At 41.4% G+C, this 59,333-nt stretch overlaps 1 long non-coding RNA gene across 1 annotated transcript; it reads left to right on the top strand.

Annotated features, from left to right (window-relative positions):
- The first annotated feature begins 17,215 nt into the window (after positions 1 to 17,215).
- LOC123733391 (uncharacterized) lies at positions 17,216 to 32,069 on the top strand. Its single transcript, XR_006763757.1, has 3 exons — positions 17,216 to 17,481; positions 18,362 to 18,505; positions 31,950 to 32,069. It is a non-coding gene; the product is annotated as an uncharacterized lncRNA (long non-coding RNA).
- Positions 32,070 to 59,333: the final 27,264 nt, after the last annotated feature.

Raw genomic sequence — 59,333 nt, 5'->3', positions numbered from 1 at the left:
AAGATGGATGTTGTCTTGGGGAAAGAGCTGTCCTTGCTGGAAAGCTTGATGAGCTCCAGCACGCAGAAGGACAATGTGAATCGTTCAGAAGGGCTTTTATTGAGGGCAGAAACTATGAAGAGGAGGAGGATGACTATTATGATGCCGATGATGACGATGACAACGATGGTGATATTGATGGAGGAACAGATTAATGAGGCTGAGGTGATGACTACAACAACGATGGTGATATTGATGGAGGAACAGATGAATGAGGCTGATGGTGATGACTACAACAACGATGGTGAAATTGATGGAGGAATAGATGAATGAGGCTGATGGTGTGTTGTTTTAACATGTCCATTGCTTTTTAATTGATGTCATTGTATTCCTGAACCTTTGTTTATAATGGTATGTTTTTTTGCTCTTTTGGGGTTGAAAGAAGCACATTTCTGTTTAATTGTTAGATGTGATACAGGCCAGTGTTGCATGTCATTTACTATTGATGTCATGGTGAGGAGAACCTGACTTGAGCCTGATATTCCCCAAGAGTCTAATGGAATAGACAGGTTTGCTTCCTCTAAAGTATTGTCTTGTATTGACCTGTTAGTTGTGGAGTTTGTAAATATATTTTATTTAACCTTTATTTAACTAGGCAAGTCAATTTAGATTATTTTGCAAATATTGTCATGTGAATATCTAGATCACCATCATCAATGTAGATTATTGTGTAAATATTGTCATGTGAATATCTAGATCACCATTGTCATCTTTAAATAAATGAATAACTTCTGCAGCTGATTCTGCCTGGCACCCGCAAAATTTAACCGTCCAATAATGGAATTAGTAACTAAGGATTGTAGCTTTAAGGGTTCAGTATGTAGCCTACAGAGAAACACATTCAGAGATCAAGCCTTGACATTTCAGATAAATTCACTTTGCAGGAGAGGGGAGACTGGAGGCCATGGTGGGGTCAAAGTAGCACATTTAATAAATAATTATTCTAAACAAAAACATTGTTTCTATTGAACCTGCCATACTAATAAAGGCATTTTAATCAATTATATGAAGAGTGCCTTGGTCCTCCTTTCTTTTTGATGACCAACTCACCCCTTTTACCAAAGAGCACCTTCTGTCTACCAACATTTACTATTGTGTACCTTAGTAGCGCTTCCCTTCCTCCTCTTTCTACTAACCCACAAAGGGGTTAGAACTACAATTCCGGCGCCATTTCCGGTTGCCGTCGCTGGACGCGATGCAACGTGAAACAGGGAGTTGTAGTTCTTCACAGAAAGCCCAGGTGTATTCAAACCATTACAGTTTTAACATTTACATTTTAGTCATTTAGCAGACGCTCTTATCCAGAGCGATTTACAGTAGTGAATGCAGACATTTCATACATTTTTATTTTCCCGTACTGGGAAAAAATGACACACAGTTCCTCAGCATTGGAACATTTTGGAATCACAGTCATGAAACCCCCCTTAAACATATGACACAATGTTCTCACTACAACTGAGGACTCTTACAGTGGTGGACTTTATGTTAATAAATAGGTCTCAAATCAAATCAAAGTTTATTTGTCACGTGCGCCGAAAGCAACAGACCTTAGAGTGAAATGCTTCCTTACAGGCTCTAACCAATAGTGCGAAAAAAAGGTATGTGTGTGTGTGTGTGTGTGTGTGTGTGTGTGTGTGTGTGTGTGTGTGTGTGTGTGTGTGTGTGTGTGTGTGTGTGTGTGTGTAGGTAAGTAAAGAAATAAAACAACAATAAAAATACATTTGAAAATAAGAGTAGCAAGGCTATATAAAGACATCGGTTAGTCAGGCTTAAGAGTTGTGAACCACAAATATGGCGTCTTTTTGTAGTTTTCTTCCTAACTCTAACCCTTGCTCAGTTGATCTGCTTTATCAATGGTGCAACATTCAACCCCTCCAAAATGCCTTAATTCATCGGATGCATCCCTCACACAGATCCACTGACATCCGAATCACTATTTCAATTTGTCTACAGACTCAATAGTATTTGCATTTCAAAATGCAGTATTCTCATTCATTTTGATAATTCTTTCTCATTAAGGGACATTCACTCAGAGGATTTGTTCAGATCAATGTGCTGCTCTAACATTTTAACACTGAGCCATGTGACTATACAGTAGCCTACATCTATAGTCTACTGTAAAATCATATGCTGCTTTAGGCTAAATACTATAGTTTTCTGTGTGTTTCAAAAGGACAAATGGAAAGAGGTCCTACTGTATTCTAGATGGTGGTGTAGAGTATCTACAATGTGACCCCCTAAATAATGGTGGTGTAGTGTATCTACAACGTGACCTCCCTAAATAATGGTGGTGTAGAGTATCTACAATGTGACCCTCCCTAAATAATGGTGGTGTAGAGTATCTACAATGTGACCCCCCCTAAATAATGGTGGTGTAGTGTATCTACAATGTGACCTCCCTAAATAATGGTGGTGTAGAGTATCTACAATGTGACCCCCCTAAATAATGGTGGTGTAGAGTATCTACAATGTGACCCCCCTAAATAATGGTGGTGTAGTGTATCTACAATGTGACCTCCCTAAATAATGGTGGTGTAGAGTATCTACAATGTGACCTCCCTAAATAATGGTGGTGTAGAGTATCTACAATGTGACCCCCCTAAATAATGGTGGTGTAGTGTATCTACAATGTGACCTCCCTAAATAATGGTGGTGTAGAGTATCTACAATGTGACCCTCCCTAAATAATGGTGGTGTAGAGTATCTACAATGTGACCTCCCTAAATAATGGTGGTGTAGTGTATCTACAATATGACCTCCCTAAATAATGGTGGTGTAGTGAATGTACAATGTGACCTCCCTAAATAATGGTGGTGTAGTGTATCTACAATGTGACCTCCCTAAATAATGGTGGTGTAGTGAATCTACAATGTGACCTCCCTAAATAATGGTGGTGTAGTGAATCTACAATGTGACCTCCCTAAATAATGGTGGTGTAGTGTATCTACAATGTGACCTCCCTAAATAATGGTGGTGTAGTGTATCTACAATATGACCTCCCTAAATAATGGTGGTGTAGTGAATCTACAATGTGACCTCCCTAAATAATGGTGGTGTAGTGTATCTACAATGTGATCTCCCTAAATAATGGTGGTGTAGAGTATCTACAATGTGACCTCCCTACATAATGGTGGTGTAGTGTATCTACAATGTGACCTCCCTAAATAATGGTGGTGTAGAGTATCTACAATGTGACCTCCCCTAAATAATGGTGGTGTAGAGTATCTACAATGTTACCCTCCCTAAATAATGGTGGTGTAGTGTATCTACAATGTGACCTCCCTAAATAATGGTGGTGTAGAGTATCTACAATGTGACCTCCCTAAAAAATGGTGGTGTAGTATATCTACAATGTGACCTCCCTAAATATTGGTGGTGTAGTGTATCTACAATGTGATCTCCCTAAATAATGGTGGTGTAGAGTATCTACAATGTGACCTCCCTAAATAATGGTGGTGTAGTATATCTACAATGTGACCTCCCTAAATAATTGTGGTGTAGTGTATCTACAATGTGACCTCCCTAAATAATGGTGGTGTAGTGTATCTACAATGTGACCTCCCTAAATAATGCACAAGTTACATTTTAACTTCATTCAAGAGGAGAGAATGTAGGAGACTAATAAAGCAGGTAGAGGACCATTTTATGGGGCTGAAACCTAAAGCGGCAACTGCAGCGCAATCAATAGGAGGTGAACAGCACCTGGTGATGATAATATAGCAGCACAATCAATAGGAGGTGAACAGCACCTGGTGCTGAAAATATAGCAGCACAATCAATAGGAGGTGAACAGCGCCTGGTGCTGATAATATAGCAGCACAATCAATAGGAGGTGAACAGCACCTGGTGCTGAAAATATAGCAGCACAATCAATAGGAGGTGAACAGCACCTGGTGCTGATAATATAGCAGCACAATCAATAGGAGGTGAACAGCACCTGGTGTTGAAAATATAGCTAACTTGTTATGCAAGTGGCGCCAATCAACAATCAACAATAATCTTCCTTTTAATTTGACTTTAAAAACAACAAGAGGGCTTAATTGGAGTCTATTTCTTCAGAGTGAAGGCACATATAAATTAACTTAACTGTCTGAGCTAGGCTGTGTGGGGGCGAAGGCCCATATAAATAATTTAACTGTCTGAGCTAGGCTGTGTGGGGGCGAAGGCCCATATAAATAACTTAACTGTCTGAGCTAGGCTATGTGGGGGCGAAGGCCCATATAAATAACTTAACTGGCTGAGCTAGGCTGTGTGGGGGCGAAGGCCCATATAAATAACTTAACTGTCTGAGCTAGGCTATGTGGGGGCGAAGGCCCATATAAATAACTTAACTGGCTGAGCTAGGCTGTGTGGGGGCGAAGGCCCATATAAATAACTTAACTGTCTGAGCTAGGCTATGTGGGGGCGAAGGCCCATATAAATAACTTAACTGGCTGAGTTAGGCTGTGTGGGGGCGAAGGCCCATATAAATAACTTAACTGTCTGAGCTAGGCTGTGTGGGGGCGAAGGCCCATATAAATAACTTAACTGGCTGTGCTAGGCTGTGTGGGGGCGAAGGCCCATATAAATAACTTAACTGGCTGAGCTAGGCTGTGTTGGGGCGAAGGCCCATATAAATAACTTAACTGGCTGTGCTAGGCTATGTGGCTTAACAGCATCTTTCACAAGACAACAACATGGCCTAATAGAAGAGGGATTTGTATTTATTTATTAGGCCGACTTACAACTGCAACATGGCCAAAAAGGCAGCATCCTACATAAAACAATAATTTAAAGAAAAAAGGTGATGTCTGTGTCTGAGTGTCTGTAGCCCTGTATCAGGAGTGACCAGAGTAACCTGAGTGTCTGTAGCCCTGTATCAGGAGTGACCAGAGTAACCTGAGTGTCTGTAGCCCTGAATCAGAGTAACCTGAGTGTCTGTAGCCCTGTATCAGGAGTCTGGGGATAACCTGAGTGTCTGTAGCCCTGTATCAGGAGTCTGGGGATAACCTGAGTGTCTGTAGCCCTGTACCAGAGTGACCAGAGAAACCTGAGTGTCTGTAGCCCTGTACCAGGAGTCTGGGATAACCTGAGTGTCTGTAGCCCTGTATCAGGAGTGACCAGAGTAACCTGAGTGTCTGTAGCCCTGTACCAGGAGTGACCAGAGTAACCTGAGTGTCTGTAGCCCTGTATCAGAGTGACCAGAGTAACCTGAGTGTCTGTAGCCCTGTACCAGGAGTCTGGGATAACCTGAGTGTCTGTAGCCCTGTATCAGGAGTGACCAGAGTAACCTGAGTGTCTGTAGCCCTGTATCAGGAGTGACCAGAGTAACCTGAGTGTCTGTAGCCCTGTATCAGGAGTGACCAGAGTAACCTGAGTGTCTGTAGCCCTGTACCAGAGTAACCTGAGTGTCTGTAGCCCTGTATCAGAGTGACCAGAGTAACCTGAGTGTCTGTAGCCCTGTACCAGAGTGACCATAGTAACCTGAGTGTCTGTAGCACTGTATCAGGAGTGACCAGAGTAACCTGAGTGTCTGTAGCCCTGTATCAGAGTGACCAGAGTAACCTGAGTGTCTGTAGCCCTGTATCAGAGTGACCAGAGTAACCTGAGTGTCTGTAGCCCTGTATCAGAGTGACCAGAGTAACCTGAGTGTCTGTAGCCCTGTATCAGGAGTGACCAGAGTAACCTGAGTGTCTGTAGCCCTGTATCAGAGTGACCAGAGTAACCTGAGTGTCTGTAGCCCTGTATCAGGAGTGACCAGAGTAACCTGAGTGTCTGTAGCCCTGTACCAGAGTGACCATAGTAACCTGAGTGTCTGTAGCCCTGTATCAGGAGTGACCAGAGTAACCTGAGTGTCTGTAGCCCTGTATCAGAGTGACCAGAGTAACCTGAGTGTCTATAGCCCTGTATCAGGAGTTACCAGAGTGTCTGTAGCCCTGTATCAGGAGTGACCAGAGTAACCTGAGTGTCTGTAGCCCTGTATCAGGAGTGACCAGAGTAACCTGAGTGTCTGTAGCCCTGTACCAGAGTAACCTGAGTGTCTGTAGCCCTGTATCAGGAGTGACCAGAGTAACCTGAGTGTCTGTAGCCCTGTATCAGAGTAACCTGAGTGTCTGTAGCCCTGTATCAGGAGTGACCAGAGTAACCTGAGTGTCTGTAGCCCTGTATCAGGAGTGACCAGAGTAACCTGAGTGTCTGTAGCCCTGTATCAGAGTGACCAGAGTAACCTGAGTGTCTGTAGCCCTGTACCAGGAGTCTGGGATAACCTGAGTGTCTGTAGCCCTGTATCAGGAGTGACCAGAGTAACCTGAGTGTCTGTAGCCCTGTATCAGGAGTGACCAGAGTAACCTGAGTGTCTGTAGCCCTGTATCAGGAGTGACCAGAGTAACCTGAGTGTCTGTAGCCCTGTACCAGAGTAACCTGAGTGTCTGTAGCCCTGTATCAGAGTGACCAGAGTAACCTGAGTGTCTGTAGCCCTGTACCAGAGTGACCATAGTAACCTGAGTGTCTGTAGCCCTGTATCAGGAGTGACCAGAGTAACCTGAGTGTCTGTAGCCCTGTATCAGAGTGACCAGAGTAACCTGAGTGTCTGTAGCCCTGTATCAGAGTGACCAGAGTAACCTGAGTGTCTGTAGCCCTGTATCAGAGTGACCAGAGTAACCTGAGTGTCTGTAGCCCTGTATCAGGAGTGACCAGAGTAACCTGAGTGTCTGTAGCCCTGTATCAGAGTGACCAGAGTAACCTGAGTGTCTGTAGCCCTGTATCAGGAGTGACCAGAGTAACCTGAGTGTCTGTAGCCCAGTATCAGGAGTGACCAGAGTAACCTGAGTGTCTGTAGCCCTGTATCAGAGTGACCAGAGTAACCTGAGTGTCTGTAGCCCTGTATCAGAGTAACCTGAGTGTCTGTAGCCCTGTATCAGAGTAACCTGAGTGTCTGTAGCCCTGTACCAGGAGTGACCAGAGTAACCTGAGTGTCTGTAGCCCTGTATCAGGAGTGACCAGAGTAACCTGAGTGTCTGTAGCCCTGTACCAGAGTAACCTGAGTGTCTGTAGCCCTGTATCAGGAGTGACCAGAGTAACCTGAGTGTCTGTAGCCCTGTATCAGAGTAACCTGAGTGTCTGTAGCCCTGTATCAGGAGTGACCAGAGTAACCTGAGTGTCTGTAGCCCTGTATCAGGAGTGACCAGAGTAACCTGAGTGTCTGTAGCCCTGTATCAGGAGTGACCAGAGTAACCTGAGTGTCTGTAGCCCTGTATCAGGAGTGACCAGAGTAACCTGAGTGTCTGTAGCCCTGTATCAGAGTGACCAGAGTAACCTGAGTGTCTGTAGCCCTGTATCAGAGTAACCTGAGTGTCTGTAGCCCTGTATCAGAGTAACCTGAGTGTCTGTAGCCCTGTATCAGAGTAACCTGAGTGTCTGTAGCCCTGTATCAGGAGTGACCAGAGTAACCTGAGTGTCTGTAGCCCTGTACCAGAGTGACCAGAGTAACCTGAGTGTCTGTAGCCCTGTATCAGAGTGACCAGAGTAACCTGAGTGTCTGTAGCCCTGTATCAGGAGTGACCAGAGTAACATGAATGTCTGTAGCCCTGTACCAGAGTGACCATAGTAACCTGAGTGTCTGTAGCCCTGTATCAGAGTGACCAGAGTAACCTGAGTGTCTGTAGCCCTGTATCAGGAGTGACCAGAGTAACCTGAGTGTCTGTAGCCCTGTATCAGGAGTGACCAGAGTAACCTGAGTGTCTGTAGCCCTGTATCAGAGTGACCAGAGTAACCTGAGTGTCTGTAGCACTGTATCAGAGTAACCTGAGTGTCTGTAGCCCTGTATCAGAGTAACCTGAGTGTCTGTAGCCCTGTACCAGGAGTGACCAGAGTAACCTGAGTGTCTGTAGCCCTGTATCAGGAGTGACCAGAGTAACCTGAGTGTCTGTAGCCCTGTACCAGAGTAACCTGAGTGTCTGTAGCCCTGTATCAGGAGTGACCAGAGTAACCTGAGTGTCTGTAGCCCTGTATCAGAGTAACCTGAGTGTCTGTAGCCCTGTATCAGGAGTGACCAGAGTAACCTGAGTGTCTGTAGCCCTGTATCAGGAGTGACCAGAGTAACCTGAGTGTCTGTAGCCCTGTATCAGGAGTGACCAGAGTAACCTGAGTGTCTGTAGCCCTGTATCAGGAGTGACCAGAGTAACCTGAGTGTCTGTAGCCCTGTATCAGAGTGACCAGAGTAACCTGAGTGTCTGTAGCCCTGTATCAGAGTAACCTGAGTGTCTGTAGCCCTGTATCAGAGTAACCTGAGTGTCTGTAGCCCTGTATCAGAGTAACCTGAGTGTCTGTAGCCCTGTATCAGGAGTGACCAGAGTAACCTGAGTGTCTGTAGCCCTGTACCAGAGTGACCAGATTAACCTGAGTGTCTGTAGCCCTGTATCAGAGTGACCAGAGTAACCTGAGTGTCTGTTGCCCTGTATCAGGAGTGACCAGAGTAACCTGAGTGTCTGTAGCCCTGTATCAGGAGTGACCAGAGTAACCTGAGTGTCTGTAGCCCTGTACCAGAGTGACCATAGTAACATGAGTGTCTGTAGCCCTGTATCAGAGTGACCAGAGTAACCTGAGTGTCTGTAGCCCTGTATCAGGAGTGACCAGAGTAACCTGAGTGTCTGTAGCCCTGTATCAGGAGTGACCAGAGTAACATGAATGTCTGTAGCCCTGTACCAGAGTGACCATAGTAACCTGAGTGTCTGTAGCCCTGTATCAGAGTGACCAGAGTAACCTGAGTGTCTGTAGCCCTGTATCAGGAGTGACCAGAGTAACCTGAGTGTCTGTAGCCCTGTATCAGGAGTGACCAGAGTAACCTGAGTGTCTGTAGCCCTGTATCAGTAGTGACCAGAGTAACCTGAGTGTCTGTAGCCCTGTACCAGAGTGACCATAGTAACCTGAGTGTCTGTAGCCCTGTATCAGAGTGACCAGAGTAACCTGAGTGTCTGTAGCCCTGTACCAGAGTGACCATAGTAACCTGAGTGTCTGTAGCCCTGTACCAGAGTGACCAGAGTAACCTGAGTGTCTGTAGCCCTGTACCAGAGTGACCAGAGTACCCTGAGTGTCTGTAGCCCTGTACCAGAGTGACCATAGTAACCTGAGTGTCTGTAGCCCTGTATCAGAGTGACCAGAGTAACCTGAGTGTCTGTAGCCCTGTACCAGAGTGACCAGAGTAACCTGAGTGTCTGTAGCCCTGTATCAGAGTGACCAGAGTAACCTGAGTGTCTGTAGCCCTGTACCAGAGTGACCATAGTAACCTGAGTGTCTGTAGCCCTGTATCAGGAGTCTGGGGATAACCTGAGTGTCTGTAGCCCTGTATCAGAGTGACCATAGTAACCTGAGTGTCTGTAGCCCTGTATCAGGAGTCTGGGATAACCTGAGTGTCTGTAGCCCTGTATCAGAGTGACCAGAGTAACCTGAGTGTCTGTAGCCCTGTATCAGGAGTCTGGGATAACCTGAGTGTCTGTAGCCCTGTATCAGAGTGACCAGAGTAACCTGAGTGTCTGTAGCCCTGTATCAGGAGTCTGGGATAACCTGAGTGTCTGTAGCCCTGTACCAGAGTGACCATAGTAACCTGAGTGTCTGTAGCCCTGTACCAGGAGTCTGGGATAACCTGAGTGTCTGTAGCCCTGTATCAGGAGTGACCATAGTAACCTGAGTGTCTGTAGCCCTGTATCAGAGTGACCATAGTAACCTGAGTGTCTGTAGCCCTGTATCAGGAGTGACCATAGTAACCTGAGTGTCTGTAGCCCTGTATCAGAGTGACCATAGTAACCTGAGTGTCTGTAGCCCTGTATCAGAGTAACCTGAGTGTCTGTAGCCCTGTATCAGGAGTGACCATAGTAACCTGAGTGTCTGTAGCCCTGTATCAGAGTGACCATAGTAACCTGAGTGTCTGTAGCCCTGTATCAGAGTGACCAGAGTAACCTGAGTGTCTGTAGCTCTGTATCAGGAGTGACCAGAGTAACCTGAGTGTCTGTAGCCCTGTATCAGAGTGACCAGAGTAACCTGAGTGTCTGTAGCCCTGTATCAGAGTGACCAGAGTAACCTGAGTGTCTGTAGCCCTGTATCAGAGTGACCAGAGTAACCTGAGTGTCTGTAGCCCTGTATCAGAGTGACCAGAGTAACCTGAGTGTCTGTAGCCCTGTACCAGAGTGACCAGAGTAACCTGAGTGTCTGTAGCCCTGTATCAGAGTGACCAGAGTAACCTGAGTGTCTGTAGCCCTGTACCAGGAGTGACCAGAGTAACCTGAGTGTCTGTAGCCCTGTACCAGGAGTGACCAGAGTAACCTGAGTGTCTGTAGCCCTGTATCAGAGTGACCAGAGTAACCTGAGTGTCTGTAGCCCTGTACCAGGAGTGACCAGAGTAACCTGAGTGTCTGTAGCCCTGTACCAGGAGTGACCAGAGTAACCTGAGTGTCTGTAGCCCTGTATCAGAGTGACCAGAGTAACCTGAGTGTCTGTAGCCCTGTACCAGGAGTCTGGGATAACCTGAGTGTCTGTAGCCCTGTATCAGGAGTCTGGGATAACCTGAGTGTCTGTAGCCCTGTACCAGGAGTCTGGGATAACCTGAGTGTCTGTAGCCCTGTACCAGAGTGACCATAGTAACCTGAGTGTCTGTAGCCCTGTACCAGGAGTCTGGGATAACCTGAGTGTCTGTAGCCCTGTACCAGAGTGACCATAGTAACCTGAGTGTCTGTAGCCCTGTATCAGGAGTGACCATAGTAACCTGAGTGTCTGTAGCCCTGTATCAGAGTGACCAGAGTAACCTGAGTGTCTGTAGCCCTGTATCAGGAGTGACCAGAGTAACCTGAGTGTCTGTAGCCCTGTATCAGGAGTGACCAGAGTAACCTGAGTGTCTGTAGCCCTGTACCAGAGTAACCTGAGTGTCTGTAGCCCTGTATCAGAGTGACCAGAGTAACCTGAGTGTCTGTAGCCCTGTACCAGAGTGACCATAGTAACCTGAGTGTCTGTAGCCCTGTATCAGGAGTGACCAGAGTAACCTGAGTGTCTGTAGCCCTGTATCAGAGTGACCAGAGTAACCTGAGTGTCTGTAGCCCTGTATCAGAGTGACCAGAGTAACCTGAGTGTCTGTAGCCCTGTATCAGAGTGACCAGAGTAACCTGAGTGTCTGTAGCCCTGTATCAGGAGTGACCAGAGTAACCTGAGTGTCTGTAGCCCTGTATCAGAGTGACCAGAGTAACCTGAGTGTCTGTAGCCCTGTATCAGGAGTGACCAGAGTAACCTGAGTGTCTGTAGCCCTGTATCAGGAGTGACCAGAGTAACCTGAGTGTCTGTAGCCCTGTATCAGAGTGACCAGAGTAACCTGAGTGTCTGTAGCCCTGTATCAGAGTAACCTGAGTGTCTGTAGCCCTGTATCAGAGTAACCTGAGTGTCTGTAGCCCTGTACCAGGAGTGACCAGAGTAACCTGAGTGTCTGTAGCCCTGTATCAGGAGTGACCAGAGTAACCTGAGTGTCTGTAGCCCTGTACCAGAGTAACCTGAGTGTCTGTAGCCCTGTATCAGGAGTGACCAGAGTAACCTGAGTGTCTGTAGCCCTGTATCAGAGTAACCTGAGTGTCTGTAGCCCTGTATCAGGAGTGACCAGAGTAACCTGAGTGTCTGTAGCCCTGTATCAGGAGTGACCAGAGTAACCTGAGTGTCTGTAGCCCTGTATCAGGAGTGACCAGAGTAACCTGAGTGTCTGTAGCCCTCTATCAGGAGTGACCAGAGTAACCTGAGTGTCTGTAGCCCTGTATCAGAGTGACCAGAGTAACCTGAGTGTCTGTAGCCCTGTATCAGAGTAACCTGAGTGTCTGTAGCCCTGTATCAGAGTAACCTGAGTGTCTGTAGCCCTGTATCAGAGTAACCTGAGTGTCTGTAGCCCTGTATCAGGAGTGACCAGAGTAACCTGAGTGTCTGTAGCCCTGTACCAGAGTGACCAGAGTAACCTGAGTGTCTGTAGCCCTGTATCAGAGTGACCAGAGTAACCTGAGTGTCTGTTGCCCTGTATCAGGAGTGACCAGAGTAACCTGAGTGTCTGTAGCCCTGTATCAGGAGTGACCAGAGTAACCTGAGTGTCTGTAGCCCTGTACCAGAGTGACCATAGTAACATGAGTGTCTGTAGCCCTGTATCAGAGTGACCAGAGTAACCTGAGTGTCTGTAGACCTGTATCAGGAGTGACCAGAGTAACCTGAGTGTCTGTAGCCCTGTATCAGGAGTGACCAGAGTAACATGAATGTCTGTAGCCCTGTACCAGAGTGACCATAGTAACCTGAGTGTCTGTAGCCCTGTATCAGAGTGACCAGAGTAACCTGAGTGTCTGTAGCCCTGTATCAGGAGTGACCAGAGTAACCTGAGTGTCTGTAGCCCTGTATCAGGAGTGACCAGAGTAACCTGAGTGTCTGTAGCCCTGTATCAGGAGTGACCAGAGTAACCTGAGTGTCTGTAGCCCTGTACCAGAGTGACCATAGTAACCTGAGTGTCTGTAGCCCTGTATCAGAGTGACCAGAGTAACCTGAGTGTCTGTAGCCCTGTACCAGAGTGACCATAGTAACCTGAGTGTCTGTAGCCCTGTACCAGAGTGACCAGAGTAACCTGAGTGTCTGTAGCCCTGTACCAGAGTGACCAGAGTACCCTGAGTGTCTGTAGCCCTGTACCAGAGTGACCATAGTAACCTGAGTGTCTGTAGCCCTGTATCAGAGTGACCAGAGTAACCTGAGTGTCTGTAGCCCTGTACCAGAGTGACCAGAGTAACCTGAGTGTCTGTAGCCCTGTATCAGAGTGACCAGAGTAACCTGAGTGTCTGTAGCCCTGTACCAGAGTGACCATAGTAACCTGAGTGTCTGTAGCCCTGTATCAGGAGTCTGGGGATAACCTGAGTGTCTGTAGCCCTGTATCAGAGTGACCATAGTAACCTGAGTGTCTGTAGCCCTGTATCAGGAGTCTGGGATAACCTGAGTGTCTGTAGCCCTGTATCAGAGTGACCAGAGTAACCTGAGTGTCTGTAGCCCTGTATCAGGAGTCTGGGATAACCTGAGTGTCTGTAGCCCTGTACCAGAGTGACCATAGTAACCTGAGTGTCTGTAGCCCTGTACCAGGAGTCTGGGATAACCTGAGTGTCTGTAGCCCTGTATCAGGAGTGACCATAGTAACCTGAGTGTCTGTAGCCCTGTATCAGAGTGACCATAGTAACCTGAGTGTCTGTAGCCCTGTATCAGGAGTGACCATAGTAACCTGAGTGTCTGTAGCCCTGTATCAGAGTAACCTGAGTGTCTGTAGCCCTGTATCAGGAGTGACCATAGTAACCTGAGTGTCTGTAGCCCTGTATCAGAGTGACCATAGTAACCTGAGTGTCTGTAGCCCTGTATCAGAGTGACCAGAGTAACCTGAGTGTCTGTAGCCCTGTATCAGGAGTGACCAGAGTAACCTGAGTGTCTGTAGCCCTGTATCAGAGTGACCAGAGTAACCTGAGTGTCTGTAGCCCTGTATCAGAGTGACCAGAGTAACCTGAGTGTCTGTAGCCCTGTATCAGAGTGACCAGAGTAACCTGAGTGTCTGTAGCCCTGTATCAGAGTGACCAGAGTAACCTGAGTGTCTGTAGCCCTGTACCAGAGTGACCAGAGTAACCTGAGTGTCTGTAGCCCTGTATCAGAGTGACCAGAGTAACCTGAGTGTCTGTAGCCCTGTACCAGGAGTGACCAGAGTAACCTGAGTGTCTGTAGCCCTGTACCAGGAGTGACCAGAGTAACCTGAGTGTCTGTAGCCCTGTATCAGAGTGACCAGAGTAACCTGAGTGTCTGTAGCCCTGTACCAGGAGTGACCAGAGTAACCTGAGTGTCTGTAGCCCTGTACCAGGAGTGACCAGAGTAACCTGAGTGTCTGTAGCCCTGTATCAGAGTGACCAGAGTAACCTGAGTGTCTGTAGCCCTGTACCAGGAGTCTGGGATAACCTGAGTGTCTGTAGCCCTGTATCAGGAGTCTGGGATAACCTGAGTGTCTGTAGCCCTGTACCAGGAGTCTGGGATAACCTGAGTGTCTGTAGCCCTGTACCAGAGTGACCATAGTAACCTGAGTGTCTGTAGCCCTGTACCAGGAGTCTGGGATAACCTGAGTGTCTGTAGCCCTGTACCAGAGTGACCATAGTAACCTGAGTGTCTGTAGCCCTGTATCAGGAGTGACCATAGTAACCTGAGTGTCTGTAGCCCTGTATCAGAGTGACCAGAGTAACCTGAGTGTCTGTAGCCCTGTATCAGGAGTGACCAGAGTAACCTGAGTGTCTATAGCCCTGTACCAGGAGTCTGGGGATAACCTGCTCCTGTAACGATAAAACAAACAGAAAATACTGTCAGCATGAGACCTAAAATAGCCATTGATAAGCACTAACAATCACAATAATAATAATAACAATAATAACAATTATAATTATAATAATAATAATTACAATAATGTTAATAGCCTATATTACTATTTATTAAATACTAAGTTATTTACTTAATGGGAAAAGTTGCATTTCCCCTTGGACACGATCTTGTGGATGTCAGGTGAGAGGGATGTGATGTTGATGAGCAGGCAGTCCTCGGTTGCCTTATGTGAAAGCCGGTTCCTGTCGTGAGTCGATTGCATTCATAGAGGAAAAGGAGGACTCACAGGTGGAAGTTGATCCAAACATTGTTAGCACATAAAAGGAATTCCTCCATTTCCAAAATACGAAGGTGGTCAGCTGATGCCCTCATTGGGTATAGCGAGCACCATCCCCTTCTCTCTCCCTCCATCCCCCTCTCTCTCCCTCCATCCCCCTCTCTCTCCCTCCATCCCCCTCTCTCTCCCTCCATCCCCTCTCTCTCCCTCCTTCCCCCTCTCTCTCCCTCCATCCCCCCCTCTCTCTCCCTCCATCCCCCTCTCTCTCCCTCCATCCCACTCTCTCTCCCTCCATCCCCCTCTCTCTCCCTCCATCCCCCTCTCTCTCCCTCCATCCCCTTCTCTCTCCCTCCATTCCCCTCTCTCTCCCTCCATCCCCCTCTCTCTCACCCAGGTTCTGTTATCTCAGGTCATAAATTCCTGGAGGAGACTCTCTCCCTCGTGCAGTATAGAGAGAGGGTTTCACACTCTGATGGATGAGACAATGCAAGCCATTCATTTGTGGGGCGATTTCCTTCAACCTGCTGACCAGGCCCCTGTGTCTGTCCACCATAGCAGGAGCCCTGACGGTGATCACAAAGTTGACTTTTTCGAATGACAGGCCAAGCTACGTAAACAATTGTTCCAGCTTTGTGAATAGGATGTCCCCGGCGGTGTGTCCTTCCAGGGGAACGTCCCCGGCGGTGTGTCCTTCCAGGGGAACGTCCCCGGCGGTGTGTCCTTCCAGGGGAACGTCCCCGGTGGTGTGTCCTTCCAGGGAAACGTCCCCGGAGGTGTGTCCTTCCAGGGGACCGTCGCCGGAGGTGTGTCCTTCCAGGGGAACGTCCCCGGTGGTGTGTCCTTCCAGGGGAACGTCCCCGGTGGTGTGTCCTTCCAGGGGAACGTCCCCGGTGGTGTGTCCTTCCAGGGGAACGTCCCCGGTGGTGTGTCCATCCAGGGAAACGTCCACGGTGGTGTGTCCTTCCAGGGGACCGTCCCCGGTGGTGTGTCCTTCCAGGGGGATGTCCCCGGTGGTGTGTCCTTCCAGGGAAACGTCCACGGTGGTGTGTCCTTCCAGGGGACCGTCCCCGGAGGTGTGTCCTTCCAGGGGAACGTCCCCGGTGGTGTGTCCTTCCAGGGGAACATCCCCGGCGGTGTGTCCTTCCAGGGGAACGTCCCCGGCGGTGTGTCCTTCCAGGGGAACGTCCCCGGCGGTGTGTCCTTCCCATGAAAATAACGGACATATACACACAACTGTGCTACATCGGTGTTGTCAGTACTCTCATCAATAGCCAGGGGAAAATGCTCAGCCTGACTGAGCCCCTCCAGAACAATCCTATGCACATCATCCGCCAGAGCACAGACACGGCGTCCGGCTGATGTCACAGACAGGGGCACCTGTTTGACAGACGCGATTATGCTATCCATAGACTTGTCTGTAGCCAATTCCTCCAAAACTGTCACCATGCATTTTTTAAACAGCTCTGCGTCTGTGAAGGGCATGTTGTGTTTGGTTAGAACCCAGGATGCTTTTAGGAAGCACTTGTGACCTTCTGTTGTTGGGTCAGGCCACGAAGGAGGATTCTACTGCCGTGTTTGTAGCTTGTAGTTAATGCTTCAGTGTTTCTGCTTCAGGCCTCTGTCTGGGGCGGGAAGGCCACTTTCAAAGTACCATGTTTAGATTCATAATGCCATCTGAGATTGAATTATTTGCAAACAATGACATTTTCATTGCAAACAAGACACTCTGGCTTGGCATTGGAGAAAGATGGTAAGATGAATGGATATCTCTCTGTCCGTTCTTCCCTGAAACTTTGATTTTCATTATCCACCTTTCTTTTGCTACTTTTTGAGAGCGACATGTTCTCTTGCTATCAAGCTAATTGTTCTGAATGAATGTTGATATTAATAAAGTAGTGTAGACTACAGTAGGCTACGTAGACATGTTTTTCCCCAACAATCAACACACAGAGATATAAACAAAAAAATATAATTGAATAGAGATATTGGTGATTTTATGAACTTAATCAGATCTAAATTATTTTATTGTCACTCAATGTACTATGTACTAATCAAATGTGTTAAACGTGTTGTTAAATTTGTAGTGTAGGCGTATTAATTGTGCTAATATTATATGCTAATTATGTTCTGGCCCTCCGACTTTAACTCAAAAAAAATTATCCCGATGTCACGTCCTGATCATAGAAAGCTGTTATTTTCTATGGTAGAGTAGGTCAGGGCGTGACAGGGGGGTTTTCTAGTTTAGTTTTTCTATGTTGTTTTCTAGTTTCTAGTTCTAGTTTCTATGTTGGGTTTTGTTTGGGATGATCTCCAATTAGAGGTAGCTGGTCATCGTTGTCTCTAATTGGAGATCATACTTAAGTAGGTGTTTTTCCCACCTTTGTTTGTGGGAGATTGTTTTTGAGTAGTGTATGTTTCACCTCTACATCACATTTTTTTTTTGTTCTTTAGTTTATGTGTATGTATTGCATAGTTTCACAGTTCAATAAAATATGTGGAACGATAATCACGCTGCACTTTGGTCCGCTCCTCTCTATGACAACCGTGACACCCGAAGCCAAATCTAGTTGACAAACCCTGTTTTATAGTATGTCATGGCCTTTTCTGGCCAACTGCTGTTATGTTTATGATATACTATGGTATTGTGTCACTAGACTTTGACCAGATATTATTGCATCCAAAGATCAACTGTACCTAGAACATAGATACAGAGACACTTGTCATCAGGAAGCTGCTCTCTCAGCACAACGGAAAATATGACTTGACATGTTCTGGTTGTGAATTCAGGCTACAAGGTAAGAATCTTCCCAGGGATTATTGTAAAGTGTGTAGAGAAATTAAATGTATGGTGTTATTTTAGTATAGTGACTGACAGTAAAACACTCAGATCTAAAAGTCCATTTCACCTGGGACAGCTACGTGACAGTTCAATCATACAAAATGGCGCTAACTGGGCGTAGGCAAGTCAAATTCAATAACATATTGTTCATATATCGTATTATATGATTCATATATCGGGATTATTTTACCATTTGTAAAAATGTTAATGTATCATAGTTGTAAATCATCTTTCAGAATATCAGAACATTTGTTGTTTTCTAAACTACAATGATCTCCTGCTTCCTGTGTAATTTGGTATGAAACCACTGAACAGACTTTTCTGAACATTGTTATTATGAACTGAATTCAGTAACAGCATAATAATATCATACCTGTTAAACAAAGCAACACACTAGAATGAGAGAAATTATTAAAAGAGAAAGTTAGACATTATTATTATTAATATTATTGTTAAATTGTTTTATTATTATTAGTTCCACTACATGGAGAAAGGGTGAAAAATATTAAATCACCTGACTGTTTGGATGTGTCTTTCTATGTCTGTTAGTAAATGTTTTATTTCTAAGAGATAATGAATAAAAGAGAACAATTGACCTTCAATAATTAGTTGGCCCTGTGTTAACCACAACCAACATGCTGGATCTCTGTTTAGTTGTCACTGTGTTGACCACAACCAACATGCTGGATCTCTGTTTAGTTGTTACTGTGTTGACCACAACCAACATGCTGGATCTCTGTTTAGTTGTTACTGTGTTGACCACAACCAACATGCTGGATCTCTGTTTAGTTGTCACTGTGTTAACCACAACCAACATGCTGGATCTCTGTTTACAGGGGTCAGTGCTCTAAAATGAGTCTCTCTGTGGAGAGAGAGGAGGGGGGCCCTGCCTCTAAAATTAGTCTCTCTGGGGAGAGAGAGGAGGGGGGCCCTGCCTCTAAAATTAGTCTCTCTGGGGAACATGACAACAAAGCTAAGAGGTAAGATGACTATGTTGTTTAAGGACTGTTTCTAAAACATTATTTCCACCATTTTTTCACATTTGTTATTTTTCATGGGATATGATTGCTTACGGGAACCGTCATGTGTCTGTAAAATATTGTTGTTGTAAGATTTTAATTCATAGATTTTTGTGTATTAATTTTTGTTTTGCAAAACGCAATATAGCTGGAATGAAATGTTTGTATCCTGTATATCTTTACCAGTATACACACTCATCTCTATAGAATTTTAGCATGACACAATCATTTAGCCTACTCTTAATTATTGCCTAATATGTTGGCAGGCATAACTTTATTGTTCTTACTAATTCTGATCGGTGTTACAAGCTGAATTTGGACAATATATCCGTTATATCAACCCAGTCTTCACTCCTGTTTAAACCAAAAAGGGTTCTATCTTTCTTAATATACGGAACCACTAAAGTTCTATATAGAACCCTTTATAGGAGGTTAGCCTGTCTGAGTATACAGTATATATAGAATATATATATATAACCCTTTATAGGAGGTTAGGAAGTGTCTGAGTATACAGTATATATAGAATATATATATAACCCTTTATAGGAGGTTAGCCTGTCTGAGTATACAGTATATATAGAACCCTTTATAGGAGGTTAGCCTGTCTGAGTATACAGTATATATAGAATATATATAGAACCCTTTACAGGAGGTTAGCCTGTCTGAGTATACAGTATATATAGAATATATATAGAACCCTTTACAGGAGGTTAGCCTGTCTGAGTATACAGTATATATAGAATATATATAGAACCCTTTATAGGAGGTTAGCCTGTCTGAGTATACAGTATATATAGAATATATATAGAACCCTTTACAGGAGGTTAGCCTGTCTGAGTATACAGTATATATAGAATATATATAGAACCCTTTATAGGAGGTTAGCCTGTCTGAGTATACAGTATATATAGAATATATATAGAACCCTTTATAGGAGGTTACCCTGTCTGAGTATACAGTATATATATAAGATATATAGAACCCTTTATAGGAGGTTACCCTGTCTGAGTATACAGTATATATAATATATATATAGAACCCTTTATAGGAGGTTAGCCTGTCTGAGTATACAGTATATATAGAATATATATAGAACCCTTTATAGGAGGTTAGCCTGTCTGAGTATACAGTATATATAGAATATATATAGAACCCTTTATAGGAGGTTAGGAAGTGTCTGGGTATACAGTATATATAATATATATAGAACCCTTTATAGGAGGTTAGGAAGTGTCTGAGTATACAGTATATATAATATATATATAGAACCCTTTATAGGAGGTTAGCCTGTCTGAGTATACAGTATATATAGAATATATAGAACTATATAGGGCTCTTTGATCAGAACTCTAGAGGTTCTTCTTCGCTGAATTGATCTTCATTATATCCAAACACACTGGTGGTCAGGGAGGCTTCTCTTTGTTTGAACGATGGCCCACGTCAACTCTGGCTGACTTTTTTACAATATGATATATTACAACACTTTACAATACAATACATTATAATACAATACATTATAATACAATACATTATAATACAATACATTATAATACAATACATTATAATACAATACATTATAATACAATACATTATAATACAATACAATACATTACAATACAATACAATATATTATAATTAAATACATTATAATACAATACATTATAATACAATACATTATAATACAATACATTATAATACAATAAAGACAGACAACAACTGACTTTTTTACATTACTATACATTACTATACAATACTATACATTACTATACAATACTATACAATACTATACATTACTATACAATACTATACAATACATACATTACTATACATTACTATACAATACTATACAATACTATACATTACTATACATTACTATACAATACTATACAATACTATACATTGCTATACAATACTATACAATACTATACATTACTATACATTACTAAACAATACTATACAATACTATACAATACTACACATTACTATGCATTACTATACATTACTATACAATACTATACATTACCACACAATACTATACAATACTATACATTACTACACAATACTACACATTACTATACAATACTATACAATACTATACAATACTATACAATACTATACATTACTATACAATACATTACTATACAATACTATACATTACTACACAATACTACACATTACTATACATTACTATACAATACTATACAATACTATACATTACAATACATTACTATACAATACTATACATTACTACATAATACTATACACTACTATACATTACTACACAATACTACACATTACTGTACAATACTATACAATACTATACATTACTATACATTACTATACAATACTATACATTACTACACAATACTACACAATACTATACAATACTATACATTACTATACAATACAATACATCACTACACAATACTATACAATACTATACAATACTGTACATTACTATACATTACTATACAATACTATACAATACTATACTTTACTATACAATACTATACATTACTATACATTACTATACAATACTATACATTACTATACAATACTATACATTACTATACATTACTATACAATACTATACATTACTATACAATACTATGCAATACTATACAATACTATACAATACTATACATTACTATACAATACTACACAATACAATACAATACAATACATTACAATATATTACAATACAATACAATACTATACATTACTATACAATACTATACAATACTATACACTACTATACAATACTATACTATACAATACTATACAATACTATACAATACTATACAAAACTATACATTACTATACAATACTATACATTACTATACATTACTATACAATACTATACAATACTATACAATACTACACATCACTATACATTACTATACATTACTATACAATACTATACATTGCTACACAATACTATGCAATACTATTCATTACTACACAATACTACACATTACTATACAATACTATACAATACTATACGATTCTATACATTACTATACAATACTATACAATACTATACATTACTATACAATACATTGCTATACAATACTATACATTACTACACAATACTACACATTACTATACAAGACTATACAATACTATACAATACTATACGTTACTATACATCACTATACAATACTATACATCACTACACAATACTATACAATACTATACATTACTACACAATACTACACATTACTATACAATTCTATACAATACTATACACTACTATACATTACTATACAATACTATACATTACTACACAATACTATACAATGTTATACAATACTATGCAATACTATACATTACTATACAATACTATACATTACTACACAATACTATACAATACGATACAATACTATACAATACTATACATTACTATACATTACTATACAATACTATACAATACTATACAATACTATACAATACAATACATTACAATATATTACAATACAATACAATACTATACATTACTATACATTACTATACAATACTATACATTACTATACAATACTATACAATACAATAGAATACAATACAATACATTACATTATATTACAACACAATACAATACAATACATTACAATATATTACAACACAATACAATACAATATATTACAACACAATACAATACAATACATTACAAAACATTGCAATACCACTTTGTCCCCCCCATATACCTATAAGAGTAAATTGTCTTCATTGTCAGCACCTCTAAAACCAATCTCAAAATATTGTTTTAAAAAATGAATAATTTAGTTTTTCATAATAATAATAAAAAATGAATATTACTAATGTAACCCACTGCAAAGACTGGGTTTAGTTGATTGTGTGGCACTGCTCATGTCCGCGTTCTGGAACTGTCCCCGTCCCTGTACAAAACTGCCCGCGTCCACGTCCGGTGCGGTGCCAAGCATATTGTCCCGGTTACGCGCAGAGTGGCTGAGGTGATCTTGGATACCAACGATGGAGTTCGCTACAGTGTTGAGATGTCAAAGTTTATTGTTCAATTTGCTTTCTGCTTTACGGTCAGGGACAGTATGAGTGTCGCCAGATCCTTTTCACTCTCTGTCCTTGTTTCATTTTGTGGTTCACCGGATTCGTCATCATCATCGAGACGAGGTTACAGACGAACGACCTGCTAGCTAGCCAAGCTAGTCGGTACAGCTAGGAAAGCTAGCTAGCTACTCTATCAGCAGCATCCTAGTTATCCTGGCTAGTCGATAAAGCTCGGTAAGCTAGCTAGCTACTCTACCAGCAGCATCCTAGTTATCCTAGCTAGTCGGTACAGCTAGGTAAGCTAGCTAGCTACTCTACCAGCAGCATCCTAGTTATCCTAGCTAGTCGGTACAGCTAGGTAAGCTAGCTAGCTACTCTACCAGCAGCATCCTAGTTATCCTAGCTAGTCGGTACAACTAGGTAAGCTAGCTAGCTACTCTACCAGCAGCATCCTAGTTATCCTAGCTAGTCGGTACAGCTAGGTAAGCTAGCTAGCTACTCTACCAGCAGCATCCTAGTTATCCTAGCTAGTCGGTACAGCTAGGTAAGCTAGCTAGCTACTCTACCAGCAGCATCCTAGTTATCCTAGCTAGTCGCTACAGCTAGGTAAGCTAGCTAGCTACTCTACCAGCAGCATCCTAGTTATCCTAGCTAGTCGCTACAGCTAGGTAAGCTAGCTAGCTACTCTACCAGCAGCATCTTAGTTATCCTAGCTAACACTACATCATCACCGGCTGCCTGCATTTCTTGTGGACCGATGGAGCTCCCCGGTTGTTTCTTCCACCTGTTAAATCCCGTGGAGGGCTTCTCCCTTTCTCATTGATGGATGCTGTAATGCGTTGCGTGCTGGTGGCAGGGAAGTCAGGCGCAGGAGAATGAACTTGGTAAAAATGGAGCTGTTTAATAAACATCAAAACCTCAGAAAACCAAAGTATACAAAATAACAAATAGAGGGTGCGAAACCCGTCCCACACCAGAATAACAATAAACACCTACATACAACAAACAATCTCCGACAAGGACATGAGGGGAAACAGAGGGTTAAATACACAACATGTCATTGATGGGATTGGAACCAGGTGTGTAGGAAGACAAGACAAAACCAATGGAAAATGAAAAATGGATCAGTGATGGCTAGAAGGTCGGTAGTGTCGACCGCCGAACACCGCCCGAACAAGGAGAGGGACCGACTTCGGCAGAAGTTACCTCTGTCCGATTCTCCTCTCTTCACTAGATGGACTGTAACTTTAGTGTTTAACCCCTCTATGTCCAAGGACCGAACTTTTGAATATTATTTTCGGGCGCCTCAAGTAGGCTGGACACATGACATTTTTAACAATGTTTTTTTTCTGATGAAAACTAGTTCATTGCATCCTCCATGGAGCTCAGTTTCATAATATTACGTTATGTTATGAAGTAATCGCTAAAAAACAGACCTTATTTTAGGTCATTTTTCAGCTTTTCTAGTTGAATTGAGCACCGTGACGCCAACTCACCTTCTGAACATTCTATTCCCAGCTCATTGTTCTGCGTTAAAATGGCAGCTTCTCTATTGTTATCAATGAGACCTGTCGGCAATAACCGTGAACGCCGACCTCGGGTAAATTACTATTAACCTTGTAGGCTGACCTCAATTATTATTATTATTATTATTATTATTATTATCAGGTAACTTATTATTATTAACAGGGTTCTGGCTACTTTGTGAGTGCTATCCCTGTTCGCTTGGGTACATATTGTGGTGGCCCACAGTCCTAAACGTTAACCATTTTCTGGTCATGGTTAACCATATTTGTTTTCAGAAAAAGGTATACCACCTAAACAAAACGCATGTCCCTGTCCTCTTTGTCAGATGTGGCCGATTTAAACATCCAGAATACATTTTTTAATTAAGAAATAACACTTTTTTTGATGACTTGTTGTTTCTAAATGGCTGCTGGGTAATTTGATATGCATTGTACTAAATAGCAATTTGATTATTTTGTTATTCAAAACCTGTCTAAGCATTTTGCTGTTTTTGTTTTCTTATTTTATTATATATATTATTGCAAGGCAGAACACTTGATAAACAAGCCACATTCGTTTTATTTTTTCAATGTGGTTTGAACTGGGGCGGCAGGTAGCCTAGTGTTTAGAGTGTTGGACTAGTAACCAAAAGGTTGCAAGATTGAATCCCCGAGCTGATGAGGTAAAAATCTGTCATTCTGCCCCTGAACAAAGCAGCTAACCCACTGTTCCTAGGCTGTCATTGAAAATAAGTATTTGTTCTTAACTAACTTGCCTAGTTATATAAAGGTAAAATATATATTTTTTAAACTGGGTGACCTAGTAACCTCTATGTGAAAGTCCAGCAAATGAGGTTTGAGATCTAAGGAATTAAGAAGAATAATACACTTTATTTCTCAACTGCCTCACCAATGTCTTGTCGTGTCTTTGGCTATGCCGGATTAAGTGATATGACAGGCTAACTTATAAAATGATTTCTCTGTAATTAATATTACCTGACTAAGCTAATCATGTAAATGTAATTAACTAGAAAGTCGGGGCACCACGGAAGAACGTTTATAGAGCCGTTATCTTCCGAATAAACTCTTAAAATACTTAGTAATATTTTACATCGATAGCAGTCAATATTAACCCTTACCTTATTTTCAGTCTCATAATGAAAGTTGTAAATTCTTGGCTATCTTCACGAACCCTGGCTAACAAGTTGAATCAGCAATACAACATTGGGTTTAATTATTTATTTACTAAATACCTAAACTAATCACACAGAATTACAAATACACAGAATACAAATGATGTCATACAGAAAACATTCCTGGTGGACGGAACCTGTATGATGGCTGGTTACACAAAGGAAAGGGGGTTGGGCTTGAATGAAAGAGCAGGAAGATTTAGGAACAGAGAAACAGCAGCTATGCTATCGTAAATACATTATCTTATGCATTCTAAATTACCGCCCATTTGGAAAAGGAAAATGCAATAAATATTTACTCTGAGCTGCGCTTCGGTAGGTTGGTCGTAGATGTTGGCCGGGTTGGCCAACAGATCTTCCTGTCCTCGGAAGAATGTCTCTGGTGGTAAATTGGATACGTGGTGGTATCTTCATCTGTTTGTTAGACTGGATGCGTCGTCCGTCCTTTCCTAGCCCACGCTACAGCGGCTGCTGCTAACTCAACGGCTAGGAAGTATCACTTTTGTAGTGAATAAGCTCAAAGTTCATACCATTCGCTACCAAAGCTCACGCCGAGGTTGGCTTAGTTCTGTACTTGACGTGTGTCCTTCTAACGTAGAGGCTGCAGACCTCACGTACTGGAACATGAGGCTATCTTTTCGTCAAAGGCTTATATAGTGGAGAGGGGGAAGGATGTGTTTCATCGTTTATAACCCCTGTCTCTTCACAGGGGTGGGCCACTGATCAAGCAGGGCACTTTCCTTATGAAAACCCAATTCTCTCATTTGGAAGCTAAAATTACATTTAATCTCTTAACAAACTATTTCAATATCAAACATTTCAATTGCATAACAATTCCATGTGACTCTGATAACTAGAGGGTGTATACTTTCCCAGGTACAGTCATAATGTCTCAGATGACAACCGAACTGACATCCATACTCATTACATTCCAAAGCATATTTCCAACTGGTTTTATTACCAAAATATGGTTCCTTTCCCCATTTGTTTGATGTTCCCAGACTCTCTATATTTAACAGGACGCAGTCCTTCAGGACAGCAGTCCTTCAGTAGGGTCAGAAAGAGAGGGGAAGGGAGAAAGGTATTTATGGGGGGGTCATAAACCTTACCCACAGGCCAACGTCATGACAGGCTTCTGTGCATAGGGTCTCACCGCATATCTCACATACCCAGGTTTTACATAAGATGGGAGAACCAGTTCACCAAACGACAGTAAAACCTTCCGTCTATCATTCAATTTAATGGACGTGCGTATACCTGGAATGTTTTCCCTAAACCACCCAGCCTCTATGTCCAACGCAACACCAGAGATGACACTTTTAACCGGTGCCCTACTCTGAAAGTCATAGCCTTCCACATTGTACGTCCACATCTTGTTGAGTCACAGAGCTTCTCCTTTTGTGCAGTTGACACACGAAATCAGCATCATACCGCTCCTGGTCACTCGAACCGATTCCACTTTACCCAATTCATCCTTCACCATCTTTGAGACCTCTAACGGGTCACCCAAAAAAACATCCTTGCTGATGATTCCCACTCCAACCATAAACTGCTGTTCATTACCAACTTTAGCCCCTTTCACTCCACTGTTCTTCACCATCGTCCACTCAGTCTCACCAACTGTACAGAGTCACTGTTCTTCACCATCATCCACTCAGTCTGCACAACTGTACAGAGTCACTGTTCTTCACCATCGTCCACGCAGTCTCACCAACTGTACAGAGTCACTGTTCTTCACCATCGTCCACGCAGTCTCACCAACTGTACAGAGTCACTGTTCTTCACCATCATCCACTCAGTCTCACCAACTGTACAGAGTCACTGTTCTTCACCATCATCCACTCAGTCTCACCAACTGTACAGAGTCACTGTTCTTCACCATCATCCACTCAGTCTCAACAACTGTACAGAGAGTCACTGTTCTTCACCGTTGTCCACTCAGTCTACACAACTGTACAGAGTCAATGTTCTTCACCATCATCCACTCAGTCTCAACAACTGTACAGAGTCACTGTTCTTCACCATTGTCCACTCAGTCTGCACAACTGTACTCACACCAAGAGAATCCCACAATGCTTCCTCCATTTCTCCTCCAGTGATCCCCTGGACTCCCTGCTCTTTGCTGTGAAAGATAAGAGTTTGTGTTCTCGAAGTAGCATCTATATTGTTCTCATTCCAGTACAGTTGCTGCTTCACCAACTTTTTGAATAAAAAAATAGTGAAAATGTTGTCCATATCGCCCAGCCCTACCTAGCCTAGCTAGACTAAAGAGCCTCCTGACTAACGTTGGCTAGCATGCATAACTTCTGGTGAATGAAGCTTACTTGTGTTCCCCCGGGCTTTTAAAAGAGATTTTGTGACAATTAGCTTAGGAACTGTGTGTCACAGCATCACAATGTGAAATGCGATTGGTCGACAGTCTCTTGGACGGGCATTACATGTTTTGACATTTTCTGGAAAAGTTTTTCTTTGGAAACTTTTGTTTACTAGCCTGCCTATTGAATTTGGAATGCGCTGTAGTGCTCATCTCTGAAACTCACTTAGATAATTCCTTTGATACAGCAGTAGCAATACAGGAATATAACAACTACAGAAAAGACAGGAATGCCTATGGGGGAGGTGTTGCTGTATACAGTGCATTCGGAAAGTATTCAGACCCCTCTGTCAGGTTGGATGGGGAACGTCACTGCACAGCTATTTTCAGGTTTCTCCAGAGATGTTAGATCAGGTTCCAGTCCGGGCTCTGGCTGGGCCACTCAAGGACATAGAGACTTATCCCGAAGCCACTCCTGCGTTGTCTTTGCTGTGTGCTTAAGGTCATTGTCCTGTTGGACGGTGAACCTTCACCCCAGTCTGAGGTCCTGAGCACTCTGGAGCAGGTCTTTCATCAAGGATCTCTCTGCACTTTGCTCTGTTAATATTTCCCTGGATCCTGACTAGTCTCCCAGTCCCTGCTGCTGAAAAACATCCTCACAGCATGATGCTGCCACCACCATGCTTCACTGTAGGGATGGTGCCAGGTTTCCTCCAGGTGTGATGCTTGGCATTCAGGCCAAAGAGTTCAATCTTTGTTTCATCAAGACAGAGAATCTTGTTTCTCATGGTCTTAGAGTCTTAAGGTGCCTTTTGTCAAACTCCAAGCAGGCTATCATGTGCCTTTTACTGAGGAGTGGCTTCTGTCTGGCCACTACCATAAAGGTCTGATTGGTGGAGTGCTGCAGAGATGGTTGTCCTTCTGGAAGGTTCTCCCATCTCCTCAGAGGAACAAAGCCTCCTTCACTCATGCCGCCAAACATACCCTCCTAAAACTGACAATCCTACTGATCCTCGACTTCGGCGATGTCATTTACAAAATAGCTTCCAACACTACTCAGCAAACTGGATGCAGTCTATCACAGTGCCATCCGTTTTGTCACCAAAGCCCCATATACCACCCACCACTGCGACCTGTATGCTCTCGTCGGCTGACCCTCGCTACATATTCGTCGCGAGACCCATTTGCTCCAGGTCATCTATATGTCTTTGCTAGTAAACCTCCACCTTATCTCAGCTCACTGGTCACCATAGCAACACCCACCCATAGCACGCACTCCAGGAGGTATATCTCACTGGTCGTCCCCAAAGCCAACACATACATTGGCCGCCTTTCCTTCCAGTTCTCTGCTGCCAGTGACTGGAACGAATTGCAAAAATTGCTGAAGCTGGAGACTTATATTTCCCTCACTAACTTTAAACATCAGCTATCTGAGCAGCTTACCGATCACTGCAGCTGTACACAGCCCATCTGTAAATAGCCCATCCAACTACCTACCATATCCCCATATTGTTTTTATTTATATTTTTGCTCTTTTGCACACCAGTATTTCTACTTGAACATCTATCACTCCAGTGTTAAATTGTAATTACTTCACTACTATGGCCTATTTATTGCCTTACCTCCGTACTCCATTTGCACACACTGTATATAGATTTTTCTATTGTGTTATTGACTGCTTTTGTTTATCCCATGTGTTGTTGTGTTTTTGTCGCACTGCCTTGCTTTATCTTGGCCAGGTCGCAGTTGTAAATGAGAACTTGTTCTCAACTAGCCTACCTGGTTAAATAAAGGTGAAATAAAAAAATTAACCAAAGTGCTTCTTCATTCATTACTCTGGTAAAGACAGTTATGCCGTGCTCCATGTTGGATCCAACATCCCTAACAAATTGATGTTTATAGTGTGTTATTGTCTGCTTGATTTACAGTGGGGTCTCGTTAGTCTGTCTGGACACAGAGATACTTAGCTCATAATGTGTAGAGAACTGTTCCTTGATGGATAGGCTATTGTACAACACACAGAGCTATTTTCCTTTATTCAGGACATTTAGAATGACAACAGATTACAGAGTAGCCTAGTGGGATTATTCACAAAATTATCTGGTGATCAGGTTATGAAATGTCATTACAAAGACATTTTAGTTTCCATGTTTCACCTGAAATATTAAATGATTTATAGTCCTAGGTCTATATTGTTAGGGGAAGTTATGGGTCCTACAGTAGGTCTATGTTATTGTTATGGGTCCTACAGTAGGTCTATGTTGTTATTAGGTGAAGTTATGGGTCCTACAGTAGGTCTATGTTATTGTTAGGTGAAGTTATGGGTCCTACAGTAGGACTATGTTGTTGTTAGGTGAAGTTATGGGTCCTACAGTAGGTCTATGTTGTTGTTAGGTGAAGTTATGGGTCCTACAGTAGGTCTATGTTGTTGTTAGGTGAAGTTATGGGTCCTACAGTAGGTCTATGTTATTGTTATGGGTCCTACAGTAGGTCTATGTTGTTGTTATGGGTCCTACAGTAGGTCTATGTTGTTGTTATGGGTCCTACAGTAGGTCTATGTTATTGTTATGGGTCCTACAGTAGGTCTATGTTATTGTTATGGGTCCTACAGTAGGTCTATGTTATTGTTATGGGTCCTAGAGGACACTATGTATGTCATGCAACAACATCCAAAGTGCTTCTTCGTTCATTACATAGGTATGATTGTTGTTAGGTGAAGTTATGGGCCAATTTGGCAAACAGTGTACAAACCCTCATTGTCAGGCTGATGGAAAAGCCAAAGAGCATTTTACTGGTTGAAGTGTTTTCTAAGTACAAAGTGGTTGATTTGCGATGACGACACAAACATTATATTAAGCAGGAAATTCAAACAAGCCTTACAATTATAATCCAAGGTAGTGTGAAATGAACTCATAATCTAATATCTTCCTGGAAATGGAGGTTACTCCCCTGAGTTTTCCCCCATTCACATTCAGAATACATTGTGAAAAACTAAAATCTTTTCTCACCATTTTTGCTCCAGGCAGATATACTACATCCATAATTAGTAGTTTCCTCATTACCAGATATACTACATCCATAACTAGTGGTTTCCTCATTATCAGATATACTACATCCATAACTAGTGGTTTCCTCATTACCAACCAGATATACTACATCCATAACTAGTGGTTTCCTCATTACCAGATATACTACATCCATAACTAGTGGTTTCCTCATTAGCAGCTATACTACATCCATAACTAGTGGTTTCCTCATTACCAGATATACTACATCCATAACTAGTGGTTTCCTCATTACCAGATATAGTACATCCATAACTAGTGGTTTCCTCATTACCAGATATACTACATCCATAACTAGTGGTTTCCTCATTAGCAGATATACTACATCCATAACTAGTGGTTTCCTCATTAGCAGATATACTACATCCATAACTAGTGGTTTCCTCATTACCAGATATACTACATCCATAACTAGTGGTTTCCTCATTACCAGATATACTACGTCCATAACTAGCGGTTTCCTCATTACCAGATATACTACATACATAACTAGCGGTTTCCTCATTACCAGATATACTACGTCCATAACTAGCGGTTTCCTCATTACCAGATATACTACATCCATAACTAGCGGTTTCCTCATTACCAGATATACTACATCCATAACTAGTGGTTTCCTCATTACCAGATATACTACATCCATAACTAGTGGTTTCCTCATTACCAGATATACTACATCCATAACTAATGGTTTCTTCATTACCAGATATACTACATCCATAACTAGTGGTTTCCTCATTACTAGATATACTACATCCATAACTAGTGGGTTCCTCATTACCAGATATACTACATCCATAACAAGTGGTTTCCTCATTACCAGATATACTACATCCGTAACTAGTGGTTTCCTCATTACCAGATATACTACATCCATAACTAGTGGTTTCCTCATTACCAGATATAGTACATCCATAACTAGTGGTTTCCTCATTACCAGATATACTACATCCATAACTAGCCATTTCCTCATTAGCAGGGATGAGTTTCTGCAACCAAATTGTGTGCTTTGCCCTCGTGCCGCAATTCTAGCAAACACAGAAAGGGGCCTATATTGGAGACCAAAGTCGTCTGGCACATTGCTTAGGGTTTCAACAACTTTAATAATTTCTTTCTAGCCTACAATCATTGGTTTTACTACTAATGTGAAAACAAGACTAAATATGACTATTCTTGCTCTTTTTAAGACAATTGTTAAATCATTTTAACATTGATTACAGACGTCAGTTGTTGTACATCACCTTATACAGTGGATTACGCTGTTTTGGGCCTTTAATCATCTGTCTAACTTTGTTGTTCACACAGGAGAGAGACGTGACTATTGTGGATCCTCTGGGGAGCCTCAACAACCTCATGATGCTGACGAGGCAGAGAAGAGTCTCTGCTCTGACTGTGGGAAGAGATTCACCTCATCAGGCATTAAAATTCATCAGAGAATACACACAGGAGAGAAATCTTATAGCTGTGGTCAATGTGGGAAGAGTTTTGTTCAATCTGGAGAACTGACTGTACACCAGAGAACACACACTGGAGAGAAACCTTTTAGCTGTGATCAATGTGGGAAGAGTTTTACTACATCTGATCATCTGACAGTACACCAGAGAATACACACAGGAGAGAAACCTTATAGCTGTGATCAATGTGGGAAGAGTTTCACTACATCAAGCATTCTGACTGTACACCAGAGAAGACACACAGGAGAGAAACCTTATAGCTGTGGTCAATGTGGGAAGAGTTTTGGTCAATCTGGAGAACTGACTTTACACCAGAGAATACACACAGGAGAGAAACCTTTTAGCTGTGATCAATGTGGGAAGAGTTTTACTACATCTGATAATCTGACAGTACACCAGAGAATACACACAGTAGAGAAATCTTATAGCTGTGGTAAATGTTGGAAGAGTTTTGGTCAATCTGGACATCTGACAGTGCACCAGAGAACACACACAGGAGAGAAACCTTATAGCTGTGGTAAATGTGGGAAGAGTTTTGGTCAATCTGGACATCTGACTCAACACAAGAGAACACACACAGGAGAGAAACCTTATAGCTGTGGTCAATGTGACAAGAGATACTCTGATAAAAGATCTCTGATCAAACATCAGAAAATACATGGAGTTGTTTCATGATATCAATGAAATAATGTCACAATGTAGAATGTTTAAACATTGTAGTAGGAGTATTTTAATGATGTCACAATGTAGAATGTTTTAACATTGTAGTAGGAGTATTTTAATGATGTCACAATGTAGAACCCTAAACGTTTGTCCCCTGTTCTATTGATTTCAGCATGATATGGATATTAGCCTCAGGGGGAAAATCCAGGCTCTGAAATGGAAGAGTTACTATTTATGTGATTTAACAAAAAGTGACTAACAAAAAAAGAGCTGTGTTACACTTACCACATTGGTGACCCACTGGAATCAAAATGCAACACTTCAAAATGTAGCTAGCTGTTTTCTACAAATTGTCTTCTAACCACTGATGTACACATTATTCCCAGATTCCGTGTGGTTTTTGAGGTGTTAGTTTTAACAGAATGTGCAACCTCCTCTCTCCCTCCTCTCACACAAATGATTTTAGCATGATACCGATGAGTTATGAAAAATAAGTGTTGTGTTCCTTTGTTCAGCGACCCCTAAATTTAAATTAATCACTCCAAAATGTAGCTGACTGTCTTCTGCAGGTTGTCCTTTAACCAGTGAGGTGAAAGATATTTCCCATTTCCATGTGTTTGTATTTTGTTGTCAAGTTTCAACAGCACGTACAACCTGATTTCCCCCCTAATCAATATCAGTAGTTTATTGCTACTTGTCAAAACAATAGTGTTTTTGGTGCTTGTGTCCATGGCGAGGACAACTTGGTTTCTGATTGTCTCAAGGTGGGCAGTCAAAGAAAATTGTGTTTTGCATTTAGCCAGTGAGTTGCTATGGATCTTATTTTGACTGCATGTTTTTCCGATTTGGAGATGAGTTTTGTTCCAAGTGGACGAGAGTTCTAGAAGCTAGTGAGTTTTAGAAAGACTAGAGTTCTAGAAGCTAGTGAGTTTTAGGACGACAGTCAGAAGCTAATTTTATACATTTATATTTTTTTCTATTTTTTAATTGTTGACAGCCAGTAGACACCATGTTTATATTGGTGAAGGTGAAGCATTGTAGTTGATTATATTGAGAAATGGAAGTTGTTTTCTGTTGGTGGTAAGCATTCTATTAAGGTGTTACAGTCTTTGGTTTTTCCATTTATGTTTTAAGGTTGGACTTTAGCCCGTCTAGCTCGTTAGCACGTCTAGCTCGTTAGCACGTAGGACGCACTGATTGGTGTCACCTCGTTAGTCAGTATGTGTTACACCTGTGCTGGCTTGCCCATCTCGTTAGTGGGAAGGTGTTTCACCTGAGCTGGTCCAGGTTCTATTTAAGAGTGTCTGGCCCAGTGCTCCAGTTGTCTTGATACATGTGGAGAGTCAACACCTTTAGTTGCTCCACCTTTTTGGTTTGCTTCCTGTCTTTAAGTTTGGTGTGGGTTTTTCTTCTGTTTTCCTCTTCTTGGGCAGATTTAGTGGGTCTCATGGTGGGTGTCTTTTAGGTCCCAGTTGTTGTTACTAGTCAACTTCCAGTGGACACTGTGAGCAAAACTGCAAGATTATGTTATAATACTTTTATTGCATCAAATGGTTGTTTTATGCAACAGAATAGAGGGTTCTTATTGTGTCTGTGTGTTCTACTGAGGATGGGTCTCTGGGAGAAAACACTGACAGGAGATTTACAATGTCTTTTGGGTGATAAAACCTAGAGACTGCATTCCAGAACATGAGTTAATGTTTCTGTTCTATATGGTACCAGGGAGAGATGACCCCAGGGCCAGACCCTGGTCTCTACACAAAGAGTACTGTTTTTACAGCAGATACTGTCTGCTGAGAATTATAAGTATCTTTCATACAAATCTTAACCTTGTGACCCGTTCTATACATCTGTTGTTGGTCATGTAGGTTGAAAGGGGTGTGTCTTGGCTGTAAAAGACCTTTGTACTTTTGTCTCGGGGCTCTCAACGAATCTGGGGGTGATTCATCTCTCAATGAATCATCTGGGGGTGATTCATCTCTCAATGAATCATCTGGGGGTGATTCATCTCTCAACGAATCATCTGGGGTGATTCATCTCTCAACGAATCATCTGGGGGTGATTCATCTCTCAACGAATCATCTGCGGGTGATTCATCTCTCAATGAATCATCTGGGGGTGATTGTTCGACCAGCCATCATTATCATAGGGCACCCAATTGATTGACTTTATATGTGTGTTGTATTGACCTGCTCCCTTATAAGTGAATAAAGATTTAGTTTAAGAATAACTCTGACTTGTGTGATAAGTTTGTCTCAATTGATATTAAAGAAATTAACCACCACATTTGGCGACGGGGATGTGAATCTTCACTTGGTGACCGCTCCTGCCGACCTGGGTAAATGGTGCGCCAGGGATCCCTCAAACTTGGGATCTCAGGGAAACCACACTGCGGGAACGGAGCAGATGAACCCACCTTTGATCTGAGAGGCAGCGAGCCGAGTGGATACCATCAGTATAGTATATATAGTGGATACCATCAGTATAGTATATATAGTGGATACCATCAGTATAGTATATATAGTGGATACCACATCTCCAACGTAGTTTAAAAAGGAAGAGGTGAGCGAAAGACGCAAAGTGGAGTTTTTAGAAAATCCTTGTAGGCTCTGAGTGTGTATTCCTGTGTGGAGGTGTAAACAGGGCCCAGTCAGTAGAATCTGAGGCTGAGTCAGCTATCTGTGCAAACTGGATGAAAACTAGAATCTGTGTTTACTAGTTAAGACCATTTATGATATAGTATAAGATAGTAAGGTGCACCTGTAATTGTTTTAAACCTGGACCCCATTTTAGAAGTATTGAAAGATGTAAATGTATTTGATTCATTATCCTAGGAACTAACTATGAGATACAAATTAGAAAATATTCCTGCAGGTTAAAATATTGTTGAAAAACAACTCATTGATTAGGTATGTTTGTGAATAGCAATGTGTGACTGTGATATGAGAGTTGTGTGACTGTGATATGAGAGTTGTGTGACTGAGTCTTAATCTGATGTTTGGATAATAACATAGAGATCTATAGTTCCTCCTAGAGATCTGTAGTTCCTCACAGAGATCTATAGTTCCTCCTAGAGGTCTATAGTTCCTCCTAGAGGTCTATAGTTCCTCCTAGAGGTCTATAGTTCCTCCTAGAGGTCTATAGTTCCTCCTAGAGATCTATAGTTCCTCCTCTATAGTTCCTCCTAGAGGTCTATAGTTCCTCCTCTATAGTTCCTCCTAGAGATCTATAGTTCCTCCTAGAGATCTATAGTTCCTCCTAGAGGTCTATAGTTCCTCCTAGAGGTCTATAGTTCCTCCTAGAGATCTATAGTTCCTCCTAGAGGTCTATAGTTCCTCCTAGAGATCTATAGTTCCTCCTAGAGGTCTATAGTTCCTCCTAGAGATCTATAGTTCCTCACAGTGATCTATAGTTCCTCACAGTGATCTATAGTTCCTCCTAGAGATCTATAGTTCCTCACAGAGATCTGTAGTTCCTCTCAGAGATCTGGACTGCCAAAATAGCAGGATGATGTCCTCACCCCTGCCTCGCCTCTCTACCTCTGATAGTCCTTGAATTATCTTATTGTCTATATCCATTCCATGGACTTGATTCATTTCTGAGAAGATAATTTGCACACATTTGTATGCTAATAGATTTCAGTTTGTATTGACTGCTATGTAGGTTAAATGTACACTTCAAATGCAGCTGTCCTACAACATATCTGTACCTTCTTGATCCCAATTGCATTGTGTCCATCTTCTGTCCTATAAGAATTTCAAAGGAAGAGAAAATGTGTCAAAGAATAGTCTTACAAGCATTAATGTATATATATATATCTATATATATATACTTTGTAATTTGTAAGTCGCTCTGGATAAGATCGTCTGCTAAATTACGTAATTGTAAATGTACTACATCAATATTTAAAGATAAATGGCATCGACATACAATTGAATGTAAAATAGAAGAACATATTGGAGAAAGCACTAGCCAATACAGTACTGCCATACAGTAACAGTACTGTCATACAGGCATAATATCACATTTCAAGATATCTTTGTACACAAATTGTTCAATATTTTATCAGGCTGACTTGAAAGATTATACGCAACATTTTGCTGCGTGGCAATACTGTGTTTGGATTCTGAAGGGCATTCATACAAAAGAGGTAGTCTAGACACTGTATTAATACCATTATGCATTTGAATCCCATCTACAGCTACCATCTAAGATATTAATTTCCCTCCACAAGGGGGGCGGACATGTAACGTTTCCAAAATGGGATAGTATTGTACATGTAACGTTTCCAAAATGGGATAGTATTGTCCATGTAACGTTTCCAAAATGGTATAGTATTGTACATGTAACGTTTCCAAAATGGGATAGTATTGTACATGTAACGTTTCCAAAATGGGATAGTATTGTACATGTAACGTTTCCAAAATGGGATAGTATTGTACATGTAACGTTTCCAAAATGGGATAGTGTTGTACATGTAACGTTTCCAAAATGGGATAGTATTGTACATGTAATGTTTCCAAAATGGGATAGTATTGTACATGTAACGTTTCCAAAATGGGATAGTATTGTACATGTAATGTTTCCAAAATGGGATAGTATTGTACATGTAACGTTTCCAAAATGGGATAGTATTGTCCATGTAACGTTTCCAAAATGGGATAGTATTGTACATGTAATGTTTCCAAAATGGGATAGTATTGTACATGTAACGTTTCCAAAATGGGATAGTATTATCCATGTAACGTTTCCAAAATGGGATAGTATTGTACATGTAATGTTTCCAAAATGGGATAGTATTGTACATGTAACGTTTCCAAAATGGGATAGTATTGTACATGTAACGTTATGCCCCCTTGTGAGTTAATAGTATTGCATGCTGTAGCAGGCTATATAAAGAGGAAGACCTCCATTGACGATTCAGTTCGTTGTAACATCTCGTCTGGACAGGTCACCGTCCTTAGTTAGTTAGTTAGTTAGTTAATGAACTAGCTAACGTTAGTAGAAGCTGCTGCAGCTCCAATACAGTATGAGTTGAGACGGTGAACTGATGTTGAATTACACCTCTGTTGCTAGGCAGAACTTTAGTCACATGAGTTCTTCCTCACTTGACCTGACCTGACCTCAGCCTAAATTCCTCACTCCTCCCCACCTCACGGCTGTCCTGTTGACTTGTTCCAGACTGTGGCCCTTCTCCTCCCCACCTCACGGCTGTCCTGTTGACTTGTTCCAGACTGTGGTCCTTCTCCTCCCCACCTCACGGCTGTCCTGTTGACTTGTTCCAGACTGTGGTCCTTCTCCTCCCCACCTCACGGCTGTCCTGTTGACTTGTTCCAGACTGTGGCCCTTCTCCTCCCCACCTCACGGCTGTCCTGTTGACTTGTTCCAGACTGTGGTCCTTCTCCTCCCCACCTCACGGCTGTCCTGTTGACTTGTTCCAGACTGTGGTCCTTCTCCTCCCCACCTCACGGCTGTCCTGTTGACTTGTTCCAGACTGTGGCCCTTCTCCTCCCCACCTCACGGCTGTCCTGTTGACTTGTTCCAGACTGTGGCCCTTCTCCTCCCCACCTCACGGCTGTCCTGTTGACTTGTTCCAGACTGTGGTCCTTCTCCTCCCCACCTCACGGCTGTCCTGTTGACTTGTTCCAGACTGTGGCCCTTCTCCTCCCCACCTCACGGCTGTCCTGTTGACTTGTTCCAGACTGTGGCCCTTCTCCTCCCCACCTCACGGCTGTCCTGTTGACTTGTTCCAGACTGTGGTCCTTCTCCTCCCCACCTCACGGCTGTCCTGTTGACTTGTTCCAGACTGTGGCCCTTCTCCTCCCCACCTCACGGCTGTCCTGTTGACTTGTTCCAGACTGTGGCCCTTCTCCTCCCCACCTCACGGCTGTCCTGTTGACTTGTTCCAGACTGTGGTCCTTCTCCTCCCCACCTCACGGCTGTCCTGTTGACTTGTTCCAGACTGTGGCCCTTCTCCTCCCCACCTCACGGCTGTCCTGTTGACTTGTTCCAGACTGTGGCCCTTCTCCTCCCCACCTCACAGCTGTCCTGTTGACTTGTTCCAGACTGTGGCCCTTCTCCTCCCCACCTCACGGCTGTCCTGTTGACTTGTTCCAGACTGTGGTCCTTCTCCTCCCCACCTCACGGCTGTCCTGTTGACTTGTTCCAGACTGTGGCCCTTCTCCTTCCATAGGATCCCTGACGTCTAACAATAACACATTCTGACAGAATGTAAACGTTCTACATCCCCTTCTCTCAAACAGTGACATGAATAAGGATATTTCATATTTTCAAGTTCAGAACCCATCACCTGCTATGTAAAAGAGAGAAGAATGCACAATGGTCAATGCTATCTGGGATCCTTGGGACATCCCTACCCTAAACCCTAACCTTAAACCCTACCTTAACCATTTTAAATGTCAACTTCAACGGGCTAGGGACGTCCCAAGGATGCATCTCTACCTGAAAATACATGATCTAAGTGATTGATAGTTGGTATTCAGCAGTCATAAAGCCTTATTTACTTTAATGAACTACTAAAAATTGTGATTTTGTCAGACAGCAGCTCTACACTTTATTGACTGACTGATCCTTCCATCCCTCCTCAGCCTTCCTCTCCTCTGAAGACCCAGTGAGGGTGAAGCTCAGTCAGAGAGCTGTTGAGGGACTGGTTAGGAAGAACACTTCTACAGCCAGAGAGGTGAGAGGTCACACATGGTTTAGATGGTAAATATTTATGTCCCCTTAGTGGTTCATCATGTCAGCTAAAGGGAATATGTTCCATCATCTATGTTTATTAACATTAGTGCAAATTGTCCACTGATATTGGTGTAATTTCTCAACCTTTTGGCTGTATGAAAGTTAATTTCCCCTCAGACACACACATTTGTTCTTTGTTATTATGAAGGTCATTTGTGTCAAATATACTTTTCCCCTCATTCACCCCATCTTTTTACATTGCTTATGCATATTCAGTGGCCTGACTGCGTCCAGACTATGTCAAAGGCCCATCCTGGTAGATCTGAACCTAATGCAGCTTGGAGTGATCGGATGACAGAAGTCACATTTAGGTGCCAGGTGTAACTGAGGCCATAGATGCTCCATATCCATTACTTTGAGTGTTTTATATAATATGACTAAATGTGTTTCTGTGTTGCAGGGACAGTCAATAAATGGAACAGCAAGGCCACAGAACATGACATAAGCAGAGCTGTGGGAGACCACCTCAAGCCCCTGGTAGAGCCGGGGGTGGTGTTTACCACTCCACCACGCCTTCAGCAGGCTGGAAAAGTGGGATTGATAGTTTTTCATACTAAGGTGGACCAAGAGTTTGTTGATTGGTCAGTCATTGGGTTAATTTGTTTTACAATATGTTCAAATCAAATCAAGCTTTATTTATATAGTACGTCAGACATGGATGCAACACAATGGCTTCACAGGAAAAAACTATGAAAATAATCAGAAATATTTAGTACACAAATATGAGGATAAAAAACAATAATAACAACTGAAAGACTAATGAGCATTGTAAGGAAATGCCATTGATTAAAATATCAACAATATGATGCTATATCCAACCCAAAATATAAGCTTGTTTTTTAGGAGGGGCTCTGAAAGACACTATGGGGGTGTCCACTGGAAGTTGACTAGTAACAACAACTGGGACCTAAAAGACACCCACCATGAGACCCACTAAATCTGCCCAAGAAGAGGAAAACAAAAGAAAAACCCACACCAAACTTAAAGACAGGAAGTAAACCAAAAAGGTGGAGCAACTAAAGGTGTTGACTCTCCACATGTATCAAGACAACTGGAGCACTGGGCCAGACACTCTTAAATAGAACCTGGACCAGCTCAGGTGAAACACCTTCCCACTAACGAGATGGACAAGCCAGCACAGGTGTAACACATACTGACTAACGAGGTGACACCAATCAGTGCGTCCTACGTGCACCAATTTGTAAGTCGCTCTGGATAAGAGCGTCTGCTAAATGACTTAAATGTAAATGTCTAACGAGCTAGACGGGCTGACGAGCTAGACGTGCTGACGAGCTAGACGTGCTAACGAGCTAGACGTGCTAACGAGGTAGACGTGCTAACGAGCTAAAGTTCAACCTCAAAACATAAATGGAAAAACCAAAGCCTGTAACACCTTCCCCCTTAAGACAACAAATATATCCTACATTTCTTTTGGACAAGTTTGCTCACCACCAACAGAAAACAACTTCCATTTCACATTATAATCAACTAAAATGATTCCCTTCTACAATATAAACATGGTGTCTACTGGCTTTCAACAATTAAAAACAAGAAAAAAAATGTCTAAATAATATACAGCATCTTTTCTCCTTCATCTTTCGTTCTATACAATCCTTCCTTAGCTTCTAGAACTCTCGTCCCCTTGGAACGAGCCCAAACAAAACTCATCTCCAATAGGACACAGACATGTCTGATTTCAAGAGGAAACTCCTGCAATATCCGTAGTAACTTTCCACCTCACTGCAGAGTTTCTCTCTCTTTTCAGGGTTCACTAGATAGACATGTTGTTGGATCGGGGCCCAGTCCCCAATGTCATGCTCTAGTACATTTGGGTTGGCACATCTGAGAATTAACCCTGATATTCTAAAAGCAGGGCAGCAATGTCAATATAATTGTACCAAAAAATTGTCAGTTGGTTGCACAAATAATTATGATTACTAAATGTTACATGAAATGAAAATATGAAATATCCCCGATGTCAAAACACAGTTTTAATGTGTCCAAATCAATAACCAACATGCAGAAACAGTTTGGGATGAATTGAAAACCTAAACATAAAATGTGCTATGTACACAAACATCTGCCACAATAATCATATTACTTGTATTTTTTTTTAAACAAGCACCTTGTTTTGACAAGTAGCAATAAATCACTGATATCGATTAGGGGGGAAATCAGGTTGTACGTGCTGTTGAAACTAACACATCTAAAAAAACACATGGAAATGGGAGATATATTTTACCTCACTGGTTAGAGGACAACCTGCAGAAGACAGTCAGCTACATTTTGGAGTGATGCATTTAAATGTAGGGGTCGCTAAACAAAGGAACACTTACTTGTCATAACTCATCGATGTCATAACTCATCGATATCATGCTAAAATCAATTGTGCGAGAGGAGGGAGATGAGGTTGCACGTCCTGTAAAACTAACAGCTCCAAAACCACACGGAATCTGGGAATAATGTGTACATCCCTGGTTAGAGGACAATTTGTAGAAAACAGCTATCTACATTTTGATTCAAGTGGGTCACCAATGCTGTAAATGTAACACAGCTCTTTTTTGTTAGTCACTTTTTATTAAATCTCATAAATAGTAATCCTCCAATTCAGAGCCTGGATTTTCCCCCTGAGGCTAATATCCATATCATGTTGAAATCAATAGAACAGGGGACAAACGTTTAGGGTTCTACATTGTGACATCATTAAAATATATTGATATCATTTAACAACTCCTTCATGTATTTTCTGATATTTGATCAGAGGTCTTTTATCAGATTATCTCTGGTCACAGCTATAAGATTTCTCTCCTGTGTGTGTTCTCTTGTGTACTGTCAGCTCTCCAGATCGACCAAAACTCTTCCCACATTGATTACAGCTATAAGGTTTCTCTCCTGTGTGTATTCTCTGGTGCACTGTCAGAGAGCCAGACCTACTAAAACTCTTCCCACATTGATAACAGCTATAAGATTTCTCTCCTGTGTGTATTCTCTGGTGTCGAGTCAGTGTGCTAGGGCAGCAAAACTCTTCCCACATTGACCACAGCTATAAGATTTCTCTCCTGTGTGTGTTCTCTGGTGTAAAGTCAGAGAGCCAGACATACTAAAACCCTTCCCACATTGATCACAGCTATAAGATTTCTCTCCTGTGTGTGTTCTCTGGTCACAGTCAATCTCCAGATTGACCAAAACGCTTCCCCACTTCCAGATATAAGATTTCTCTCCTGTGTGTATTCTCTGGTGTCGAGTCAGTGTGCTAGGTGCAGCAAAACTCTTCCCACATTGACCACAGCTATAAGGTTTCTCTCCTGTGTGTGTTCTCTGGTGCACTGTCAGATCTCCAGACATTGACCAAAACCCTTCCCACATTGATCACAGCTATAAGATTTCTCTCCTGTGTGTGTTCTCTGGTGCACTGTCAGACCTCCAGATCGACCAAAACGCTTCCCACACTGATCACAGATATAAGATTTCTCTCCTGTGTGTGTTCTTTGGTGTAATGTCAGCTGGCCAGATTGAACAAAACTCTTCCCACATTGACCACAGCTATAAGGTTTTTCTCCTGTGTGTGTTCTGTGGTGTGATATCAGGCTGGTTGACTGAGTAAACCTCTTCCCACATTGACCACAGCTATAAGATTTCTCTCCTGTGTGTGTTCTCTGGTGTTGAGTTAGATGGCCAATCCTCTTCATTTACAGCTATAAGGTTTCTCCCCTGTGTGAATTATCTGATGAATTTTAATGCCTGATGAGGTGAATCTCTTCCCACAGTCAGAGCAGCAGTGAGTTCTCTTCCCTGTGGGTCTCTGCAGGTGTTTCTTGAGGTGTTCTGATCTGGAGAGACTCTTCTCTGCCTCGTCAGCATCACGAGGTTGTTGAGGCTCCCCAGAGGATCCACGATAGTCACGTCTCTCTCCTGTGTGAACAACAAAGTCAGACAGATGATTTAAAGGCCCACAACAGCGGAAATCCACTCTAAAAGGTGATGCCAACATCGCAGCCACGATGTTGTACAACAATTGACGTCTGTAATGAATGTTAACATGATTTAACAATTGTCTTAAAATGAGCAAGAAAATTCATATTTTGTCTTGTTTTCACATTCGTAGTAACATCGATGATTGTAGGCTAGAAATAAATTATTCGAGTTGTTGAAACTCTAAGCAGTGTGCCAGACGACTTTTGGTCTCCAATATAGGCCCCTTTCTGTTTTTCCGATGCACATGCAATTTGGTTGTAGAAACTCCTCCCTGCTAATGAGGAAACCACTAGTTATGGATGTAGTATATCTGGTAATGAGGAAACCACTAGTTATGGATGTTATATCTGGTAATGAGGAAACCACTAGTTATGGATTAGTATATCTGGTAATGAAACCACTAGTTATGATTATTCTAATGAGGAAACCGATAGTTATGGATGTAGTATATCTGCTTCCACTAGTTTGATGTACTCGGAGCAAAAATGGTGAGCAAAGATTTTAGTTTTTCACAATGTATTCTGAATGGGGGAAAACTCAGGGAAGTAACTTCCATTTCCAGGTTGCTTATGAGTGCATTTCACACTACTTTGGATTATAATTGTAAAGCTCGCTTGAATGTCCTGCTTAATATAATGTTTGCTACAGTATTATAGAACCGAGTTAATGACAGTATCCATTTGGGTGTTGTCAATAAACTTATGATTTTTAAATGTATTTTTTTGTACATTTTGTTTTTCACCTTTATTTAACCAGGTAGGCCAGTTGAGAACAAGTTCTCATTTACAACTGCGACCTGGCCAAGATAAAGCAAAGCACTGCGACACAAACAACACAGAGTTACACATGGGATAAACAAGCATACAGTCAATAACACAATAGAAAAATCTATATACAGTTGTGCAAATGGAGTAAGGAGGTAAGGCAATAAATAGGCCACAGCAGCGAAGTAATTACAATTTAGCAAATTAACACTGGAGTGATACATGTGCAAGTAGAAATACTGGTGTGCAAAAGAGCAGAGAAAGTAAATAAAAACATGGGGATGAGGTAGGCAGTTGGATGGGCTATTTACAGATGGGCTGTGTACAGCTGCAGCGATCGGTAAACTGCTCAGATAGCTGATGCTTAAAGTTAGTGAGGGAGATATATGTCTCCAACTTCAGCGATTTTTTGCAATTTGTTCCAGTGATTGGCAGCAGAGAACTGGAAGGAAATGTGTCCAAAGTAGGTGTTGGCTTTGGGGATGACCAGTGAGATATACCTCCTGGAGCGCGTGCTATGGGTGGGTGTTGCTATGGTGACCAGTGAGCTGAGTTAAGGCGGCCTAGCAAAGACTTATAGATGACCTGGAGCCAGTGGGTTTGGCGACGAATATGTAAAGAAGGCCAGCCGACGAGAGCGTACAGGTCGTAGTGGTGGGTGCTACATGGGGCTTTGGTGACAAAACGGATGGCACTGTGATAGACTGCATCCAGTTTGCTGAGTAGAGTGTTGGAGGCTATTTTGAAAATGACATCACCGAAGTCAAGGATCGGTAGGATAGTCAGTTTTACGAGGGTATGTTTGGCAGCGTGAGTGAAGGTAGCTTTGTTGCGAAATAGGAAGCCGATTCTAGATTTAATTTTGGATTGGAGATGCTTAATATGAGTCTGGAAGGAGAGTTTACAGTCTAACCAGATACCTAGGTATTTGTAGGTGTCCACATATTCTAAGTCAGAATCGTCCAGAGTAGTGATGCTAGTCGGGCGGGTGCGGGCAGCGATCGGTTGAAGAGCATACATTTAGTTTTACTAGTGTTTAAGAGCAGTTGGAGGCCACGGAAGGAGAGTTGTATGGCAATGAAGCTCGTTTGGAGGTTTGTTAACCTCTCTAGGGAAGGTGGGATGAAATCGTCCTGTGGCGCGTTATTCAAATACCTTAGAAATGCTATTACTTCAATTTCTCAAACATATGACTATTTTACACCATTTTAAAGACAAGACTCTCGTTAATCTAACCACACTGTCCGATTTCAAAAAGGCTTTACAACGAAAGCGAAACATTAGATTATGTCAGCAGAGTACCCAGCCAGAAATAATCAGACACCCATTTTTCAAGCTAGCATATAATGTCACATAAACCCAAAAGACAGCTAAATGCAGCACTAACCTTTGATGATCTTCATCAGATGACAACCCTAGGACATTATGTTATACAATACATGCATGTTTTGTTCATATTTATATAAAAAAAACAGCTTTTTACATTAGCATGTGATGTTCAGAACTAGCATACCCCCCGCAAACTTCCGGTGAATTTACTAAATTACTCACGATAAACGTTCACAAAAAACATAACAATTATTTTAAGAATTATAGATACAGAACTCCTCTATGCACTCGCCATGTCCGATTTTAAAATAGCTTTTCGGTGAAAGCACATTTTGCAATATTCTCAGTAGATAGCCCGGCATCACAGGGCTAGCTATTTAGACACCGACCAAGTTTAGCCCTCACCAAAAGATTTACTAAAAAAAAAAAATGTTATTACCTTTGTTGTTCTTCGTCAGAATGCACTCCCAGGACTTCTACTTCAATAACAAATGTTGGTTTGGTTCAAAATAATCCATAGTTATGTTCAAATATCCTCTGTTTTGTTCGTGCGTTCAAGACACTATCCGAATGGTAAAGAAGGGTGACGAGCACGACGCATTTCGTGACAAAAAATTCTAAATATTCCATTACCGTACTTGAAGCATGTCAACCGCTGTTTAAAAAAAAATGTATGCCATTTTTCTCGTAAAAAAGCAATAATATTCCGACCAGGAAAGCGTGTTTAGGCTCAAAGACGAAAGAAAATAAAAAAATAAAAACATGGGGTTGACTCGTGCACGCGCCTAAGCCAATGGTCCTCTGATAGACCACTTAGCAAAAAGCGCTAAAGTTTTTCAGCCAGGGCCTGGAATTACATCATTCAGCTTTTTCCCGCCTTCTGAGAGCCTATGGGAGCCGTAGGAAGTGTCACGTTACAGCAAAGATCCTCAGTCTTCAATAAACAGAGCCAAGAAGCTCAAGGAATGGTCAGAGAGGGCACTTCCTGAACAGAATCTCCTCAGGTTTTTTTTGCCTGCCATATGAGTTCTGTTATACTCACAGACACCATTCAAACAGTTTTAGAAACTTTAGGGTGTTTTCTATCCAAAGCCAATAATTATATGCATATTCTAGTTGAAGCTTTTTTGAAATCTGTTACAGCGGTTGCATTAAGGAGATGTTTAACTATAATTCTTTGAATAACAGTTTAATATTTTATCAAAGCTTATGATGAGTATTTCTATAAATTGATGTGCTCATTCACCGGAAGTTTTCAGAGGAAAAGCATTTCTGAACATTACGGGCCAATGTAAAATGGGTTTTTTGGATATAAATATGAACTTTATCGAGCAAAAAATACATGTATTCTGTAACATGAAGTCCTATGAGTGCCATCTGATGAAGATCATCAAAGGTTAGTGCTTAAATTTAGCTGTATTTCTGGTTTTTGTGACGCCTGTCCTTGCTTGGAAAAATGGCTGTGTGGCTTTTAATCTAATGTTTTACCGTAAAACCTTTTTTGAAATCGGACAACGTGGTTGGATTAAGGAGAAGTGTATCTTTAAAATGGTGTAAAATAGTAGTATGTTTGAGAAATTTGAATTATGAGATTTTTGCTGTTTTGAATTTGCCGCCAGGTGGGATGCTAGCGTCCCACATAGCCCATACCAGTTAACTTGGCTTCCGAAGACTTTAGAAAGGCAGGGCAGGATGGATATAGGTCTGTAACAATTTGGATCTAGAGTGTCGCCCCCTTTGAAGAGGGGGATGACCACGGAAGCGTTCCAATCTTTAGGAATCTCGGAAGATACGAAAGAGAGGTTGAACAGACTAGTAATGGGGTTGCCACAATGGCTGCGGATAATTTGAGAAAGAGAGGGTCCAGATTGTCTAGCCCAGCTGATTTGTAGGGGTCCAGGTTGTCTAGCCCAGCTGATTTGTAGGGGTCCAGGTTTTGCAACACTTTCAGAACATCAGCTATCTGGATTTGGATGAAGGAGAAGCTGGGGAGGCTCGGGCAAGTAGCTGCGGTGGGTGGGGAGCTGTTGGCCGGGGTTGGGGTAGCCAGGAGGAAAGCATGGCCAGCCGTAGAGAAATGCTTATTGAAATTCTCGATTATCGTGGATTTATCGGTGGTGACAGTGTTTCCTAGCCTCAGTGCAGTGGGCAGCTGGGATGAGGTGCTCTTATTCTCCATGGACTTTACAGTGTCCCAAAACTTTTTGGAGTTAGAGCGACAGGATAAAAATGTATGTTTGAAAAAGCTAGCCTTTGCTTTCCTAACTGACTGTGAATTGGTTCCTGACTTCCCTGAAAAGTTGCATATCGCGGGCAGTATTCAATGCTAGTGCAGTACGCCACAGGATGTTTTTGTGCTGGTCGAGGGCAGTCAGGTATGGAGTGAACCAAGGGCTATATCTGTTCTTAGTTCTACATTTTTTGAAAGGGGCTTATTTAAAGCATCAGACAAGTTACGTACATATAGTTGATTTTATTAAAACACATGGAGCGATTGGTAGAAAGAACAGATGACTCTTGGTTGACCAAGATGTATTTTAGGTGGGGACAGCACTAGAACATGATTTTGGGGCTCCCAAGTGGCACAGCGGTCTAAGACACTGCATCTCAGTGCTAGAGGCGTCACTACAGGCTGTATCACAACCGGCCGTGATTGGGAGTCCCATAGGGTGGTGCACAATTGGCCCAGCGTCGTCCGGGGTAGGCCATCATTGGAAATAAGAATTTGTTCTTAACTGACTTGCCTAGTTAAATAAAGGTTACATTTAAATAAATAAGTGTTTTTTGACAAACCGTTTTTTACAAACCCGTCAAGGCTCCAAATTTGAGAAGGGTTTAAAACAAAGGTTTCAAACCAATGCATGAATGTTATTGAATCTAGGTATGTTTCGCCTTTAATGTAATGACATGAAAAAAATTGGCTGAATATTATACAATGACTTATCAACAGCTCTAATAATTTGCCTCCACAGGAAATCTACACTGGTAATTCTATAATATACTATATAGCCTAGAAACCTGGTTAAACTATCATTATGACATCATGGATGAATTCTAGAATATACTATTTATCCTAGAAACCTGGTTAAACTATCATTATGACATCATGGATGAATTCTAGAATATACTATATAGCCTAGAAACCTGGTTAAACAATCATTATGACATCATGGATGAATTCTAGAATATACTATTTATCCTAGAAACCTGGTTAAACTATCATTATGACATCATGGATGAATTCTAGAATATACTATATAGCCTAGAAACCTGGTTAAACTATCATTATGACATCATGGATGAATTCTAGAATATACTATATAGCCTAGAAACCTGGTTAAACTATCATTATGACATCATGGATGAATTCTAGAATATACTATATATCCTAGAAACCTGGTTAAACTAGCATTATGACATCATGGATGAATAATTTTGAGTGGTTACACTCCTCCTTCCCCCATCCCTCAGCTGTTTACCAAACCAAGCCTCTGGGCAGCCATTTTGTTACTGTTGAAAAAACCCACACAACCCAGCAATCTGCAGTTCAAACAACAACAAAGCTGTCATTCCACCACTGTTTTGGTAATAAGATGATTATGGGGTTGGAGAAATGTAACTACAGACAGACAGACCTATGGATGCAAGGACTGACCATCCATGATATCAACATTATAGTTTTAACCATGTTGAGGCTATACAGTGTTGATTTACATTGTTTCTAGACATTGGAGTAAAAAAGCCTATTTGGGGTTCTGATGGGGTACAACAGTTGAACTAAGCTCATGAGACATGTGTTATATTCTTCAAGAATCAATGGGTATAAATAAATAATTAAAAAGTCACAATATGGATGTAACAATTGCAGATTTCCCCTTTAACACCACACATCAGTTCAACAACTGCAGAGTTTGTGCCTCTGTATTTAAGACAGTACTTACTAGTGTTAATCAGGGCCCGTTCATCGTTAGAACCATTGGATGCCTTAACATGCCTTTGGGAAACCGGGCCCAGATATCCAGATTCTTCCTCTTCTTCCTTCTTCGATGTGACAGTCATCTCCCCCTCCTCCTCTTTCACTCCAAAAACTGCATCCTCCTCTTCTTTTACTGTAACATCCTCCTCCTCCTTCACTCTGAACACGTCTTCCTCTTCTTTCACTGTAATGTCTTTCTCTTCTTCTTTCACCGTAACAGCCTCACCCTCTACTTGTTTTTGTATTGAAACAGCCTCCTCTTCCTCCTCCTCTTTGAAGAGAGCTTCTTTCTCCGTCCAGCAGGCCTCATCTTCTTTAGCAGGAGGAGAGTAGCTTAGTGAACTCATGGTCGGAGATGTTAGCTAGCTAAGCTAATGCTAACTTAACCAGCCCGCTAGCTGACTAATAACAACAACACCGTAAATATGAAATTAAATCGGATAACTAACTAGACGACAGAAGTGGGTTTAAAACACAGTGGCTAATATACACTAAAGCGTCTAATGAGCTTTATTGTTCGGCTATTTTGTCTAGCAAGCTACCGTGGTGTCTGACTAACTGTTGCTACTGTTGAAAGAAGCTCTACCGTCCACTAGATTATACGTCACACCAACAGCATTACCTTAAATTCCCAGACCGCCATCTGCTGACTGGAGTGGGTAACGCAGTTGAGTAAAATGTTTATTTTATTGTCAGACAAAAAGTTAAAGTGTAGGAAGCATGAGTTTTTACTCACCAGTGTAACAACACAGCGTGGTTAAAGACTTAGTAAGCTAGTTGTAGTCACGATATGGTTACCTATAAGTACAAACAGCTATGTTTTTGCATTATTACAAATGTATTAACTTATTTCGGGAAATCTTCTAAACTACCCACAATGCACTATTTCCCAACGTCATATGTATTATCAACTCTATGCTACCGAGTTTGTATGCCAGTGTAACGGTGTAATGAAGTTACATTTAAAAAATGTATTTAACCATTATTTAACCAGGCAAGCCAGCTAAGAACAAATTATTATTTACAATGACGGACCTACCCCTGCCAAACCCCTGCCCAAACCCTAACCAAGACGATGCTGGGCCACTGTGCGTTGCCCTATGGGACTCCCCTATCAAGGCCTGTTATGATACAGCCTAGTTTTGAACCAGGGTCTGTAGTGATGCCTCTAGCACTGAGATGCAGGACCTTAGACTGCTGCTCGTGTCTTTACATTACAGTCAGTGATAAAGGTATGGGATTCTGGGTAATCCAAAGCAGATTTATGGAGAATTTGGAAATTGAGTGGTCCTGGGATAGAAATGTATAAAGTTGACATTAGATCATAAACCATTCACCTTTTAAATCATAAATTAGCAATTTATGTTTTAGTAACTTCTGTTGTTGGTTTGGCCTCTCTTTATATGTTATTTGCCGAATCTCAGTTTTCCATGTGGGTTTTATGCTGAAGTTCCCTCTTTCAAGTTGGTAGCAAACTGGAAAATGCATCATCTTTAGGAGTGCTATTTATATCCTGATCATTCATCCACACTGCATCTTCTTTAGGAGTGCTATTTATATCCTGATCATTCATCCACACTGCATCTTCTATAGGAGTGCTATTTATATCCTGATCATTCATCCACACTGCATCTTCTATAGGAGTGCTATTTATATCCTGATCATTCATCCTCACTGCATCTTCTTTAGGAGTGCTATTTATATCCTGATCATTCATCCTCACTGCATCTTCTTTAGGAGTGCTATTTATATCCTGATCATTCATCCACACTGCATCTTCTTTAGGAGTGCTATTTATATCCTGATCATTCATCCACACTGCATCTTCTTTAGGAGTGCTATTTATATCCTGATGATTCATCCACACTGCATTTTCTTTAGGAATGCTATTTATATCCTGATCATTCATCCACACTGCATCTTCTTTAGGAGTGCTATTTATATCCTGATCATTCATCCACACTGCATCTTCTTTAGGAGTGCTATTTATATCCTGATCATTCATCCACACTGCATCTTCTTTAGGAGTGCTATTTATATCCTGTCACTACTGATCATTCATCCACACTGCATCTTCTTTAGGAGTGCTATTTATATCCTGATCATTCATCCACACTGCATCTTCTTTAGGAGTGCTATTTATATCCTGATCATTCATCCACACTGCATCTTCTTTAGGAGTGCTATTTATATCCTGTCACTACTGATCATTCATCCACACTGCATCTTCTTTAGGAGTGCTATTTATATCCTGATCATTCATCCACACTGCATCTTCTTTAGGAGTGCTATTTATATCCTGATCATTCATCCACACTGCATCTTCTATAGGAGTGCTATTTATATCCTGATCATTCATCCTCACTGCATATTCTTTAGGAGTGCTATTTATATCCTGATCATTCATCCACACTGCATCTTCTTTAGGAGTGCTATTTATATCCTGATCATTCATCCACACTGCATCTTCTTTAGCAGTGCTATTTATATCCTGATCATTCATCCACACTGCATCTTCTTTAGGAGTACTATTTATATCCTGTCACTACTGATCATTCATCCTCACTGCATCTTCTTTAGGAGTGCTATTTATATCCTGATCATTCATCCACACTGCATCTTCTTTAGGAGTGCTATTTATATACTGATCATTCATCCACACTGCATCTTCTTTAGGAGTGCTATTTATATCCTGATCATTCATCCACACTGCATCTTCTTTAGGAGTGCTATTTATATCCTGATCATTCATCCACACTGCATCTTCTTTAGGAGTGCTATTTATATCCTGATTATTCATCCACACTGCATTTTCTTTAGGAGTGCTATTTATATCCTGATCATTCATCCACACTGCATCTTCTTTAGGAGTGCTATTTATATCCTGATCATTCATCCACACTGCATCTTCTTTAGGAGTGCTATTTATATCCTGATCATTCATCCACACTGCATCTTCTTTAGGAGTGCTATTTATATCCTGATCATTCATCCACACTGCATCTTCTATAGGAGTGCTATTTATATCCTGATCATTCATCCACACTGCATCTTCTATAGGAGTGCTATTTATATCCTGATCATTCATCCTCACTGCATCTTCTTTAGGAGTGCTATTTATATCCTGATCATTCATCCTCACTGCATCTTCTTTAGGAGTGCTATTTATATCCTGATCATTCATCCACACTGCATCTTCTTTAGGAGTGCTATTTATATCCTGATCATTCATCCACACTGCATCTTCTTTAGGAGTGCTATTTATATCCTGATGATTCATCCACACTGCATTTTCTTTAGGAATGCTATTTATATCCTGATCATTCATCCACACTGCATCTTCTTTAGGAGTGCTATTTATATCCTGATCATTCATCCACACTGCATCTTCTTTAGGAGTGCTATTTATATCCTGATCATTCATCCACACTGCATCTTCTTTAGGAGTGCTATTTATATCCTGATGATTCATCCACACTGCATTTTCTTTAGGAATGCTATTTATATCCTGATCATTCATCCACACTGCATCTTCTTTAGGAGTGCTATTTATATCCTGATCATTCATCCACACTGCATCTTCTTTAGGAGTGCTATTTATATCCTGTCACTACTGATCATTCATCCACACTGCATCTTCTTTAGGAGTGCTATTTATATCCTGATCATTCATCCACACTGCATCTTCTTTAGGAGTGCTATTTATATCCTGATCATTCATCCACACTGCATCTTCTTTAGGAGTGCTATTTATATCCTGTCACTACTGATCATTCATCCACACTGCATCTTCTTTAGGAGTGCTATTTATATCCTGATCATTCATCCACACTGCATCTTCTTTAGGAGTGCTATTTATATCCTGATCATTCATCCACACTGTATCTTCTATAGGAGTGCTATTTATATCCTGATCATTCATCCTCACTGCATCTTCTTTAGGAGTGCTATTTATATCCTGATCATTCATCCACACTGCATCTTCTTTAGGAGTGCTATTTATATCCTGATCATTCATCCACACTGCATCTTCTTTAGGAGTGCTATTTATATCCTGATCATTCATCCACACTGCATCTTCTTTAGGAGTGCTATTTATATCCTGATCATTCATCCACACTGCATCTTCTTTAGGAGTGCTATTTATATCCTGATCATTCATCCACACTGCATCTTCTATAGGAGTGCTATTTATATCCTGATCATTCATCCTCACTGCATCTTCTTTAGGAGTGCTATTTATATCCTGATCATTCATCCACACTGCATCTTCTTTAGCAGTGCTATTTATATCCTGATCATTCATCCACACTGCATCTTCTTTAGGAGTGCTATTTATATCCTGATCATTCATCCACACTGCATCTTCTTTAGGAGTGCTATTTATATCCTGATGATTCATCCACACTGCATTTTCTTTAGGAATGCTATTTATATCCTGATCATTCATCCACACTGCATCTTCTTTAGGAGTGCTATTTATATCCTGATCATTCATCCACACTGCATCTTCTTTAGGAGTGCTATTTATATCCTGATCATTCATCCACACTGCATCTTCTTTAGGAGTGCTATTTATATCCTGATCATTCATCCACACTGCATCTTCTTTAGGAGTGCTATTTATATCCTGATCATTCATCCACACTGCATCTTCTTTAGGAGTGCTATTTATATCCTGTCACTACTGATCATTCATCCACACTGCATCTTCTTTAGGAGTGCTATTTATATCCTGATCATTCATCCACACTGCATCTTCTTTAGGAGTGCTATTTATATCCTGATCATTCATCCACACTGCATCTTCTTTAGGAGTGCTATTTATATCCTGATCATTCATCCACACTGCATCTTCTTCCGGAGAGCTATTTATATCCTGATCATTCATCCACACTGCATCTTCTTTAGGAGAGCTATTTATATCCTGATCATTCATCCACACTGCATCTTCTATAGGAGTGCTATTTATATCCTGATCATTCATCCACACTGCATCTTCTTTAGGAGTGCTATTTATATCCTGTCGACTACTGATCATTCATCCACACTGTGTGTCTCATCAATGCAGGTAATTTATGACATGTATAAAGTATGTGTTTTATAAACTCATGAACACCAGCCAGTTTATCAGCCGGTTCTGTTAGTTTAGGTGGATTATACTTCTTCACCACCAGAGGGGGACATTGAGTAATATTTCAGGTTAATTTGATACATTTTGATACTAAAATGGATGATAGTTTATTCTGATGTTGTGAATATGAGATTACACATGGAAACAATGTATTTATTTTATTATAGTAAATTAGGAATTATTAGGAATTGTTAAATCCACTATATGATCATAATAACTTTGACAGACATCTTGATAGTTTTTTGTTAGTATATTATAGGGCAGATTTATGGAGAATTGCTGTGGGAGTGCTATTTATATCCCGTGACTACTGATCATTCATCCATACTGTGTGTGTCCCTTCATTGCAGCTTTGGAAATAAATGAACTATCCATTCATTGCTCCTTCCTGTGTTGACTCACTGACTTGAGGGACCAGGAAGGTCACACTAGGTTGATATCTAGCTCAAGCTTGCAAACGTTAGTCACACCTCATGCTTTTCATGAACTGTGTGGTTGTGTTATCTAGAGGGAACCCGTTAGCACAGTAGCTCTGGTGCCTCTTGCCGTGGGATATCAACCTGCTTGCTCGTTTTTTTGGTTTTTTTGTTGACACAACAGGCTGAAAAGCGTCAATGCTTCAGGAAGCTTTGTTTCCCCATCACTACTTTTCAGCATATTCTCTGTGAAGTCGACTACGGGAGTTTTGTCACTTTTTCCACCTTGGCTTACTGCTAGCGCACTAGCTGACTGACTTCTGGAATCTATCTATTTTGGATGTTGAGGATTTTCCCAGCCATCATTCTCTATGTCTCTGCTCTTTTGATCTGCAGTTATGTTTTAGTTGGGTTTTGTTAATCGGGTTCTAACTGGTCTCTTGTAGTTGGGCTCCAGCTCGCTGACCATAACTAGTTGGCTAAATAGCTAATGTTAGCTGGCTGGCTAAGATAACTGCATATAGCTAACATTCTTTGATATTTGGTTAGATAGCGTTATGTATTTCCAAAACGTTGGTTTAAACGATTGGTTTAATTTGAAGTTCTTTCTGTTGTTGTTTACATCACAGGGAATAGACCGGTCTTCCATATTACATCACACCTGACTTTATCATTCTTCTGAATTCTTATTGGTTTTATGTAATAACTCCAAAAATAGAACAGTGAGGTGTAACTTTGCATTGGGACTTAAAACAATTTTTGGGAAAAATATTTTATTTGATCTTTTATAAACTTTACCATAACCTAACCATTTTATTTCTCTCCGTCTCACCCACTTTACATGTGTAGATAATAAAGCATTTGACCTTTCCACTGCGTTAACAATGGAGGATTGGTTGATTTCCAGTTTAAGTATTTAAGATGATTAACGAGAAAAGTATTGTCCAACCATCGGGTAACTTGTTTCATGCTTATCAAAGGTGAGGGTGAATTTCAGATGTTTACTGCTTGTATTGATGAAGGAGTGGAATCGATGAAGTTCCTCTGCTGTCCCCTGGAATAGATGGAACACGTCATCAATGAAGACTTTTTCAGAGCCTGATGAGCTGCTAGAATGGATTGTTAGGGCTGACAATCACATTCTTCTCTAACAACCCCACATACAGATTGGCATAATTTAGGGTGACCAAATTTTAGTTTTCCAAAAAGAGGACATGTCCGGGAAAAAGAGGACGTATGGTCACCCTACTGTAAATGCAATATATTTGGAAAAAATCCCATTATTTTCCAGTGTTTCTTTGATGTATTGCGCGATCGTATCAGCTGTCTCATTTGGCGTGTTTTTAACTTCGACTAATTTACTTTGCACGCCACCATTCTTCCAATCAAAATACTGAATAAGCAGAGGGAATATTTTCACAGCACAGTGACTGCTCCCATCAGTAGAAACACCACAGTAAGGTATGTCTTCTAGTGCTTTCTGAGCTATGTCGACAGAATGTGGTGCTATCACAGCGTTAACAATTGCTTCGGTCTTAGTACGAGCGCTTGAAAGCGGTCAAAGCAATGCAAAAACCCCAAAACGCACACAATGAATGGCGACTGTAGGAAGCAAAAGCCGAATCCCGGACATTTTAGGCGATTTAGAAATCCCGGCCGGACGCATTTTTTGGGTCCAAAAAGAGGACATGTCCGGGAAAAAGAGGAGGTATGGTCACCCTACATAATTAGATGCTATTTTTAAACTACAATGACCATAATGCACTGCGTGCCTACTTGTCTTGTCTGTGTTTATTTTACACCTGCTATGTAAAAGAGACAGAAGAATGCACGATGGTCAATGCTATCTGGGATCCTTGGGACATCCCTACCCTAAACCCTAACCTTAACCCCTACCTTAACCATTTTAAATGTCAACTTCAACGGGCTAGGGACGTCCCAAGGATGTATCTCTACCTGAAAATACATGATCTAAATGATTGATAGTTGGTATTCAGCAGTCATAAAGCCTTATTTACTTTAATGAACTACTAAAATAGTGATTTTGTCAGACAGCAGCTCTACACTTTATTGACTGACTGATCCATTCATCCTTCCATCCCTCCTCAGCCTTCCTCTCCTCTGAAGACTCAGTGAGGGTGGAGCTCAGTCAGAGTGCTGTTGAGGGACTGGTTAGGAAGAACACTTCTACAGCCAGAGAGGTGAGAGGTCACACATGGTTTAGATGGTAAATATTTATGTCCCCTTAGCGGTTCATCACGTCAGCAAAAGGGAATATGTTCCATCATCTATATTTATTTACATTAGTGCAAATTGTCCACTGATATTGGTGTAATTTCTCATCCCCGTTGGCTGTATGAAAGTTAATTTCCCCTCAGACACACACATTTGTTCTTTGATATTATGAAGGTCATTTGTGTCAAATGTACCTTTCCCCACTCATTCACCCCATCTCTTTACATTGCTGATGCATATTCAGTGGCCTGGCTGCATCCAGACGATGTCAAAGGCCCATCCTGGTAGATCTGAACCTAATGCAGTTTAGAGTGATCGGATGACAGATGTCACATTTAGGTGCCAGGTGTAACTGAGGCCATAGATGCTCCATATCCATTACTTTGAGTGTTTTATTTAACATGATTAAATGTGTTTATTTCTGTGTTACAGGGACAGTCAATAAATGGAACAGCAAGGCCACAGAACATGACATAAGCAGAGCTGTGGGAGACCACCTCAAGCCCCTGGTAGAGCCGGGGTGGTGTTTACCACTCCACCACGCCTTCAGCAGGCTGGAAAAGTGGGATTGATCTGGTTGATCCATTTGTTTGTTTCGGTTTGCAGTAGTTGAATCCTTTGACGTATTGTTGAATTAAACATTTATCTTCAACAAATGCACTGGGTTGGTTGAAAAGTGATACAAAACTTACATACCATGAACTATTTTGACATAGTGGGAGATTTACTGACTTTATACTGTTTTTCATACTAAGATGGATAAAGATGTGTTGCTTTTTGCACATATTTGTTCATTGTCTGTTGATTGGTCAGTCATTGGGTTAATTTGTTTTACAATATGTTCAAATCAAATCAAGCTTTATTTATACAGCACATGTCAGACATGGATGCAACACAATGGCTTCACAGGAAAAAACTATGAAAATAATCAGAAATATTTAGTACACAAATATGAGGATAAAAAACAATAATAACAACTGAAAGACTAATGAGCATTGTAAGGAAATGCCATTGATTAAAATATCAACAATATGATGCAATATCCAACCCAAAATATAACTTGTTTTTTAGGAGGGGCTCTGAAAGACACTATGGGGGTGTCCACTGAAAGTTGACTAGTAACAACAACTGGGACATAAAAGACACCCACCATGAGACCCACTAAATCTGCCCAAGAAGAGGAAAACAAAAGAAAATCCCCCACCAAACTTAAAGACAGGAAGTAAACCAAAAAGGTGGAGCAACTAAAGGTGTTGACTCTCCACATGTATCAAGACAACTGGAGCACTGGGCCAGACACTCTTAAATAGAACCTGGACCAGCTCAGGTGAAACACCTTCCCACTAACGAGATGGACAAGCCAGCACAGGTGTAACACATACTGACTAACCAGGCGACACCAATATGTACCCAAGACACATTTCAGTTGAATGCATTCAGTTGTACAATCAATCAATTCAGATCAAATTTATTTATATAGCCCTTCTTACATCAGCTGATATCTCAAAGTACTGTACAGAAACCCAGCCTAAAACCCCAAACAACAAACAATGCAGGTGTAGATGCACGGTGCCGAGGAAAAACTCCCTAGGAAAAACTCCCTAGAAAGGCCAAAACCTAGGAAGAAACCTAGAGAGGAACCAGGCTATGAGGGGTGGCCAGTCCTCTTCTGGCTGTGCAGGGTGGAGATTAGAACAGAACATGGCCAAGATGTTTAAATGTTCATAGATGACCAGCAGGGTCAAATAATAATAATCACAGTGGTTGTCGAGGGTGCAACAAGTACCTCAGGAGTAAATGTCAATTGGGTTTTCATAGCCAATCATTCAGAGTATCTCTACAACTTCCATTTCACATTATAATCAACTACAATGATTCACCTTCACCAATATAAACATGGTGTCTACTGGCTGTCAACAATTAAAAACAAGAAAAACACGTATTTCTAAATAATAATATACAATAGTATTATTTGTTTCTCCTT

This window comes from Salmo salar, unplaced genomic scaffold (assembly GCF_905237065.1).
Source record: "Salmo salar unplaced genomic scaffold, Ssal_v3.1, whole genome shotgun sequence".
Classification (NCBI taxonomy): domain Eukaryota; kingdom Metazoa; phylum Chordata; class Actinopteri; order Salmoniformes; family Salmonidae; genus Salmo; species Salmo salar.
Note: the sequence above shows the minus strand (reverse complement) of the source record. Positions and strands in the feature narration are given on the sequence as shown.